The sequence below is a fragment of the Carcharodon carcharias genome, chromosome 20, assembly GCF_017639515.1.
Source record: "Carcharodon carcharias isolate sCarCar2 chromosome 20, sCarCar2.pri, whole genome shotgun sequence".
Lineage (NCBI taxonomy): Eukaryota > Metazoa > Chordata > Chondrichthyes > Lamniformes > Lamnidae > Carcharodon > Carcharodon carcharias.
The window spans coordinates 113184926-113255538 of record NC_054486.1 but is presented as its reverse complement, the minus strand read 5'-3'; the positions used below and the strand labels follow the sequence as shown (position 1 = coordinate 113255538).

At 45.6% G+C, this 70613-nt stretch overlaps 4 protein-coding genes across 4 annotated transcripts in view; 1 reads left to right on the top strand and 3 right to left on the bottom strand.

Moving 5' to 3' along the window:
• Positions 1-8001, top strand: part of mlh3 (mutL homolog 3 (E. coli)) — a 133099-nt gene extending 125098 nt beyond the window's left edge. Inside the window, exons 10-14 of the mRNA XM_041214241.1 lie at positions 357-380; positions 737-815; positions 3850-4001; positions 5636-5661; positions 7477-8001. Coding sequence (XP_041070175.1) covers positions 357-380; positions 737-815; positions 3850-4001; positions 5636-5661; positions 7477-7531 — 336 coding nt within the window. The 3' untranslated portion in view covers positions 7532-8001. The remainder of the gene's footprint in view (positions 1-356; positions 381-736; positions 816-3849; positions 4002-5635; positions 5662-7476) is intronic.
• Positions 8002-8602: 601 nt separating this feature from the next.
• On the bottom strand, positions 8603-21017 carry eif2b2 (eukaryotic translation initiation factor 2B, subunit 2 beta). The gene is made up of 8 exons (XM_041214531.1): positions 20829-21017; positions 18802-18922; positions 17462-17607; positions 17056-17219; positions 16667-16762; positions 16235-16372; positions 11003-11069; positions 8603-8783 (listed from the first exon to the last, which is right to left on the bottom strand). The coding sequence occupies exons 1-8, from the start codon at positions 20977-20979 to the stop codon at positions 8626-8628; spliced, it is 1041 nt and encodes a 346-aa protein (XP_041070465.1). The 5' UTR covers positions 20980-21017; the 3' UTR covers positions 8603-8625.
• A 15690-nt stretch (positions 21018-36707) lies between these two features.
• Positions 36708-54352, bottom strand: zdhhc22 (zinc finger DHHC-type palmitoyltransferase 22). The gene is made up of 2 exons (XM_041214240.1): positions 54315-54352; positions 36708-37509 (listed from the first exon to the last, which is right to left on the bottom strand). The coding sequence occupies exon 2, from the start codon at positions 37491-37493 to the stop codon at positions 36708-36710; it is 786 nt and encodes a 261-aa protein (XP_041070174.1). The 5' UTR covers positions 37494-37509; positions 54315-54352.
• A 7669-nt stretch (positions 54353-62021) lies between these two features.
• LOC121292389 (basic proline-rich protein-like) lies at positions 62022-64320 on the bottom strand. The gene is made up of 4 exons (XM_041214239.1): positions 64282-64320; positions 63760-63815; positions 63148-63315; positions 62022-62817 (listed from the first exon to the last, which is right to left on the bottom strand). The coding sequence occupies exons 1-4, from the start codon at positions 64318-64320 to the stop codon at positions 62022-62024; spliced, it is 1059 nt and encodes a 352-aa protein (XP_041070173.1).
• Between the last annotated feature and the right edge of the window lie 6293 nt (positions 64321-70613).

Below are 70613 nucleotides of genomic sequence, written 5' to 3'. Positions count from 1 at the left end.
GGTGAATCGGTCACTGTGGGGATTTCAGGGTGAATCGGTCACTGTGGGGATTTCAGGGTGAATCGGTCACATTGGAGGTTCGGGATGAAGTTCAGGGTGAATCGATCACTGGGAGTGTGGGGTGAATTGATCACCGAGAATTCGGGGTGAATCGATCATTGTGGGGCTTCGAGGTGTTTTGATAATTGCGGGGATTCAGGATATATCGATTGCTAGGGGTTCGGGGTGTATCCATCACTGTGTTTGGAGGGGGGAGGTGTTTGGTTTTGGCACACTAGCGATGTCCTGTGTTTGCTGCATGCTGCATCCTTTCTGAGCCACAGTTTCTTCTCTAATTCAAGTTTTTACATTTGCAGGAGTTTCTTCAAGAACAGTTAGAGGTGAGTGCTCAAAATTTGAGGTCACCTTGGTTGAAGAGAGCATATGAGTTACAGGAGCAGGTGGGCTAGTCCCGGGAAGGGTGTGGGGTGGGGGAGCAGTCCCAGTAAGGAGGGGAGGGGGCGCAGTCCCAGTAAGGGTGGGGGTGCGGCTGAGGGTGTGGTGGGAGTAGGTCCGTGTCCCACTGGGAGAACAGCTGTTTATTGTAGCGAATGTTGCGGATGCCACTGTGGTTGGTGGGAGTGTGGGGGTTGGGGATGGGTTTGTGTTTATAGGTCACCTGGGATTTCCCCCAACATTAACCCAGCTGTGTTTCACTAACAGTTAACCTGACTCTGGTTTCTACCCACCCCTACAGGTGCTTCAGTCAACAGGAGGATTCCATGGCATGTTGTCACGTACGGTGCTGAAGGTGCTGTCCTCACAGGCCTGTCATGGTGAGTCCAGACAAGTTTGAAACTAGCTGCTCTGGGAAATGGACCTGCAGAAACTGCATTTAAGACTTCAGCACAGAAACAGCCCATGTAGCCTAACTGGTCCATGCTGGTGTTCCTGTTCCATATGAGCCTCCTCCTGCCCTTGACCACCTAATCCCATCAGCACAGCCTTCTATATTGTTTGCAACATTACAACAGTGACTACACTTCAGAAAGGTATTTCACTGGATGTAAAGCAGTCACTGTATAAATGCAAGTCTTTTTTAAAATTCCTTTCTCCCTCGTGTTTATCCAACTTCTCCTTTAATACTAAAACAGAATTACCTGGAAAAACTCAGCAGGTCTGGCAGCATCGGCGGAGAAGAAAAGAGTTGACGTTTCGAGTCCTCATGACCCTTCGACAGAACTTGAGTGACACTCAAGTTTTTCCAGGTAAGTTTTTCCTGCTGAGTTTTTCCAGGTAATTCTGTTTTTGTTTTGGATTTCCAGCATCCGCAGTTTTTTTGTTTTTATTTTTTTTCTCCTTTAATACTGTTCACCTCAGCTATTCCCTGTGGTAACGAGCTTCACATTCTCAGCACTACCTGAGTAAAGAGTTTTCTCCAGAATTCCTATTGGATTTATTAGTGACTATATTATTTTTATGGCCCCCCTGTTTTGGATTCTCCCAAAAGTGGAATCATTTTATTTTTCTACTGTATCAAACCTTTTCATAATCTTAAAGACTCTATAAGGTTACCTCTCAGTTCAGGGAACATTCTATTGAATCTTTTTTTGCACTTACCCAACATTTCTATATCGTTTTTATAATATGGAGACCAGAAATGTTCAGAATAGAGTGTGGTCTAACCAACTGCTCCCTTTTTATATGCATAAGAATATATGCATAAGCTTGGCAGTAAACTGGTTAGGAGGGGAATTAAGATGTTGGTTCAGCGGAATGGTTAAAAGAGAAGGAGGAGCAGTGATAAAGAGAGAAAAACTGCTCGAGAGAGTACAGGTCTACTCAACAAACTGACTCAGGCAGAGTCAACACAGGGATCAAATATAAGGGATTATTTAGTTTGTGGAGATGTACTGCACACCCGATAATTGTGAGAGAGAATCTGTAAATGGACCAGGGAATAGAGTAGGAATAAATAAATCATTACTGTCTGAGATTTTACTGAGCTCACTCATTGATTGGAAGAGAGTAGACTGTGAAAATATGCATAGTCTGATTACTAAGAGGAGAGGTATTGCTAGATCTAGCTATGAATAATGAAATAGATCAGGTTAGGGTTAGGATTTAAATGTGGTTGGGTTAATGGCCAAACTATAATCAATTTCAGCTCCAAATAGAATGGGAATGAATGACTAACGAAAAGCAAGTGCTGAAAAATTCCAGGGGTGAGCTGCTGTGGTTAGATGGATGGAGAAATTGGGGCTCAGAATTATCAAATGACAACGGGAGATTTTTTTTTGAAAAAAGGTATTGAGAAATTGCAAAATAAATAACATTAAAATGATCACTACTTCATCCTGTGAATGGATATTGTTACAATAGATTGGTAGGGGTGAACTGACTCCTCTCTGGCCCACTCCTGAGTTGGTTATTACAGAATTTGAATTTAAAAGGGAGCTGATTTTGCTGATTTAATATATATTTAACTGTTTATAGCTCAGTGTCTTCATAAAGCAGCTTGTGTCCTTTGCAAATGCAACATAATTGTTGTTGTAGGCCAGTGTCCTTTGTTTAGGAAAAGTATTCTTTTCAAAATTTCAATATGCATGTCCAGCTGATGACATTATAAAGGAATATATTTTATGTAACACATCTTCATAATATAAAAATAAACTTTTTATTTAATTTTTGTTCTTGGGATGTGAATGTCATTTGACAAGGCCAGCATTTATTTCCTAATTCTCCTTGGGAAGTTGGTGGTGAGCGGCCGCCTTGAACCACTCCAGTCAGTAAGTAATTAGGAAAGCTAATAGAATGTTACCATTTATTGTGAGGGGAATTGAATGAGTAGGGAGGTTGTACAGGACACTGGTGAGACCATATCTGGAGTACTGTGTACAGTATTGGTCTTCTTATTTAAGGAAGGATGTAAATAGGTTAGAAGCAATTCAGAGAGGTTTATTAGACTAATACCAGGAATGGGTGGTTTGTCTTATAAGGAAAGTTTGGACAGATTAGGCTTGTATCTGTTGGAGTTTAGAAGAGTAAGAGGTGACTTGTTGAAACATATAGGATCCTGATAGGTCTTGACAGGGTGGATGTGGAGAGGATGTTTCCTCTTGTGGGAGAATCTAGTACTAATGGCCACTGTTTAAAAATAAGGGGTTGCCCATTTAGGACAGAGATGAGGAGAAACTTTTTCTGAGGGTTGAGAATCTTTGGAACTCCCTCCCTCAAAAGGCGGTGGAAACAGAGTCGTTGAATATTTTTAAAGCAGAGCTTTGATAGATTCTTGATTAACGAGGGGATGAAAGATTATTGGGGGTGGGAAGGAATGTGGGGTTGAGGTTACAATCAGATCAGCCACGATCTTATTGAATGGCAGAGCAGGCTTATTCCTAATTCATATGTTCTGTCCATGCAGTGAAGGTGCTCCCACAGGGCAGTTTGGGAGGAAATTGCAGCATTTCGAACCAGGAATAATAAAGGAATGGCGATTAGAGTTTCCCCCACCCACCGTCCCATGCTCCCATTTACACTGGCATTGTCTTCCTCTCAGTTCACTCTGGCACTGTTCTTCCCCTGAGGGTACAATGCACGATGCCATCTAGGAGTGCATTCGAATCATCTAGTCTGGAAGTAGTAAAGGCATGAATGAGGGTTTCAGCAGGAGACAAGTTGAGGCAGGGGCAAAGATGGGAGGTGGAAGTTGACGATCTTGGTGATGAAGCTGAGCAATAGGACAGTAGAGTGCTCACGAGAAACTACAATAATGTCCATGTGGCCCCAATAATGTTGGGCTGTTGATATACTTAGCTGTTACTGTAAATGCTCACTGTCTAACTATTGTCTGTCATGGAATGTTGACAGGTGCTGTGAAATTTGGTGATGGACTGAGTGTAGAAGAATGTAGAAGCCTAATGGAATCTCTCGCTAGCTGTGACCTGCCATTTCAGTGTGCTCACGGAAGACCCTCCATCCTACCCCTGGTAGACCTGGATCACCTGGAGATGGAAAAAAAGGTATGAGGATCAGGAGCTCTACATTCTATACTGTGCGTGTGTAAGCAAAACAGAGTGGAAATGTAACATGCACCATCTTTAACATTTATTTCCCCCACCCCTCCCACTACCACCAGTGCACGGTGGCTGCAGTGTATAACGGCACTGCAGCCAACTCGCCAAAGCTCCTGTGACAGCACCTTCCAAACCCGCAACCTCTAGCACCTAAAAGGACAAGGGCAGCAAACACCTGGGAACACCACCACCCACGAGTTTTACACCAAGTCACTCACCATCCTGACTTGGAAATATATCGCCGTTCCTTCACTGCCACTGGGTCAAAATCCTGGAACTCCCTCCCTAACAGCACTGTGGGTGTACCTACACCACATGGACTGCAGCGGTTCAAGAAGGCAGCTCAGCACCACCTTCTCAAGGGCAACTAGGGATGGGCAATAAATGCTGGCCTAGCCAGCGAAGCCCACATCCCATGAATGGTTAAAAAAGTGTATTGTATATGTCCTGTATATTGTGTTGCGTATACAGTATTTAACATGTACACAGTGTTGTGTATGTAAGGAGTAAAGAAATAGTAGCCAAGAAAGGCCATATGGCCCCTCGAGACTGCTCTGTCAGAGCTAATCTTCTACATCAACTAGTTTCCCACATTATCCCCTTATCCCATTAATTCCTTTCATGCTCAATAATCTATCAACCTCATCTTGAATATACTCATTACTGAGCATCCGGAGCTTTCTGGAGTAAAGAATTCTACAAAATACAGTCCTCTGAAGAAATGTCTCCTCATCTCAGTTCTAAATGGCTGCTCCCTTATCATGACTCTTAGTTCTAGAGTCTCCAGCCAGGAGAAACAGCCTCTCAGCATCTACTCTGTCAATCTCAGAATCACACAGTGCAGAAGAGGCCATTCGGCCCATCGAGTCTGCACTGACACATGAGAAACACCTGACCTACCTACCTAATCCCATTTACCAGCACTTGGCCCATAGCCTTGAATGTTATGACGTGCCAAGTGCTCATCCAGGTACTTTTTAAAGGATGTGAGGCAACCCACCTCCACCACCCTCCCAGGCAGCGCATTCCAGACCATCACCACCCTCTGGGTAAAAGGTTTTTCCTCACATCCCCCCTAAACCTCCTGCCCCTCACCTTGAACTTATGTCCCCTCGTGAGTGACCCTTCAACTAAGGGGAACAGCTGCTCCCTATCCACCCTGTCCATGCCCCTCATAATCTTGTACACCTTGATCAGGTCGCCCCTCTTCTCTGCTCCAACAAAAACCCAAGTCTATCCAACCTCTCTTCATAACTTAAATGTCTCAGCCCAGGCAACATCCTGATGAATCTCGTCTGCACCCCCTCCAGTGCAACAGTTACACAGAATCAGTCCTAATCTAATCCTGTGTCACAACCGTTTATCTGTTTCTGTGTGGCGTTCTGCAATCAGTTTGGAGGCTGTTTGCTTATCAGTATTTCAAGGTGTTCCAAGTTGCTGAAAACTTGATCTATTCTGGCTTGGATTTCAATTTCCAGCAAGTGAACAGACTGTGTCTGCCATCTCCAGCTGCCCTACATGGGTCTGCATATTAGAGATCTGTTTATTGAAAATCAGTTTCTGCCTATCTACCCTGGTAGTTACATCCTCGATATACTCTTAACAGGTTAGTCAAACATGATTTCCCTTTCATAAAACCATGTTGATTGTCCCTCACAATATTGTAATTATATAGCCACAGCTCATTGTGATTGACCTATGCTCATCATCATTACTGCATCAGTTTAAGGGGCAGACTTGATGGGCTGTGTGTGCAGTACTATTCAATGATAGGTGTCCTGTTACCAAGTCTCTAGGAGTATAGGAAATAGAAGCAGGAGCAGACTATTTTACCCATCAAGCCTGCTCAGCCATTCAGTTAGGCTTTGGCTGATCATCTAACTCAACACCATTTTCCTGCACTATCCCCATCTCCCTTGATATCTTTACTATCTAGAAATCTATTGATCTCTGTCTTGAACATACTCAATGACAGCCTCCAGTCCAAAAAAAATAACCCCCCCATGAATGAAGAAATTCCTCCTCATCTCAGTCCTGAATGGCCACCCCTTATTCTAAGACTGTGTCCCCTTATTCAGATTCCCCAGTCAGGGGAAACATCCTTCCTGCATCTACCCTCTCAAGCCCTATAAGAATTTTGTATGTTTAAATGAAATCACCCCTCATTCTTCGAAAATCTAGAGAATACAGGCCCAGTCCCCTCAATCTCTCCTCATAGGATAATCCCAGCAACCAGTCTGGTGAACCTTGGCTGCAGTCCCTCTATGGAGACTAAAACTGTACACAATACTCCAGGTGTGGTCTCAAGACTCTATACAATTGCAGCAGGACATCTTTAGTCCTGTACTCAAATCCTCTTGCAATAAAGGTCAACATACCATTTGCCATTCTAATTGCTTGCTGCACCAACATGTTAGCTTTTAGTGACTCATGAACAAGGACACCCAGGTCCCTTTGGACTTCAACACTTCCCAACATTTCATTTAAAAAAACTCTATTTGTTTTTCCGACCAAAGTGGAAACCACATTTTTTTCACATTATATTCCATCTGCCATGTTCTTGCCCACTCACTTAGCCAGTCTAAATTCCCTAAAGCCTCTTTGCATCCTCCTCACAACTCTCGTTCCCACCAAGTTTTGTGCCCTTGACAAACTTGGAATGTTATATTTGATCCCACATTCAAATCATTGATATAGATTGTAAATAGCTGGGGCCCAAGCACGGATCCTTGTTGTACCCCACTAGTAACAGCCTGCCAACTTGAGAATGACCCATTTATTCCTACTGTCTCTTTACTGTCCATTAACCAATTCTCAATCCATACCAGTATATTTCTCCCCAGTCTCATACACACTCAATTTTGTTTACTAACCTGTGTGGGATCTTATTGAAAGCCTTCTGCAAATCCAAACACACCACATGCACTGGTTCATCTATTCTGCTAGTTACATCCTCAAAAAATTTCCAACAGGTTTGTCAAACATGACTTCCCTTCCATAATCCATGTTGACACTGTTCAGTCCTACCATTATGTTCTAAGTGTTCAGTTATCACATCCTTTATCACAGATTCTAGCATTTTCCGTACTATTGATGTCAGGCTAACAGGTCTCTAGCTCCGTTTTCTTTCTCTCTCCTTTCTTAAAACAATGGGTTTACATTTAGATTCTAGCATTTTCTCTGTTACTAATGTCAAGCTAATATCCAAGTGTCCTAGTTTTCCCTCTCCTTCCTTCCTGTGCCAGGGAAAAGTGATGTGTATATAGTGTGATCTGTTATAGTGTGTCTGTATATAAACACACCCAATTAGATTCCAGTCTGTTCCTCATTTCTGATGATAGTTATATATAAACCCACTTGAATCTCTTGATTAGATTCAGCCTCTAGATGGTTATATTTTCATGTTTATTCTGATCCCTAGATTCATCGTAGACCAAATTTACAGAAACTGCACAAGCTGTGTCAAGTGCGGCTGAACAGTGAAAGTGTTTAATTGGCTGCGGTGATAATACAGATCTCTGGAGAGATAGGATCTTTATCTGTACTTCTTGAGATGACCGGTGCTGTGCTATCACTTGATCATGTGTGCACTCAGTTTCCTGTACAGATGTGGAATGGATAAAGCCCCATCATAACCTCCCCTTGCAGCCAGGAGCGTGCAGCCTCTGCCTGATGGATTGAGTGGGAAGGAGCAGTGTCGTCCATATCAATAATTTGGCGTCGGTCTCTGCAGTCTGGATGGCTGTTGAAGAGCACTGACCATGCACAATGCCCATTTACACTGATGTTCGACAGTACTTGGGAGCAGGACTCCCCCTCTGTGCCCAGGAATGCTTCCAGTACATCTTACAAACCTGTATGACGGTTGCTGTCACAGAGACTCATTATTTGTTTTATGTACCATGATTACTTATTAACTATTTATTCCAATAAATGTGAAAGAGCAGGCTGGGTATTCTGACATGTTACACAGTGGTCCGGTCAGCCTTCTGCACTCAATATTGAATTCAGCAATTTCCAATCGTAACCACTGTCCCCTTTTTGTTTCCTTTTTCTTTGCTGGTTTTGGTCAGTCTTTGTTTTTTTCTGTTTTTTCCTTTTGGATGGCAGGTACCTGTTACACCTCCGCTGGATACATCTTTTGTTTCTTTGCTTATCCCATTATCACTCCCTTTTATCATTTAATCTCTCCTGCCTTCCACCTTATCACAAATTTTCCCTTTTATTCTTCTTCCATCCTCCCCTCCGCCTCCTTAAACCCTGTTTCATCAGAACTGGAAAAGTTAGAAATGTAAGGTCATTGAAAGGTTAATTCTGTTTCTCTCTTCAGAGCTGCTGCCAGACCCGCTGAGTATTTCCAGCATTTTCTGTTTCTGGCCTGGTTTTGTAACCTGTCGTTTACATGGGTGGAGGCAGAAGCATTATTGAGTAATGACTGCTCGATTACTGCATCTGTGGGGTGAGTGTATATATGCACATAGGATGCTGCCTGGCTGGAGAAGATGATGTGCAGGGGAAGGTGGTCTGATTCAATGGAAACAATGAGCTGCTCTCAGTGAGTTTAATTAATTTATATGTGATGGTCATCAGGATTGTAGAGTTCACTCATCAGCCGGTAGATGTAGGAAGGGGCATTTCCCCCAATGTTGGAGATGAACAGGGTGATGAGTTCTGGAGGAACGTAATCGAACACAGGGCAGTGAGCGCTCACTTTGCACAGAATCTCACCTGCAAGAAAGAAACAACAGTTAGACTGTCACTGACAGTGATTGGGTTGGAGGTGACGGGCACAGGGATGGAAGGAGAAGAGAGAGAGAATCATAGAATGGTTACAGCACAAAAGACAGCCCACTCAGCCTGTCCGGGCCAGCTCTCTAAAAGAACAACTCACCTAGTCCCACTCATCCGCCTTTTCCCCATAGCCCTACAAATTTTCTCTCTCCAGATAATTATTCTGTTCTCATCAAAGGTTTCAAATGTATCTGCCCCAACACACTCAGGCAATGTATTTCAGATCCTAACCGCTTGCTGTGTAAAAATGATTTTCCTCATGTCTCTTTTTTCAAAAAAAAATCTCCCAGTATCGTTTCTCCATCCATCTAACCACAGCAGTTCACCCTGGAATTTTTCAGCACTTGCTTTTCGTTAGTCATTCATTCCCATTCTATTTGGAGCTGAAATTGATTATAGTTTGGCCATTAACTCACCCACATTTAAATCCTAACCCTAACCTGATCTATTTCATTATTCATAGCTAGATCTAGCAAAACTTCTGTTCTTAGTAACCAGACTATACATATTTTCACAGTTCTACTGTTTTCTCTTCCAATCAATGAGTGGGCTCGGTAAAATCTCAGACAATAATGATTTATTTATTCCTACTCCCTGGTCTATCTACAGATTCCCTCCCACAATGAGCAGGTCAAGACACTGGACACCATCCAGGACAAAGCAGCCTGCTTGACCAGTACCCCAACCACCATCTTAAACATTCACCCCCTCCAGCATAGTGCACACTGGCCCACAGTGGCAGCAATCTACAAGATGCACTGCGGCAACTTGCCAAAGCTCCATCGATCTACCCTCCAAACCCACAACCTCCACTACCTAGAAGGACAAGGGCAGCAGATGCATGGGAACACCACCACCTGCAAGATCCCCTCCAAGCTACATACCATCCTGACTTGGAAATATATCGCCGTTCCTTCACTGTCACTGGGTCAAAATCCTGGAACTCCCTCCCTAACAGCACTGTGGGTGTTCCTACACCACACGGACTGCAGCGGCTCAAGAAGGCAGCTCACCCCCACCTGCTCAAGGGCCACTAGGGATGGGCAATAAACGCTGGCCCAGCCAGCTACACTCACTCCCTTTGAAAGAATAAAAAAATCGAGGACCTTTTCCCCTGTACAATGTGTACTTCATATCAGTATATGACCCAGTTTCTCTCCATTGTTTTAGTCCCCGCCTCCTCTCTTAGTCCAGAGACCCCCTGTGACAGTATTTCAATACCAAACTTATACACAGCGGTGAAAGCCAGCAGCTCCAATTATCCACACCAATAATGGAGGAAAATGGAGACATAAACAGGACCCAGAGCTCACCTCCACAAACCCTTCAGCAGTAAGTCCCTCTCTGCCCTTTTCTCCTCCACACCCCTTCAAAAATAGCCAGTGGTATTTACTCAAAGGATGGGAGTATGGAGACCCCATCATGTCCAGTAGGGAACAACATAGCAATCACATCAGATCCTGATTATTCCAGCTTGAGGAACTGGGAAATCTCTTTTGTTCCATCCCACTTTCCCCCTGCCACTCCATGAATGGAAACAATCAAAGAAACTTATCCAGATAGAACAGCGACAGACACGTTTCCAGAAACTTTCTAATGGTGTCCAACCTAACTTGCAAAATGTTTTGAGCTTCTCAATGGAAGAGTGACTTCTGCTGGGGCAAACAACCCACAAATCCCTAGCTGAGTACCTCTGTTACAGAACATATCACACTGTGAGATAAAAGCAAAATAAAGTGCATATTGGAAATCTAAAATCAAAACAGAAAATGCTGGAAAAACTCAGCTGGTCACTGAGTTTTAACCACGGGGCAGAATGCTCCTTGGCTTCTCAACCCACATAACCCTGTAGAAATCAGGAACCCAGGACACTGTTGTATCACCAACTGGATCACATTGTGCCAGGGTGTGGTTTCTGAAGTACCTGCTTCACAACTCTGTCAGCTGAGGCAGAATGTGTTGTAGGCGATGTCCATTTCAGACCACAAATGACTGCAACACAGAGGAACTGATCCATGATCATTCCAGGCATAACCAGCACATAAGTGTTAACGGTGTGAATGGATTTGCAGCTTTCTCATAAGTGATCAGATATTCTCTACAGAGGAGAGCAGACAGACTACTCCCTGAACCAAACTCTGACCAGGGACACCTACCTTCTGTGAAAGGGAGCACCTCCTGCGGTGAAACAAACTTGTGAAATGTGTTCTCCTCATTGGGAAACTACAAATTAAGAAACAGATTAACAAAAGCACAATAAGCAGCAAATGAAGCCAAATCCTTGTCCATATTGTATCAGGGCAGGAGCATAGGATTGGGAGATCAGCAACTGGTTACATTTCATCATTAATAATTCAAGAGCCCAATTGATTGGGGTAGGAGACAACAGTTTCCAGTCATAGATGTAGAGATAAAAGCAAAATACTGCGGATGCTGGAAATCTGAAACAAAAACAAAAACTGCTGGAAAAACTCAGCAGGTCTAACAGCATCTGTGGAGAGAAAGACAGAGTTAACATTTCGAGTCCATAGGAGTAAAGCTAGTTCTGAAGAAGAGTCATACGGACTCGAAACGTTAACTCTGTCTTTCTCTCCACAGATGCTGTCAGACCTGTAGATGTAGAGGACTGGATTCACCTGGCCTGGGATCAAGAGAGCTCATTACACAAACAGCGGGCTCAATTTTTTTATCATTTGAGGATACAGTGTAGAGGGAGCTTTACTCTGTATCTAACCCCGTGCTGTACCTGTCCTGGGAGTGTTTGATGGGGACAGTGTAGAGGGAGATTTACTCTGTATCTAACCCCGTGCTGTACCTGTCCTGGGAGTGTTTGATGGGGACAGTGTAGAGGGAGCTTTACTCTGTATCTAACCCCGTGCTGTACCTGTCCTGGGAGTGTTTGATGGGGACAGTGTAGAGGGAGATTTACTCTGTATCTAACCCCGTGCTGTACCTGTCCTGGGAGTGTTTGATGGGGACAGTGTAGAGGGAGCTTTACTCTGTATCTAACCCCGTGCTGTACCTGTCCTGGGAGTGTTTGATGGGGACGGTGTAGAGGGAGCTTTACTCTGTATCTAACCCCGTGCTGTACCTGTCCTGGGAGTGTTTGATGGGGACGGTGTAGAGGGAGCTTTACTCTGTATCTAACCCCGTGCTGTACCTGTCCTGGGAGTGTTTGAAGGGGACAGTGTAGAGGGAGCTTTACTCTGTATCTAACCCCGTGCTGTACCTGTCCTGGGAGTGTTTGAAGGGGACAGTGTAGAGGGAGCTTTACTCTGTATCTAACCCCGTGCTGTACCTGTCCTGGGAGTGTTTGAAGGGGACAGTGTAGAGGGAGCTTTACTCTGTATCTAACCCCGTGCTGTACCTGTCCTGGGAGTGTTTGAAGGGGACAGTGTAGAGGGAGCTTTACTCTGTATCTAACCCCGTGCTGTACCTGTCCTGGGAGTGTTTGAAGGGGACAGTGTAGAGGGAGCTTTACTCTGTATCTAACCCCGTGCTGTACCTGTCCTGGGAGTGTTTGATGGGGACAGTGTAGAGGGAGCTTTACTCTGTATCTAACCCCATGCTGTACCTGTCCTGGGAGTGTTTGATGGGGACAGTGTAGAGGGAGCTTTACTCTGTATCTAACCCCGTGCTGTACCTGTCCTGGGAGTGTTTGATGGGGACAGTGTAGAGGGAGCTTTACTCTGTATCTAACCCCATGCTGTACCTGTCCTGGGAGTGTTTGATGGGGACAGTGTGGAGGGAGCTTTACTCTGTATCTAACCCCGTGCTGTACCTGTCCAGGGCGTGTTTGATTGGGACAGTGTAGAGGGATATTTACTTTGTATCTAACCCCGTGCTGTACCTGTCCTGGGAGTGTTTGATGGGGACAGTGTAGAGGGAGCTTTACTCTGTATCTAACCCCGTGCTGTACCTGCCCTGGGAGTGTTTGATAGGGACAGTGTAGAGGGAGCTTTACTCTGTATCTAACCCCGTGCTGTACCTGTCCTGGGGGCGTTTGATGGCGACAGTGTAGAGGGAGCTTTACTCTGTATCTAACCCCATGCTGTACCTGTCCTGGGAGTGTTTGATGGGGACAGTGTAGAGGGAGCTTTACTCTGTATCTAACCCCGTGCTGTACCTGTCCTGGGAGTGTTTGATGGGGACAGTGTAGAGGGAGCTTTACTCTGTATCTAACCCCATGCTGTACCTGTCCTGGGAGTGTTTGATGGGGACAGTGTAGAGGGAGCTTTACTCTGTATCTAACCCCGTGCTGTACCTGTCCTGGGAGTGTTTGATGGGGACAGTGTAGAGGGAGCTTTACTCTGTATCTAACACCGTGCTGTACCTGTCCTGGGAGTGTTTGATGGGGACAGTGTAGAGGGAGATTTACTCTGTATCTAACCCCGTGCTGTACCTGTCCTGGGAGTGTTTGATGGGGACAGTGTAGAGGTAGCTTTACTCTGTATCTAACCCCGTGCTGTACCTGTCCTGGGAGTGTTTGATGGGGACAGTGTAGAGGGAGCTTTACTCTGTATCTAACCCCGTGCTGTACCTGCCCTGGGAGTGTTTGATGGGGACAGTGTAGAGGGAGATTTACTCTGTATCTAACCCCGTGCTGTACCTGTCCTGGGAGTGCCTGATGGGGACAGTGTAGAGGGAGATTTACTCTGTATCTAACACCATTCTGTACCTGTCCTGGGAATGTTTGATGGGGACAGTGTAGAGGAAGCTTTACTCTGTATCTAACCCCGTGCTGTATGTGTCCTGGGAGTGTTTGATGTGGACGGTGTAGAGGGTGCTTTACTCTGTATCCAAACCCGTGCTGTACCTGTCCTGGGAGTGTTTGATGGGGACAGTGTAGAGAGAGCTTTACTCTGTATCTAACCCCGTGCTGTACCTGTCCTGGGAGTGTTTGATGGGGACAGTGTAGAGGGTGCTTTACTCTGTATCCAAACCCGTGCTGTACCTGTCCTGGGAGTGTTTGATGGGGACAGTGTAGAGAGAGCTTTACTCTGTATCTAACCCCGTGCTGTACCTGTCCTGGGAGTGTTTGATGGGGACGGTGTAGATGGAGATTTACTCTGTATCTAACCCCGTGCTGTACCTGTCCTGGGAGTGTTTGATGGGGACAGTGTAGAGGGAGCTTTACTCTGTATCTAACCCTGTGCTGTACCTGTCCTGGGAGTGTTTGATGGGGACAGTGTAGAGGGATATTTACTTTGTATCTAACCCCGTGCTGTACCTGTCCTGGGAGTGTTTGATGGGGACAGTGTAGAGGGAGCTTTACTCTGTATCTAACCCCGTGCTGTACCTGTCCTGGGAGTGTTTGATGGGGACAGTGTAGAGGGAGCTTTACTCTGTATCTAACCCCGTGCTGTTCCTGTCCTGGGAGTGTTTGATGGGGACAGTGTAGAGGGAGATTTACTCTGTATCTAACCCCATGCTGTACCTGTCCTGGGAGTGTTTGATGGGGACAGTGTAGAGGAAGCTTTACTCTGTATCTAACCCCGTGCTGTATGTGTCCTGGGAGTGTTTGATGTGGACGGTGTAGAGGGTGCTTTACTCTGTATCCAAACCCGTGCTGTACCTGTCCTGGGAGTGTTTGATGGGGACAGTGTAGAGAGAGCTTTACTCTGTATCTAACCCCGTGCTGTACCTGTCCTGGGAGTGTTTGATGGGGACAGTGTAGAGGGTGCTTTACTCTGTATCCAAACCCGTGCTGTACCTGTCCTGGGAGTGTTTGATGGGGACAGTGTAGAGAGAGCTTTACTCTGTATCTAACCCCGTGCTGTACCTGTCCTGGGAGTGTTTGATGGGGACGGTGTAGATGGAGATTTACTCTGTATCTAACCCCGTGCTGTACCTGTCCTGGGAGTGTTTGATGGGGACAGTGTAGAGGGAGCTTTACTCTGTATCTAACCCTGTGCTGTACCTGTCCTGGGAGTGTTTGATGGGGACAGTGTAGAGGGAGCTTTACTCTGTATCTAACCCCGTGCTGTACCTGTCCTGGGAGCGTTTGTTGAGACAGAGTAGAGGGAGCTTTACTCTGTATCTAACCCCGTGCTGTACCTGTCCTGGGAGTGTTTGATGGGGACAGTGTAGAGGGAGCTTTACTCTGTATCTAACCCCGTGCTGTTCCTGTCCTGGGAGTGTTTGATGGGGACAGTGTAGAGGGAGATTTACTCTGTATCTAACCCCATGCTGTACCTGTCCTGGGAGTGTTTGATGGGGACAGTGTAGAGGGAGATTTACTCTGTATCTAACCCCGTGCTGTACCTGTCCTGGGAGTGTTTGATGGGGACAGTGTAGAGGGAGCTTTACTCTGTATCTAACCCTGTGCTGTACCTGTCCTGGGAGTGTTTGATGGGGACAGTGTAGAGGGAGATTTACTCTGTATCTGACCCCGTGCTGTACCTGTCCTGTGAGTGTTTGATGGGGACAGTGTAGAGGGAGATTTACTCTGTATCTGACCCCGTGCTGTACCTGTCCTGAGAGTGTTTGATGGGGACGGTGTAGAAGGAGCTTTACTCTGTATCTAACCCCGTGCTGTACCTGTCCTGTGAGTGTTTGATGGGGACAGTGTAGAGGGAGATTTACTCTGTATCTAACCTCGTGCTGTACCTGTCCTGGGAGTGTTTGATGGGGACAGTGTAGAGGGAGATTTACTCTGTATCTAACCCCGTGCTGTACCTGTCCTGTGAGTGTTTGATGGGGACAGTGTAGAGGGAGCTTTACTCTGTATCTAACCCCGTGCTGTACCTGTCCTGGGAGTGTTTGATGGGGACGGTGTAGAGAGAGCTTTACTCTGTATCTAACCCCGTGCTGTACCTGTCCTGGGAGTGTTTGATGGGGACAGTGTAGAGGGAGCTTTACTCTGTATCTAACCCCGTGCTGTACCTGTCCTGGGAGTGTTTGATGGGGACAGTGTAGAGGGAGATTTACTCTGTATCTAACCCCGTGCTGTATCTGTCCTGGGAATGTTTGATGGGGACAGTGTAGAGGGAGATTTACTCTGTATCTAACCCCGTGCTGTATCTGTCCTGGGAATGTTTGATGGGGACAGTGTAGAGGGAGATTTACTCTGTATCTAACCCCGTGCTGTACCTGTCCTGGGAGTGTTTGATGGGGACAGTGTAGATGGAGATTTACTCTGTATCTAACCCCGTGCTGTACCTGTCCTGGGAGTGTTTGATGGGGACAGTGTAGATGGAGATTTACTCTGTATCTAACCCTGTGCTGTACCCGCGCTAGGAGTGTTTACAACAGTGACTACACTTAGAGCACCTCATTAGCTGTGAAGTGCTTTGGAATATCCTAAGGATGTGATATTGAAATGCAAGTTCTTTCTTCAGGTAATTTAAAGCTGAAGAGATGTTATTGGATTAGAGCCAACTACCTACCTGTGGGCACAGTTTAAACATAGCAGCACAGACTATAACAGGTGTGGAGTGGTGCCTTGCTGCGAGAGCGAGAGTATGAGCTCCATTCACTGCTCGTAGACCCCCATTAGCCAGGATGGTCTTAGTGCCAATGATCACCTGCAGAAACAGCAACGGATCAGTACAGGAAGATACCCCATATATATATGCACTCATTCTCTCTCTCCCTCCCTCATACACACATACCTTCCACCTCCTCACCAACCCTCCATACCCTTCAGTGTCACCTACTGCTTAGTGACAGGCACACGCTCATTGTGCACATACCAAGTCCCTTTCAAACCAGCCCCCCATACCCACGGCTTCACAGGCAAACAGACAGCAGCCCCCCCCAGCTCCAAACCCACTGGGCACTCCGGCAGATGCAAGCCCCATCCCACCGGGGTCCATTACCTTATTTACACGGGACATTACAGCGAAGATGGCAGCATCAGTAATGACAGTCGTTTCAATCCCGGCTGCAGACAAAGCGACAGACATCTCGTGACCCTGGAACCCAGAAACTACAATCAGACTGGGGTCAGTGTGCTGCACAGGCCCCTTGGTCCAGGGGGGGTGGGGGGGTGGTGTGAAAGGCCTGAAGGGGAGAGAAAGGAGAGGGGGAATCTGGAGGAGAGAGGAGGAGGTGCAGTAGAGGGAGGAAAGCAGCGAGCCCCTGAGGGAAGTCTGAACATTGGGAACAATGTGTCTTACATAAATAAACCATATTGTTCAGTAATTGCTTCTCTGCCCCCCCACCTCCTGGATGTCACGATCTCTGACTCTGACCAGTTCTCACTCACCTGGCAGTAGGGAGCACATTCAGCAACAATTACATGGAAGCTGCGTTTTCGAGCTGCGTCTTTGAGAAAAGCTTCAACAGTTGGGGAGCGGCCCAGTGTCATGATCACCTCATTGGAGTGGATGTGTTCCAGGGCCTGTATCGCAATGTTATACATAGTCCCCTCTGCCAAACAAGGAGCAAGCAGTTAACACAGACCCCTTAACACTGAAGGGACACCACACCCCTGGCTGCACCACCCACTCACCACCAACATCCCCCACCCTGATCCATTCAGCAGTGGCTCCTCCAGCCTGACCCCCTACAGCTCCTCCCTGCACACCCCCACCAGACGTTCCTCCTCTGCCAAACATGCAAACAAGTTCTTGTACCCCCCCCCTAGACTGCCCCACCCCCACTAAACCTACCGAGCTCCATCAGAAGTTCGTTAATTGCTTCAATGACGTTGGTTCTGAGCAGTGGGAAACTCACACTGAAATCTTCACTCTGACTGCCCGAAGTCAGCAGTTTATGGAGTGAATCCTGGTCCGTCTCCTCACTGCAGCCTCGAAGCCTGCAAAACACTCACACAGATTAGTGACAGGATGCAAACAGCAGCGAAAGCAGGCCCTGCTCTACTCAATAAAACCCCCCCACTCAGTTCTCACAATCAGAAAATGTTACAGTACTAAACAAAGTTGTGGGCTCATCATGTCGGCTCTGAAAAATAGACATATTTATTCAATTCCCTTTTGAAAGTTACTACTGGACTTTTGCTTCTACCACCCTCAACAACACACCATCTGCAAAATAAAATAAGGTGGTCACTTGAAACTAGTGAATGGTGGGGTCTCCCTCACTGTTCCTTAACTCAAACCAAACAGATTCTGTCTTTGATTCTCAACCATATCATCCCTCGCCAGTGTTATAAGTTTCGTTGATCAATTCTGCCATTACCACCTCTTATTTTTCCTTCTCTTTCTTGAATACCTTGTAGTCAAGAATATTAAGTTCCCAAGAATCAGTGGTAACAGTGACCTCACTCAAGGTGGAGAAAGATTTATCAACCTGAAACATTAGCTCTGTTTCTCTCTCCATTGATGCTGCTAGACCCCTGCTGAGTATTTCCAGCATTTTCTGTTTTATTTCAGATTTTCAACATCCACAGATTTTTACTAAATCAGCCACGGGATGTGCGCGTCGCGGGCTGGGCCAGCATTTATTGCCCATCCCTAGCTGCCCTTGAGAAGGTGGGGGTGAGCTGCCTTCTTGAACCGCTGCAGTCCGTGTGGTGCAGGTACACCCACAGTGCTGTTAGGGAGGGAGTTCCAGGATTTCCAGTAACAGTGAAGGAACTGCAATATAAGTCCCAGTCAGGATGGTGAGTGACTTGGAGGGGAACTTCCAGGTGGTGGTGTCCCCATCTATCTGCTGCCTTTGTCCTTCTAGATGGTGGAGGTTGTGGGTTAGGCCAGCATTTTGCTTTAGCATATGGCTATGTCATAGTCCCAGGTGGTGACTTGCACCTGCAGCTCACCAGCCTTATTAATGTCATTATTAATGTCATTTACATTCCAAACCCATTTTAAACTGCCTCACATTTACCCACTGATACCTAGTTCTGAACTATTCTTTACTCTAGCATTATTTGTCCCTCATTGTCCTCTGTTTGTCTCGTTTCTCCTGTCCAATATTTCACCCTGCGGCCCATCCCCATGCCAAGTTACCCACTCCATCCATTTCTATAAGAATTGCTCACTGCTCTCACCGGCCATATTCCTCTCGAATGATCTTCATCACTCGTCGGATAATGTTCCCCACACTGGTCTCTGAGGGCTGGGCAGTCATTACTCTCCGGCCTTCTGTTCGGATCAAATCCAGTAACTCCCCTGCAGAGGTGAGACACAGCACATTAGCTGGACGCACAGAAACACCAACAGGGTTAACACTCGGGTCCGTGGGGCTGGGGCATGAAAGCGCAGGTCTGAGGGTAAATACCCAGCGAGGGAAGAGGATAAATACCCATCCACAACCTGGCTGGCGGGGGTGAATACCCATCTCCAGCCCAGGGGGGGGAGGGAGGGCATTTACCCCCTCCAGCCCTGGGGGGGGGGGGGGGGGCATTTACCCCCTCCAGCCCAGGAGGGGGAGGGAGGGCATTTACCCCCTCCAGCCCTGGGGGGGGGGGGGGGCATTTACCCCCTCCAGCCCCGGTGGGGGGGGGGGCATTTACCCCCTCCAGCCCAGGAGGGGGGGGGGGCATTTACCCCCTCCAGCCCGGGAGTTGGGGGGGGGGGCATTTACCCCCTCCAGCCCAGGGGGGGGGGGGCATTTACCCCCTCCAGCCCGGGAGTTGGGGGGGGGGGCATTTACCCCCTCCAGCCCGGGAGGGGGCATTTACCTGCTCCAGCCCGGGAGGGGGGGGGCATTTACCCCCTCCAGCCCGGGGGGGGGGATTTACCCTCTCCAGGAGGGGGTATTTACCCTCTCCAGCCCAGGGGAGTTATTTACCCTCTCCAGGAGGAGTGGGGTATTTACCCTCTCCAGCCCAGGGGGGTTATTTACCTTCTCCAGGGGTAGGGGGGTATTTACCCTCTCCAGGAGGAGGGGGTATTTACCCTCTCCAGCCCAGGGGGGTTATTTACCCTCTCCAGGGGGGAGGGGTGGGTATTTACCCTCTCCAGGGGGAGGGGTGGGTATTTACCCTCTCCAGGGGGAGGGGGGGGTATTTACCCTCTCCAGGAGGAGGGGGGGTATTTACCCTCTCCAGGAGGAGGGGGGGTATTTACCCTCTCCAGCCCAGGGGGGTTATTTACCCTTTCCAGGGGGGAGGGGGGGTATTTACCCTCTCCAGGAGGAGGGGGTATTTACCCTCTCCAGGAGGAGGGGGTATTTACCCTCTCCAGGAGTAGGGGGGGTTATTTACCCTTTCCGGGGGGAGGGGGGGTATTTACCCTCTCCAGCCCAGGGGGGTTATTTACCCTTTCCAGGGGGGAGGGGGGTATTTACCCTCTCCAGCCCAGGGGGGTTATTTACCCTTTCCAGGGGGGAGGGGGTATTTACCCTCTCCAGGAGGAGGGGGTATTTACCCTCTCCAGGAGGAGGGGGGGTTATTTACCCTTTCCAGGGAGGGGGGGTATTTACCCTCTCCAGCCCAGGGGGGTATTTACCCTCTCCAGCCCAGGGGGGTATTTACCCTCTCCAGGAGGGGGGGTATTTACCCTCTCCAGGAGGGGGGGTATTTACCATCTCCAGGAGGGGGGTATTTACCCTTTCCAGGAGGGGGGGTATTTACCCTCTCCAGGTGAGGGGGGGTATTTACCCTCTCCAGCCCAGGGGGTTATTTACCCTCTCCAGCCGAGGGGGGGGTATTTACCCTCTCCAGCCAGGGGGGTATTTACCCTCTCCAGGAGGGGGGGTATTTACCCTCTCCAGCCCAGGGGGGTATTTACCCTCTCCAGGAGTAGGGGGGGTATTTACCCTCTCCAGGAGGAGGGTATTTACCCTCTCCAGGGGGAGGGGGGTATTTACCCTCTCCAGGGGGAGGGGGGGTATTTACCCTCTCCAGGAGGGGGGTATTTACCCTCTCCAGGGGGAGGGGGGGTATTTACCCTCTCCAGGAGGGGGGTATTTACCCTCTCCAGGGGGAGGGGGGGTATTTACCCTCTCCAGGAGGGGGGTATTTACCCTCTCCAGGGGGAGGGGGGGTATTTACCCTTTCCAGGAGGGGGGTATTTACCCTCTCCAGGGGGGAGGGGGTATGTACCGTCTCCATTGTGGCCCCCACCCCGGTACCTGCGTTATTCCACCGGCTGTGGGCTACGATCTGCCGCAGGAGCCCCGCCGTCCCCGCCGCCACCTCCCCGGATCGGCGCAGCTCCCCCCGGGCCAACTGGCCGAGGAAAGCGGCCACTCGCTCGGACACCTCAGGCTGGGCGGCCGGCATGGCGGAACCGAAATGCCGCCCGGAACCGGAACCGGAAACCGCTGCTTGGAGGTCAAGGGGCACAATACAGCCGCCATGTTGGTGAGGGACAGAAAAGAGCGTCACCACGCCCCGCCCCCGCCCCCGCCCCTGCTCAGATCGGCCCCGCCCCCTCACATCTCCGCCAAATTAAACCCGCTTAACCCCTTCCCCCCCAATTATACCCTAACCCTCCCCAATCGCCCTGCAGGGTTTATCCCCAATTTAAATAAAAGCAAAATCCTGCGGATGCTGGAAATCCAAAACAAAAATAAAAACACCTGGAAAAACTCAGCAGGTCTGGCAGCATCTGCAGAGAGGAACACGGTTAACGTTTCGAGTCCGTATGACTCTTCAACAGAACTAAGGAAAAATAGAAAAGAGGTGAAATATAAGCTGGTTTAAGGGAGGGGGGAACAGGTAGAGCTGGATAGAGGGCCAGTGATAGGTGGAGAAAGCCAAAAGATGTCATAGACAAAAGGACAAAGAGGTGTTGAAGGTGGTGATATTATCTAAGGGATGTGCTAATTAAGGGTAGAAAGCAGGACGAGCAAGGTACAGATAGCCCTAAAGCTTGGCCTAAATAGCTAAGTGGTTATGGTACTGGGTTTGTAACCCCAAGATCAAGAGTTCAAATCTCACAATGGCAAACTATGAAACAATGTAACTTAATCTGAAACAGATGGAAACGGGTTTGTACTCGAAAGAGTTACAGATAGCCCTAGTGGGGGTGGGTGGGGTTTGGGGGAAGGAATCAAAATAGGCTAAAAGGTAGAGATAAAACAATGGATGGAAATACATTTAAAAATAATGGAAATAGGTGGGAAAAGAAAAATCTATATAAATTATTGGAAAAAAAAGGGGCGGGGGGGGGACGATCAGAAAGCGGGTGGGGATGGAGGAGAGAGTTCATGATCTAAAATTGTTGAACTCAATATTCAGTCCGGAAGGCTGTAAAGTGCCTAGTCGGAAGATGAGGTGCTGTTCCTCCAGTTTGCGATGAGCTTCACTGGAACAATGCAGCAGGCCAAGGACAGACATGTGGGCATGAGAGCAGGGTGGAGTGTTAAAATGGCAAGCGACAGGGAGGTCTGGGTCATGCTTGCGGACAGACTGAAGATGTTCCGCAAAGCGGTCACCCAGTCTGCGTTTGGTCTCTCCAATGTAGAGGAACCGCATTGGGAGCAGCGAATGCGGTATCCCTACACCCCAATGGAAACCACCCCCTCCTCATCTCCTCACCCCCCTCCCCCATACTTTGCCTCACATCCTTTAAAAAGTACCACTTGGCAAGTCATAACATTCAAGGCTATGGGCCAAGTGCTGGTAAATGGGATTAGGTACGAGGTCAGGTGTTTCTCACGTGTCAGTGCAGACTCAATGGGCTGAAGGGCCTTTTCTGCATTGTGTGATTCTGTGATTCTCTGACATCACTGCAGGAGTGTCCTAGGTCCAACCATCTTCAGCTGCTTCATCAATGACCTTCCTTCCATCATAAGGTCAGAAGTGGGGATGTTCGCTGATGATTGCACAATGTTCAGCACCATTCGCAACTCCTCAGATCCTCAGATACTGAAGCAGTCCATGTCCAAATGCAGCAAGACCTGGACAACATTCGGACTTGGGCTGACAAGTGGCAAGTAACATTCACACCACACAAGTGTCAGACAATGACCACCTCCAACAAGAGAGAATCTAATCATCGCCCCAAGACGTTCAATGGCATTACCATCACTGAATACCCCAATATCAACATCCTGGGGGTTACCATTGACCAGAAACTGAACTAGCCATATAAATACTGTTGCTACAGGAGCAGGTGAGAGGCTAGAAATTGTGCAATGAGTAACTTACCTCCTGACTCCCAAAGCCTGTCCACCATCTACAAGGCACAAGTCAGGAGTGTGATGGAATACTCCCCAGTTGCCTGGAAAAGTGCAGCTCCCACAACACTCGAGAACGTGACACCATCCAGGACAAAGCTTAATTGGCACCCCATCCACAAACATTCACTCCCTCCACCACAGTAGCAGCGTGTGTACCATCTACAAGAACTCACCAAGGCTCCTTATATAGCACCTTCCAAACCCGTCAGGCCGTGACCAGGTGTATCTACTCTGTGCTCCGTCTGCAGAGTTGCTGAAGACGTCGTGCAGCTTGGTATCCTTTACTGTTTCCATCATGGATCTGAACGTAGCGTCCAATCTGCTGTCGGCCCTGCCGGATCGTCCAGCCGCATCGATGATGCAGTTGAAGTCACCGCCCAGAATGACCGGCCTGGAGGTTGCCAGCAGCAGTGGGAGCTGCTGAAAAACCTCCAGCCGCTCAGCCCCTTGTGACGGGGCATAGACGGACATCTAGAAGGACAAAGGCAGCAGACAGATGGGAACACCACCACCTGGAAGTTCCCCTCCGAGCCACTCACCATCCTGACTTGGAAATATATCGCCGTTCCTTCACTGTCGCTGGGTCACAATCCTGGAACTCCCTCCCTAACAGCACTGTGGGTGTCCCTACACCACACGGACTGCAGCGGCTCAAGAAGGCAGCTCACCCCCACCTTCTCAAGGACAACTAGGGATGGGCAATGATATCGGAGTGTTGGGGGAATATTGGAGCGTTGGGAGGCATATCAGAGTGTTTGGGGGGATATCAGAGTGTTGGGAATATCGGGGCATTGGGGGCGGATATCAGAGTGTTGGGTGGGGGTCATCAGAATGTTGGTGGGTGGGAGTATCGGAGCGTTGGGAAGACATTGGTGAGTTGGGGAGCGTGGGATATCAGAGTGTTGCAGGGGTATCGGAGAGTTGGGGGGATATTGGAGTGTGGGAGGGATATTGGAATGTTGAGGGGATATTAGAGGGTTGGGCAGTGATATCAGAGCATGGGGAGGATATCAGAATGTCGGGTGTGAATATCGGAGTGTTGGGCGGGATGTTGGAATGCTGGCGATAGATATTGAAGTGTTGGGGGAGATATCGGAGTGTGGGTGGATGGGGGTATCAGAGTGTTGGGGAGATATTGGAGAGTTGGGGAGTGCGGGATATTAGAGTGTTGCAGGGATATCGGAGAGTTGGGGGGATATCGGAGTATGGGAGGGATATTGGAGTGATGGGCGGGATATCCAAGTGTTGGTTGGGAATATCGGAATGTTGGGTGGGATATTGGAATGCTGGCGATAGATATTGAAGTGTTGGGGGAGATATCGGAGTGTGGGTGGGTGGGGGATATCAGAGTGTTGCATGCAGATATTGGAGTCTTGGGTGGGAGGTATCAGAGTGTTGGGGGAGATATTGGAGAGTTGGAGGGATGCGGTATATCGGAGTGTTGTGGGGATATCAGAGAGTTGGGGGCTATCGGAGTGTTGGGGGGATATCGGAGAGTTGGGGTGAGGGATATTGGAGCATTGGAGGTGGGACATTGGAGTTGGGGCTGTATATCAGTGAATCTAATTGGCTGAAGACTGGCATCTGTGATGCTGGGAACCTCCGGAGGAGGCCGAGATGGATCATCCACTCAATACTTCTGGCTGAAGATTGTTGCGAATGCTTCAGCCTTATCTTTTGCACTGATGTGCTGGGCTCCTCCATCATTGAAGATGGGAATATTTGTGCAGCCCCCTCCTCCAGTGAGTTGTTTAATTGTTCATCACCATTCACGACTGGATGTGGCAGGACTACAGAGCTTAGATCTGACCAGTTGGATCTCGGATCGCTTAGCTCTGTCTATCACTTACTGCTTCCATCTTGTCCATGTGCTCAGTACATCACCTGTGACATGGTTAGAGAGCTAATTTGCTTAAATAATTTTCTGTTTTGAAAATCACTTAGTGTTTCCCAAACTTGTCATTAGGGCGATGTAAATTTGCTGACTGTAAGAGAGAGAGAAAAGGAGACCAAATGTCGAGGGATGGCGATGGATTGGGTTGACAGTTGGCAGGCATTTTTTAATGTGAGTAAGCTGAAGGTGATGAGACTGGGGCTGGTGAATAAACTTCAAGGGCAGAAGATAAAGGGTAGCAGCAAACAAAAAGACTGGTGAATGGCTGATTCACCTGGAGAACAGTTAGTGGAGATACAAAGAGAGAGCTCCTGGGGGTGGGGTGAGTGTGGTGGTAGGTGGAGGGTGATGGCTCTGTGGTGCTGATGGGGGTGTAGTGATGGGAACCATCAGATTCACAAATTGTCTCTAAGGTTAATTCCACACAGTGTCCATGTCCTGAGGGATGAATCTCCCCAATCATTGCTTTATACAAATGCACTTTGACCTGACCTGATTTTTATTATTGATTCATGGGATGTGGGCATCGCTGGCTGGGTCAGCATTTATTGCCCATCCCTAGTTGCCCTTGAGAAGGTGATGGTGAGCTATCACCTTGAGCCGCTGCAGTCCATGTGGTGTAGGTACATCCACTGTGCTGTTAGGGAGGGAGTTCCAGGATTTTGACCCAGCGACAGTGAAGGAATGGCGATATATTTCCAAGTCAGGATGGTGAGTGGCTCGGAGGGAAACTTCCACATGGTGATGTTCCCATGTATCTGCTGCCCTTGTCCTTCTAGATGGTAGTGGTCATGGGTTTGGAAGGTGCTGTCTAAGGAGCCTTGGTGAATTCCTGCAGTGCATCTTGTAGATGGTACACACTGCTGCTACTGTGTGTTGGTGGTGGAGGGAGTGAATGTTGGTGGATGTGGTGACAATCAAGGGGGCTGCTTTGTCCTTGGTGTCAAGCTTCTTGAGTGTTGTGGGAGCTGCACTCATCCAGGTAACTGGGGAGTATTCCATCACACTCCTGACTTGTGCCTTGTAGATGGTGGACAGGGTTTGGGGAGTCAGGAGGTGAGTTACTCACCACAGGATTCCTAACCTCTGACCTGCTCTTGTATCCACAGTATTTATATGGCTAGTCCAGTTCAGTTTCTGGCCAATGGTAACCCTCAGGATGTTAATTGTGCCACAGTCTGTTTTATTTCAAGAAATAAAGATCCAAGTGATTTAATCAAACCACTTTATTTAGTAACAAGGGAAATACACAGAAACGGGCATGGAACAAGGAAACAGACCATTCAGCTCAACCAGTCCATGTTTCTCCTCCCTGCAAAGCTGAAAGACCTCAGCACGTTTACCCGCCTGTTGCCACATCTCTTCATCCACATGTCCAATTCAGTCCGAAATACTGACATTGTTTCTCCTCAGCTAAAGGGAGTGAATGATCCTGCCTCTAAATCTCCCACATCTAATCTTGTGGCTATGATTCCTTTTTCTATCAACCATTGGCAATTATCATTTATATACGCTGGCACATTGAGAGAAGGTGGGGTTAAGGGATACAGAGTGAAATGGGGAGGTGGGATATGGGGAGAAGGTGAAATATGGGAGAAGTGGGGAGGTGGGATATGGGGAGAAGGTGAAATATGGGAGAAGTGGGGAGGTGGGATATGGAGAGAAGGTGAAATATGGGAGAAGTGGGGAGGTGGGATATGGAGAGAAGATGAAATATGGGAGAAGTGGGGAGGTGGGATATGGGGAGAAGGTGAAATATGGGAGAAGTGGGGAGGTGGGATATGGGGAGAAGGTGAAATATGGGAGAAGTGGGGAGGTGGGATATGGGGAGAAGGTGAAATATGGGAGAAGTGGGGAGGTGGGATATGGGGAGAAGGTGAAATATGGGAGAAGTGGGGAGGTGGGATATGGAGAGAAGGTGAAATATGGGAGAAGTGGGGAGGTGGGATATGGGGAGAAGGTGAAATATGGGAGAAGTGGGGAGGTGGGATATGGGGAGAAGGTGAAATATGGGAGAAGTGGGGAGGTGGGATATGGGGAGAAGGTGAAATATGGGAGAAGTGGGGAGGTGGGATATGGAGAGAAGGTGAAATATGGGAGAAGTGGGGAGGTGGGATATGGGGAGAAGGTGAAATATGGGAGAAGTGGGGAGGTGGGATATGGGGAGAAGGTGAAATATGGGAGAAGTGGGGAGGTGGGATATGGGGAGAAGGTGAAATATGGGAGAAGTGGGGAGGTGGGATATGGGGAGAAGATGAAATATGGGAGAAGTGGGGAGGTGGGATATGGGGAGAAGGTGAAATATGGGAGAAGTGGGGAGGTGGGATATGGGGAGAAGGTGAAATATGGGAGAAGTGGGGAGGTGGGATATGGGGAGAAGGTGAAATATGGGAGAAGTGGGGAGGTGGGATATGGGGAGAAGGTGAAATATGGGAGAAGTGGGGAGGTGGGATATGGAGAGAAGGTGAAATATGGGAGAAGTGGGGAGGTGGGATATGGAGAGAAGATGAAATATGGGAGAAGTGGGGAGGTGGGATATGGAGAGCCCCTTGAGCTTGTTCTATCATTCAATTAGAATCTTAACTCTACCCAGAGCTTAATATTGCAGAAAGCCCAGGGGTGAAATTAAAAAGGATATTGGGAAAGTAAAGAGAGGGCATGAGAAAATATTGTTGAGTACATTTAAGGAAAATCCAAAGATATTTTATAATTACATAAAGAGCAAAAGGAAAGAGAAGGGCCTAATAGAGACAAAAAAGGTAAAGGTGTGGAGACAGAAGACATTGGCATGGTTCTCAATGAATACTTTGCATTTGTCTTCGTAAAGAAGAGGACAATGCAGACATTGTAGTTGAGGACGAGTGTAAACTATTCTATGGGATAAACATAATGAGAGAGGAAATATTTAATTATTTGAAAATGGACAAATCACCTGGTCCAGATTAGATGTAACCCAGGCTGCTAAGAAAAACAAGAGAAGAAATAGTGGAGACTCTGACCATTATTTTCCAATTCTCTCTAGCTCCAGGCCTGGTGCTGGATGAAAGCTAATATTGTATTAGGGAGCAATGGATTAGTGCAGTCAGGCTAATCTCAGTTGTGGGCAAGTGATTATTTAGGAAGGCATGGATTAATCAAGGGCAGCCATCATGGATTTATTAAGAGAAGGTTGTATCTGGCTATTTGATTGAAATGTTTGGGGTGGCTTGATGAGGTTAGAGCATTTGATGTAGTCTACATGGATTTTAGCAAGGTTTTTGACAAAGTCCCACATGGCAGACTGATCAGAGAATTAATACATCATGGGATCTAAAGGAAAATGACAAATGGATCCAAAATCGTCTCAGTGACAGGAAGCAAAGGTCAACGGTATTTTTGTGACTGGAAGGCTGTTTCCAGTGGGGTTCCACAGGGCTCAGTACTGGGTCCCTTGCTGTTCGTGGTATATATCAATGATTTTGATTTCAATGTAGAGGCCATGATGAGGAAGTTTGAAGATGATAAAAGTGTGTTGGTATTACCCTCGATAGTGAGGAAGAAAGCTGGAGACTGCAGGAAGGTATCAATGAGGTGGCAGAAAAATGGCCAATGGAATTCAATGTGGAGAAGGGTGAGATGATGCATTCAGGGAGGACAAACAAGGAAAAGACTAGATAATAAACTGGAGGATAATGAGAGGCGTAGAGGAACAGAGGGAATTTGGAGTGTATGTTCACAGATCCCTGAAACTGGTCAGGCAGATAGGGTGAGTAATAGGACAGGTAGATAAGGTGGGTAATAGGACAGGTAGATAAGGTGGGTAATAGGACAGGTAGATAAGGTGGGTAATAGGACAGGTAGATAAGGTGGGTAATGGGACAGGTAGATAAGGTGGGTAATAGGACAGGTAGATAAGGTGGGTAATAGGACAGGTAGATAAGGTGGGTAATAGGACAGGTAGATAAGGTGGGTAATAGGACAGGTAGATAAGGTGGGTAATGGCACAGGTAGATAAGGTGGGTAATAGGACAGGTAGATAAGGTGGGTAAAAGGACAGGTAGATACGGTGGGTAATAGGACAGGTAGATAAGGTGGGTAATAGGACAGGTAGATAAAGTGGGTAATAGGACAGGTAGATAAGGTGGGTAATGGGACAGGTAGATAAGGTGGGTAATAGGACAGGAAGATAAGTTGGGTAATAGGACAGGTAGATAAGGTGGGTAATAGGACAGGTAGATAAGGTGGGTAATAGGACAGGTAGATAAGGTGGGTAAAAGGACAGGTAGATACGGTGGGTAATAGGACAGGTAGATAAGGTGGGTAATAGGACAGGTAGATAAGGTGGGTAATAGGACAGGTAGATAAGGTGGGTAATAGGACAGGTAGATAAGGTGGGTAATGGCACAGGTAGATAAGGTGGGTAATAGGACAGGTAGATAAGGTGGGTAATAGGACAGGTAGATAAGGTGGGTAATGTGACAGGTAGATAAGGTGGGTAATAGGACAGGTAGATAAGGTGGGTAATGTGACAGGTAGATAAGGTGGGTAATAGGACAGGTAGATAAGGTGGGTAATAGGACAGGTAGATAAGGTGGTTAATGGCACAGGTAGATAAGGTGGGTAATGGCACAGGTAGATAAGGTGGGTAATACGACAGGTAGATAAGGTGGGTAATAGGACAGGTAGATAAGGTGGTTAATGGCACAGGTAGATAAGGTGGGTAATGGCACAGGTAGATAAGGTGGGTAATAGGACAGGTAGATAAGGTGGTTAATGGCACAGGTAGATAAGGTGGGTAATGGCACAGGTAGATAAGGTGGGTAATACGACAGGTAGATAAGGTGGGTAATAGGACAGGTAGATAAGTTGGGTAATAGGACAGGTAGATAAGGTGGGTAATAGGACAGGTAGATAAGGTGGGTAATGGGACAGGTAGATAAGGTGGGTAATAGGACAGGTAGATAAGGTGGGTAATAGGACAGGTAGATAAGGAGGGTAATGGGACAGGTAGATAAGGTGGGTAATAGGACAGGTAGATAAGGTGGGTAATAGGACAGGAAGATAAGGTGGGTAATAGGACAGATAGATAAGGTGGGTAATGGGACAGGTAGATAAGGTGGGTAACGGGACAGGTAGATAAGGTGGGTAACAGGACAGGTAGATAAGGTGGGTAATAGGACAGGTAGATAAGGTGGGTAATGGGACAGGTAGATAAGGTGGGAAATAGGACAGGTAGATAAGGTGGGTAATAGGACAGGTAGATAAGGTGGGTAATGGGACAGGTAGATAAGGTGGGTAACAGGACAGGTAGATAAGGTGGGTAATAGGACAGGTAGATAAGATGGGTAATAGGACAGGTAGATAAGGTGGGTAATAGGACAGGTAGATGAGGTGGGTAATAGGACAGGTAGATAAGGAGGGTAATAGGACAGGTAGATAAGGTGGGTAATGGGACAGGTAGATAAGGTGGGTAATAGGACAGGTAGATGAGGTGGGTAATAGGACAGGTAGATAAGGAGGGTAATAGGACAGGTAGATAAGGTGGGTAATGGGACAGGTAGATAAGGTGGGTAATAGGACAGGTAGATGAGGTGGGTAATAGGACAGGTAGATAAGGTGGGTAATAGGACAGGTAGATGAGGTGGGTAATGGGACAGGTAGATAAGGTGGGTAATAGGACAGGTAGATAAGGTGGGTAATAGAACAGGTGGATAAGGTGGGTAATAGGACAGGTAGATAAGGTGGGTAATGGGACAGGTAGATAAGGTGGGTAAAAGGACAGGTAGATAAGGTGGGTAATAGGACAGGTAGATAAGGTGGGTAATAGGACAGGTAGATAAGGTGGGTAATAGGACAGGTAGATAAGGTGGGTAATGGGACAGGTAGATAAGGTGGGTAATGGGACAGGTAGATAAGGTGGGTAATAGGACAGGTAGATAAGGTGGGTAATAGGACAGGTAGATAAGGTGGGTAATGGGACAGATAGATAAGTTGGGTAATGGGACAGGTAGATAGAGTGGGTAATAGGACAGGTAGATAAGGTGAGTAATGGGACAGGTAGATGAGGTGGGTAATGGGACAGGTAGATAAGGTGGGTAATAGGACAGGTAGATAAGGTGGGTAATGGGACAGGTAGATAAGGTGGGTAATAGGACAGGTAGATAAGGTGGGTAATAGGACAGGTAGATAAGGTGGGTAATGGGACAGGTAGATAAGGTGGGTAATAGGACAGGTAGATAAGGTGGGTAATAGGACAGGTAGATAAGGTGGGTAATGGGACAGGTAGATACGGTGGGTAATAGGACAGGTAGATAAGGTGGGTAATAGGACAGGTAGATAAGGTGGGTAATGGGACAGGTAGATAAGGTGGGTAATGGGACAGGTAGATAAGGTGGGTAATGGGACAGGTAGATAAGGTGGGTAATGGGACAGGTAGATAAGGTGGGAAATAGGACAGGTAGATAAGGTGGGTAATAGGACAGGTAGATAAGGTGGGTAACAGGACAGGTAGATAAGGTGGGTAATAGGACAGGTAGATAAGGTGGGTAATAGGACAGGTAGATAAGGTGGGTAATGGGACAGGTAGATAAGGTGGGTAATGGGACAGGTAGATAAGGTGGGAAATAGGACAGGTAGATAAGGTGGGAAATAGGACAGGTAGATAAGGTGGGTAATAGGACAGGTAGATAAGGTGGGTAATAGGACAGGTAGATAGGTTGGGTAATAGGACAGGTAGATAAGGTGGGTAATGGGACAGGTAGATAAGGTGGGTAATAGGACAGGTAGATAGGTTGGGTAATAGGACAGGTAGATAAGGTGGGTAATGGGACAGGTAGATAAGGTGGGTAATAGGACAGGTAGATAAGGTGGGTAATGTGACAGGTAGATAAGGTGGGTAATAGGACAGGTAGATAAGGTGGGTAATGGCACAGGTAGATAAGGTGGGTAACAGGACAGGTAGATAAGGTGGGAAATAGGACAGGTAGATAAGGTGGGTAATGTGACAGGTAGATAAGGTGGGTAATGGGACAGGTAGATAAGGTGGGTAATGGCACAGGTAGATAAGGTGGGTAACAGGACAGGTAGATAAGGTGGGAAATAGGACAGGTAGATAAGGTGGGTAATGGGACAGGTAGATAAGGTGGGTAATGGGACAGGTAGATAAGGTGGGTAATAGGACAGGTAGATAAGGTGGGTAAAAGGACAGGTAGATAAGGTGGGTAATGGGACAGGTAGATAAGGTGGGTAATAGGACAGGTAGATAAGGTGGGTAATAGGACAGGTAGATAAGGTGGGTAAAAGGACAGGTAGATAAGGTGGGTAATGGGACAGGTAGATAAGGTGGGTAATAGGACAGGTAGATAAGGTGGGTAATAGGACAGGTAGATAAGGTGGGTAACAGGACAGGTAGATAAGGTGGGTAAGAAAGCATATGGAACACTTTCCTTTCGTAAAATAAACTGAGAGCATAAGAACAGGGAGGTTAAGCCAGAACTGCATAAAACACTAACAGAATTACCTGGAAACACTCAGCAGGTCTGGCAGCATCGGCGGAGAAGAAAAGAGTTGACGTTTCAAGTCCTCATGACCCTTCAACAGAACTGAGTGAATCCAAGAAAGGGGTGAAATATAAGCTGGTTTAAGGTGTGTGTGAGGGGTTGGTGGGTGGGGGGGGGCGGGGGGGGGAGGTGGGGGGGAGGGGTGGGGCGGAGTTTGAGTGGGGGGAGAGAAGTGGAGAGGGGGGTGTGGTTGTAGGGACAAACAAGCAGTGATAGAAGCAGATCATCAAAAGATGTCACAGACAACAGAACAAAAGAACACAGAGGTGTTAAAGTTGGTGATATTATCTAAACGAATGTGCTAACTAAGAACGGATGGTAGGGCGCTCAAGGTATAGCTCTAGTGGGGGTGGGGGGAGCATGAAAGATTTAAAAATATTTAAAAATAATGGAAATAGGTGGGAAAAGAAAAATCTATATAATTTATTGGAAAAAACAAAAGGAAGGGGGAAACAGAAAGTGGGTGGGGATGGAGGAGAGAGTTCAAGATCTAAAGTTGTTGAATTCAATATTCAGTCCGGAAGGCTGTAAAGTCCCTAGTCGGAAGATGAGGTGTTGTTCCTCCAGTTTGCGTTGGGCTTCACTGGAACAATGCAGCAAGCCAAGGACAGACATGTGGGCAAGAGAGCAGGGTGGAGTGTTAAAATGGCAAGCGACAGGGAGGTTTGGGTCATTCTTGCGGACAGACTGCAGGTGTTCTGCAAAGCGGTCGCCCAGTTTACGTTTGGTCTCTCCAATGTAGAGGAGACCACATTGGGAGCAACGAATGCAGTAGACTAAGTTGGGGGAAATGCAAGTGAAATGCTGCTTCACTTGAAAGGAGTGTTTGGGTCCTTGGACGGTGAGGAGAGAGGAAGTGAAGGGGCAGGTGTTGCATCTTTTGCGTGGGCAAGGGGTTGTGCCATAGGAGGGGGTTGAGGAGTAGGGGGTGATGGAGGAGTGGACCAGGGTGTCCCGGAGGGAGCGATCCCTACGGAATGCCGATAAGGGGGGTTGAAGGGAAGATGTGTTTGGTAGTGGCATCATGCTGAAGTTGGCGGAAATGGCGGAGGATGATCCTTTGAATGCGGAGGCTGGTGGGGTGATAAGTGAGGACAAGGGGGACCCTTTCATGTTTCTGGGAGGGAGGAGAAGGCGTGAGGGCGGATGCGCGGGAGATGGGCCGGACACAGTTGAGGGCCCTGTCAACGACCGTGGGTGGAAAACCTCGGTTAAGGAAGAAGGAGGACATGTCAGAGGAACTGTTTTTGAAGTAGCATCATCAGAACAGATGCGACGGAGGCGAAGGAACTGAGAGAACGGGATGGAGTCCTTACAGGAAGTGGGGTGTGAGGAGCTGTAGCCGAGACAGCTGTGGGAGTCAGTGGGTTTGTAATGGATATAGGTGGACAGTCTATCACCAGAGATTGAGACAGAGAGGTCAAGGAAGGGAAGGGAAGTGTCAGAGATGGACCATGTGAAAATGATGGAGGGGAGGAGATTGGAAGCAAAATTAATAAATTTTTCCAAGTCCTGACGAGAGCATGAAGCAGCACCGAAGTAATCATCGATGTACCGGAGAAAGAGTTGTGGAAGGGGGCCGGAGTAGGACTGGGACAAGGAATGTTCCACATACCCCATAAAGAGACAGGCCTAGCTGGGGCCCATGCGGGTACCCATAGCCACACCTTTTATTTGGAGGAAGTGAGAGGAGTTGAAGGAGAAATTGTTCAGTGTGAGAACAAGTTCAGCCAGACGGAGGAGAGTAGTGGTGGATGGGAATTGTTCGGGCCTCTGTTCGAGGAAGAAGCTAAGGGCCCTCAGACCATCCTGGTGGGGGATGGAGGTGTAGAGGGATTGGACGTCCATGGTGAAGAGGAAGCGGTTGGGGCCAGGGAACTGGAACTTGTTGATGTGACGTAAGGTGTCAGAGGAATCACGGAAGTAGGTGGGAAGGGACTGGACAAGGAGAGAGAGAAGGGAGTCAAGATAACGAGAAATGAGTTCAGTGGGGCAGGAGCAAGCTGACACGATCCGTTTACCTGGACAGTTCTGTTTGTGGATTTTGGGTCGGAGGTAGAAGCGGGCCGTCCGAGGTTGGGCGACTATCAGGTTGGAAGCTGTGGGAGGGAGATCCCCAGAGGAGATGAGGTCAGTGACAGTCCTGGAAACAATGGCTTGATGTTCAGTGGTGGGGTCATGGTCCAGGGAGAGGTAGGAGGAAGTGTCTGCGAGTTGACGCTCAGCCTCGCGAGGTAGAGGTCAGTGCGCCAGACAACAACAGCACCACCCTTGTCAGCGGGTTTGATGACAATGTCAGGGTTGGACCTGAGAGAACGGAGTGCAGTAAGTTCAGAGAGAGACAGATTAGAATGGGTGAGAGGAGCAGAGAAATTGAGACGACTAATGTCGCGCCGACAGTTCTCAATGAAAAGATCGAGAGAAGGTAAGAATCCAGAGGGAGGGGTCCAGGTGGAGGGAGAATATTGGAGATGGGTAAAAGGATCCGTTGAACGGGGAGAGGACTCCTGCCCAAAGAAGTGAGCACAGAGACGAAGACGACGGAAGAAGAGTTCAGCATCGTGCCGAGCCCGAAATTCATTGAGGTGAGGGCGTAAGGGTATGAAACTAAGTGTATAAAACACTAGTTAGGCCACAGCCAGAGTACTGCGTACAGTTGAGATCACTGCATTACAGGAAGGATATGATCGCACTAAGCAGGGTCACAGAGAAGATTAATGAAGATATTCCTGGGTTGCAGAATTTTAGCGATGAGGAAAGATTGGATAGGCTGGGGCTGTTGTCTTTGGAACAGAGGAGGCTGAGGAGAGATTTCATTGAGGTCTATAAAGTAATGAGGGACCTAGATAGAGTAGAGTGGAAGAACCTATTTGATTAGCAGTAAGCTCTCATTGCATTTAAATAATACTTGGAAATTAACTTGAAGTTTGGTGACTTACAGGGCTATGGACTGAGGCCTGGAAAGTGGCCTTGTCTGTCATCCCCGAATGCATCACCTCACAGTTCTTCACATTGAACTCCATTGTGGGGGGGTCTAGAACAAGGGGTCACAGTCTCAGGACACAGGATAGGCCATTTAGGACAGAGATGAGGAGAAGCTTCTTCACTCAGAGGGTGATGAACCTGTGGAATTCTCTACCACAGAGGCTGTGGAGGCCAAGTCACTGAATATATTTAAGAAGGAAATAGATACATTTCTGGACTCTAAAGGTATCAAGGGGTATGAGGAGAGAGCGGGAGTGCGGTGTTGAGATAGAGGATCAGCCATGATCATAATGAATGGCGGAGCAGGCTCGAAGGGCCGAATGGCCTACTCCTGCTCCTAGTTTCTATGTTTCTATGAATTAGGCTGCATGGTTCATTTGGCTGGCACAGAGACAATGTGCTGAATGGCCTCCTTATGTGCTGTAAATTGTGAATGTTTCTATGTAACTCAATTTATCCACCTTGGTTCTGTAACACTGTAATAGCCCTGCCTAATAAAAAGTTATCTATCTCAGTGTTGAAAGCTCCATTGACTCTCAGTCTTGACTGCTTTTTGGGGGTAAATTTCAGATTTGCACTTTGTGAGGCAGTGCTTTCTGACATCAGCTCTGAATGACCCAGCTATTCTGCATAGAGCCACCATTGGAAATAGTTTCTCTTCATTTACGCTATCAAATCCGTTGATCATTTTTAAACACCTCGATTAGTATCACCATCTCAATCATGGACAGAAAGTGAAATGTAGGAAGTGTCAATGATCTGCTGAGTCCCAATCCCTCGTACAGTAACACTTTCCCAAACCTCACCTGTCTTGTCACAGCAGGTGCAACATGGAACTCAGTCACATCCTGACGCAGCATTCTGAACTGAAATAAGTTCCCATTAACAACAGCCCTCGGGATTTTTGTACTCTGGTTTTGACACATTGCCACCCCAGCTAAACATAGCTTTCACCCTGGGTATATCCTGGGATTGCCTGATGCATTCATTCCTCAGTGTCACTGGATTTTAACTTCCTCAGTCCATAACAGATTGTAAACAGTTAAGATGAAAGTCTTTTTTTAATCCATTCACGGGGTGTGGGCTTCGCTGGCTGGGCCAGCATTTATTGCCCATCCCTAGTGGCCTTCAATAGGGGAAATCAACATCTATTTAAAAAGTGCAAGACAGCATTAAAGGTGACATTTCTAAGGAGGATAATCTTGTCTCCGTACAGATGGAGTGACTTGCTACTCATCCTGCATGGACTGATTAGTTGTGTTGAAGTTCAGTGTATTTGGGTCAATGTGATTGTACCCCATCTGATTGCAGGATAACCCAAGGTTATAATGCAACTGGTTTGGGGAGCATGGTTATGCTGGGGAATTCAGGGTGGTGGGTTTGGAAAGCATGCTGATACCAGGGAGTTCAATTCAATTTGTCCTTTGGATCCACATGTACCGTTGGAATCGGGAAGAAGAATCCCAGCAACCAACGCTTCCCGAACACATCCTGAAGATTAACCCCCCACGGAGTGCAGCGTACCGCGGGCATCCCTTTCTTCAGGTGGTACCAGGTACGACCTCGAGCCACCAAAAGAATCTGTTGGCAGCAGAACCCAGCGCAGGTGAGCCCAATCCCTAACCAGATGTACAGCATCAGGACGAGGAACAACTGAAACGAAGGGATCATACTGAAGAAGAAGTGAAAGAAGGAGAGGGGAAGGAGAGTGAGAAAGGTGAGAGGATTCTCAAAGGAGAGATGGTATTCCACACTTAGGTACGCTACACCTACCACTAAGGAATAGAGACAGACAATAGAGGTGTACCATCCAAACATCAGAAAGTAACGCATGTTCCTGTTCCCGATACAGTTTGCTGTAAAGAAGCAATGGTGGTCCCGCCTCAGGATAACTTTGCTGCACAACTTGCAGAAGTGGCTGCCTGGTTGTAGGGTTTCGTTCCCATCGGGGAAGGGCTTGCTGCTCTGTAGGCTCTCTGATGGGTACCACAGGATCAAGAAGTAGTTCCCCAGAACATTAACTGAGATGTAGAGAAAGAAAGTGAAATGGCAGCCACAGTATGACCATGGCCTTCTGAAGTCATCAGCAAAAATAGTGGGAATGAAAACAAAACTCTGAAGGATCATGGTGGTGATGGAGACTCCAAGAAAGTACGAGGGAGCTACAGTATTTAAGATCCTCAGTTTCAGCATCCTGGACCATTCCTTCCTGCAAAAGGAAATAGACACAGTGAATCACAGCAAATCTTCCTGATAAGTGAAGGGACAGGACACTGGTTTAAAATTGAAAACAATGCAGTTTATAGGCTGATATCTGGAAGTCTTTAATGTTGGGAAAGGATGTGACAGATAGAAACAGACTTTCAAGTAGTTGAGGGTTTAGAATAAGGAACTGTAGACACAACGTTAAATGACAAAGATTTTTAGGCTGTGGGATTCACTCATGGTAACTGAGGCAGAAACTACGTCAGTGTTAAATTGGATATCTGGATGGAGGAATGTGGGAACAGGTGGGTCAATGCGATAAGGACTTCCTGCTCGGGTGTAAGGTAAAAGAATCAATGTGGTTGACTCTTAAATGTTCTTTGAAATAACCTAGCAAGCTACTCAGTTGTACCAAATCACTACAGAAAAGTTAGAAGTAATGAAAGCAGATGGACCACCCGGCATTGACCTAGGCATCAGAAATGACCACCAGGCCTTTTGACCCTGCAAAGTCCTTTTTACTAACACTGGGGGCTTGTGCCAAAACCGGGAGAGCTGTCCCACAGCCTTGTCAAACAAGATAGTCATACTCACAAATCACACCTTAAAACGCCCCAAACATCACCCTTACTATTCCTGGGTATGTCTTGTCCCACTGAGAGGACAGACCTACCAGAGGTGGCAGCACAGTGACATACAGTCGAGACAGAGTTGCTCTGGAAGCCCCTTAACATTAACTCCAGACCCTATGAAGTTTCATGGAATCAGGTCAAACATGGGCAAGGGAACCTCTTGCTGATTACCACCTACCACCCATCACCCACCCTAGCCTCCCCCCCTCCTCCTCAGCTGATGAATCAGTGCTCCTCCAAGTTGAACACCAACTGGAAGAAGCACTGAGGGTGGCAAGGGCGCAGAATGTACTCTGGGTGGGGACTTCAATGTCCATCACTAAGAGTGACTCAGTAGCACCACTACTGACCGAGCTGGCCGAGTCCTAAAGGACATAGCTGCTAGACTGGGTCTGCGACAGGTGGTGAGGGAACCAAGAGGGAAAACTACTTGACTTCATCCTCACTAATCTACCTGTCCTCTTTGTGTGCTGTAAATTGTGAATGTTTCTATGTAACTCAATTTATCCACCTTGGTTCTGTAACACTGTAATAGCCCTGCCTAATAAAAAGTTATCTATCTCAGTGTTGAAAGCTCCATTGACTCTCAGTCTTGACTGCTTTTTGGGGGTAAATTTCAGATTTGCACTTTGTGAGGCAGTGCTTTCTGACATCAGCTCTGAATGACCCAGCTATTCTGCATGGAGCCACCATTGGAAATAGTTACTCTTCATTTACGCTATCAAATCTTTTGATCATTTTTGAACACCTTGATTAATATCACCGTCTCAATCACAGACAGGAAGTCTGTCCATGACAGTATCGGTTGGAGTGACCACCACGCAGTCCTTGTAGAGACAAAGTCCCACCTTCACACTGAGGATACCATCTGTCAGGCTGTGTGGCATGACCACCATGCTAACTGGGATAGATTTCGAACTGATCTAGCAACTGGGCATCCATGAGGCCCTGTGGGCCATCAGCAGCAGGAGAACTGAAATTGAACACAGTCTGTAACCTCATGAGCATGTCCCTCACTCTACCATTACCATCAAGCCAGGGATCAACTCTGGCTCAATGAAGAGTGCAGAGGGCATGTCAGGAGCAGCACCCGGCATGTCCCTCACTCTACCATTACCATCAAGCCAGGGATCAACTCTGGCTCAATGAAGAGTGCAGGAGGGCATGTCAGGAGCAGCACCAGACATACTCAGCAGTGCCGCAATACCAAAGGAATGATGTCAGGACAAGGGAGGGAGCCGATTGGTAGCTGGTGGGTAGGTTGTATTTTCCCCACTTTAAGGTGAGATTACAGAAGGTAACTTGGCTTAAATTTAAGGAAATAGTTTTTTAATTAAGAACAAATAAAAGGTATGGCAAGGGAGCTCAGTCCCGTGTGTTGTACGGCCTGCAGCGTGTGGGAATTCTTAGACACTCCTTGCAGTCTGGATGACCACATGTGCAGCAAATGCCACCGCCTTGACCAGCTTGAACAATGGGTTTCAGAGCGTCAGCGTCAGCTGGAGACACAGCGGAGCTTCTGCAAGGCTGAGGGTTACGTGGATAGATGTGGTCACTCCGCAGCTAAAGGAAGGGCAATCAGAGAGGTAATGGGTGACCTCCAGTCAGAAGAAGGGAGGCAGGCGGATAGCCAGGAAAGCCCCAGAGTGTATTTCACTCAAGAACCGTTTTTCCTCTGTTGGAAAACGGTGAGGGTGAAGGTTCCTCTCGAGAGTGCAGCCAGAGCCAAGCTGACTGCATTGTGGCTGATCCAGCTGCTCAGTGCAGGAGGAAGTAGTGGTAGGGGATTGGTTAGTGAGGTGTGTAGGCAGGCGCTTCTGTGGCCATAGACATGACTCCAGGATGGTGTGTTGCCTCCTTGGTGCCAGGGTCAAGGGTATCACAGAGCGGCTGCAGGACATTCTGAAGGGGAAGGGTGAACTGTCACAGATCGTGGTTCACATTGGTACCAACGACATAGCTAGAAAGAGGGATAAGGTCCTGCAACAAGAATTTAGGGAGCTAGGTAACAGATTAAAAAGCAGGACCTCTAAGGTTGTAACCTCTGGATTATTCCCTGTGCCATGTGCTAGTGAGTATAGGAATAGAGGGATAGACAGGATGAATGTGTGGCTAAAGAGATGGTGCAGAAGGGAGAACTTTAGTTTCTTGGAACACTGGGTCTATTGCTGGTGAAGGTGGGGCCTGTATAAGTCGGACGGGCTACACCTGAACAGGAACGGGACCAACATCCTTGCAGGGAGGCTTGTTAGGGCTGTTGGGGGTGTGGGACGGGTGAGGGGAGGTTAAACTAATTTGGCAGGGGTGTGGGATACAGACTGGAGATCCAATAGGGGGTGATGCACAGCCAAATATAGAAAAGAAACTAAGTCAGTCTGGAAGGCAGAGCAAATACAGACCTGTTAAGGCACAAGGAAATAATGCAATGCTGGACTACATCTAATTTAACGCAAGGAGTCTTACACGTAAAGCAGATGAATTGAGGGGTGTTAACACATAGGAATATGATATTGTTGCTATCACAGAGACATGGTTGGGGGAAGGGCAGGACTGGCAGCTCAATATTCCATGGTATAGAATCTTCAGGCGTGACAGGGGTTGGGGAGGGGGCTGGTAGTAAGGAGGGATGATATCTTAGAAGGTTCCTCAAATGAGGCCACATGGGTAGAACTTAAAAACAAAAAGGGGGCAGTCACTTTGCTGGGAGCGTACTATAGGCCTCCAAACAGTTGGGGGAGATAGAGGAGCAGATATGTAGGCAAATCTCAGAGAAGTGTTAAAATAATAGGGTAATAATAGAAGGGAATTTCAACTTCCCCAATATTAACTGGGATAGTCTTAATGTGAAAGGCTTAGAGGAGGCAAAATTCTTACAGTGCATCCAGGAGAGTTTTTTGAGCCGGTACATAGAAAGTCCTACAAGAGAAGGGGCGGAACTGGACCTGGACAAGCTGTGTGAGTGGGCAAATGCATGGCAGTTGCAGTATAATGTGGATAAATGTGAGGTTATCCATTTTGGTAGCAAAAACAGAAAGGCAGATTATTATCTGAATGGCTATAAATTGAGAGAGGGGAATGTGTAACGAGACCTGGGTGTCCTTGTACACCAGTCACTGAAGGTAAGCATGTAGGTGCAGCAGGCGGTGAAGAAGGCAAATGGTTTGTTGGCCTTCATAGCCAGAGGATTCGAGTACAGGAACAGGGATATCTTGCTGCAATTATACAGGGACTTGGCAAGACCACATCTGGAATATTGTGTGCAGTTTTGGTCTCCTTATCTGAGGGAGGATGTTCTTGCTATAGAGGGGATGCAGTGAAGGTTTAGCAGACTGATTCCTGGGATGGCGGGACTGACATATGAGGAGAGCTTGAGTCGGTTAGGATTATATTCACTGGAGTTCAGAAGAATGAGGGGGAAATCTCATAGAAACCTATAAAATTCTAACAGGACTAGACAGGGTAGATGCAGGAAGGATGTTCCCGATGGTGGGGGTGTCCAGAACCAGGGGTCACAGTCTGAGGATATGGGGTAGACCATTTAGGACTGAGATGAGGAGAAATTTCTTCACCCAGAGAGTGGTGAGCCTGTGGAATTCATTATCACAGAAAGTAGTTGAGGCCAAAACATTGTATGTTTTCAAGAAGGAGTTAGATATAGCTCTTGGGGTGAAAGGGATCAAAGGATCTGGGGAGAAAGTGGGAGCAGGCTATCGATTTGGATGATCAGCCATGATCATAATGAATGGCGGAGCAGGCTCGAAGGGCCGAATGGCCTACTCCTGCTCCTAGTTTCTATGTTTCTATGTTTCTAATCTTAGGGAATGAAGCCGGGCAAGTGGTAGAAGTGTCAGTGGGGGAGCATTTCGGGGATAGTGATCATAACTCCATAAAATTTAAGGAAGTTATGGAAAAGGACAAAGATGAAGTGGAAATAAAGGTCTTGAATTAGGGGAAGGCCGATTTCAATGTGATAAGACAGGATCAGGCCAAAGTGGAACAAAAACAGAAAATGCTGGAAAGACTCTGACAAGGAGTCATAAGGACTCTGTCCACCCCCCACCCCCACCCGCCCCCCCACCCCCGCCACACACAGGTGCTGTCAGACCTGCTGAGCTTTTCCAGCAATCTGTTTTTGTTTCAGATTTCCAGCATCTGCAGGATTTTGCTTTTATTTGGCCAAAGTGGACTGGGAGCAGCTACTCGTAGGAATGTCTACATCAGAGCAGTAGAAGTCATTCAAAAAGGAAATGGCGAGAGTTCAGGGCCAACATGTTCCCATAAAGGTGAAGGGTGGGGCCAACAAGTCCAGGGAACCCTGGATGTTAAGGAATATAGAGAATTGGATAAGGGAAAAAAAGGAGGCTTATGGCAGATACAGGGGGCTGAAAACAGCAGATGCCCTAGAGGAGTATTGAAAGTGGAGGGGGTGTACTTAAAAAAGTAATTAGGAGAGTAATGATGGGGCATGAAAAAACACTGGCTGGCAAGATAAAGGAAAATCCCAAGGCATTTTATAAATATATTAAGGGCAAGAGGATAACCAGGGAAAGAGTAGGGCCCATTAGGGACCAAAGTGGCAATCTGTGTGGAGCCAGAGAACGTAGGTTACTTTTCATCTGTGTTCACGATGGAGAAGGACAACATAGGTGTAGAAATCAGGGAGGGGGACTGTGATATACCTGAACAAATTAGCATTGAAAGGGAGGAGGTATTAATAGTTTTAATGGGCTTAAAAGTGGATAAATCCCTAGGCCCAGATGAGATGTATCCCAGGCTGCTGTGTGAGGCAAGGGAGGAGATAGCAGGGGCTCTGACACTAATTTTCAAATCCTCTCTGGCCACAGGACAGGTGCCAAAGGACTAGAGGACAGTGAGTGTGGTACCATTATTCAACAAGGTAGTAGGGATAAGGATAGTAGGGATGAGGGTAGTGCAGTTGATGTAGTCTACATGGACTTCAGTAAGGTTTTTGACAAAGTCCTGCATGGGAGACTGGTCAAGCAGGTAAGAGCCCATTGAATCCAGGGCAATTTGACAAATTGGATCCAAAATTGGCTTAGTGGCACGAAGCAGAGGGTGATGGTCGAAGGTTGTTTTTGCGATTGGAAGCCTGTGACGAGTGATGTACCACAGGGATCAGTGCTGGATCCCTTGCTGTTGTAGTGTACATTAATGATTTAGACGTCAATATAGGAGGTATGATCAGTAAGTTCGCAGATGACATGAAAATTGGTGGTGTCGTAAACAATGAAGAGAAAGCCTTAGATTACAGGATGATATAGATGGGCTGGTAAGATGGGCAGAGCAGTGACAAATGGAATTTAATCCTGAGAAGTGTGAGGATGAACACAGCAAGGGAGTACACAGTGAATGGTAGGACCCTAGAAAGTACAGAGAATCAGAGGGACCTTGGTCTACATGTCCATAGATCCCTGAAGGCAGCAGTGCAGGTAGATAAGGTGGTTAAGAAGGCATATGGGATACCTGCCTTTATTAGCTGAGGCATAGAATATAAGAGCAGGGAGGTTATGTTGGAACTGCATAAAATACTAGTTCGGCCACAGCTGGAGTACTGTGTGCAGTTCTGATCGCCACACTATAGGAAGGATGTGATTGCACTGGAGAGGGTGCAGAGGAGATTCAGGATATGGCCTGGGCTGGAGTGTTTCAGTTATGAAGAGAGACTGGATAGGCTGAGGCTGTTTTCCTTAGAGCAGAGAAGGCTGAGGGGAGACCTGATAGGGGTATACAAAATTGTGTGGGCATAGGTAGGGCAGATAGGAAGAAATAAAAACAAAAAAACTGCGGATGCTGGAAATCCAAAACAAAAACAGAATTACCTGGAAAAACTCAGCAGGTCTGGCAGCATCGGCGGAGAAGAAAAGAGGCAACAACCCTCACAACCTTTAAGAAGTATTTAGATGAACACTTGAAATGCTAAAGCATACAGGTCTACAGGCCAAGTGCTGGAAAATGGGATTAGAATAGATAGGGGATTGATGGCTGGCACGGACATGATGGGCCGAAGGGCCTGTTTCTGTGCTGTATAACTCTATGACTCTATACCTAAAATGAGGTGTCAACATGGTGAAACACAACACAGGACTTCTTGTATGCCAAACAGCAAAGTCAGCATGCAATAGATGCAGTTAAGTGATCCCCCAACCAACGGATCAGATCTGAGCTCTGCAGTCCTGCTACATCCAGTCCTAAATGGTGGTGGGCAATGAAACAACTCAATTGGAGGAAGAGGATCCACAATTATCCCCATCCTCAATGATAGTGATCCCAGCACGTCAGTGCAAAGACAAAGGCTGAAGCATTCACAACCATTTTCAATCAGAGGTGTCAAGTTGATGATCAATCTTGGTCTCCACTGGACGTCCCCAGCATCACAGATACCAACTCGATTCAGTCTCCTCAAGAAACTGCTGAAGGCACTGGATACCGCAAAGGCTATGGACCCTGACAACTTCCCAGCAATAGTACTGAAGACTTGTGCTCCAGAACTTACCATGCCCCTAGCCAAGCTGTTCCAGTAAAACTACAACACTAGCATCAATATGACAATGTAGAAAATTAACAAAGTGAGTGTTAGTCCTATAGAAAGAGAGCCTGGCAAATTAATAATGGAAAATAAGGAGATGGCAGATAATTGAACTGGTATTTTGCATCGGTCTCCACTATAGAGGATGCAAGTAAAGTCCCAGAAATAGCTGTAAATCAGGAAATGGAAGGGACAGAGGAACTCAAGAAAATTACAATCACCAGGGAAGTGGTACTGAGTAAAGGGTACTGACAAGTCCCCAGGTCCTGATGGACTTCATCCTAGGGCCTTAAAAGAAATGGCTAGGGAGATAGTTAATGCATCGGCTTTAATTTTCCAAAATTCCCTAGATTCAGGGAAGGTTTCATTCAATTGGAAAATAGCAAATGTGACTCCTTTATTCAAAAAGGGAGGGAGACAGAGAGCAGGAAACTACAGGCCAGTTAGATTAACATCTGTGAAAGGGAAAATGCTAGAAGTTATTATTAACAGTATTATAGCAGGGTACTGAGAAAAATTCAAACTAATCAGGCAGAGTCAGAGACTGAGTCAATATGGTTTTGTGAGAGGAAAATCTTGTTTAACTAATTTATTGGAGTTCTTTGAAAAAGTAACAGGCTGTGATGAAGGGGAACTGGATGTAATGTATTTAGATTTCTGGAAAGCATTTGATAAGGTGCCACATTAAGGGTTATTGTAAACAATTAAAGCTCTTGGTGTAGAGGGTAACATTTTGGCATGGATAGAAGATTGGCTAGCTAACAGGAAACAGAGAGTAGGCATAATTTAATTTAATTTAGCAACTAACTAAAAGTTGCTCTTTGGGTTGGGAGAAGATGAGTTTTAGTCCAGATTTAAAACTGGTGTTATACAGGCTCTGCTTGCAGCTGCAGCTAGTTAATTAGTTAACTGGCTTAAACAAGTTTCCAGAAGCTCGATTCAGACAGCAGAAAGCAGGTCATCTACCGTGCTGATTCTGTCTGCATCAGAGTGCTTCAGTTGGAGTTTGGTGAGAGAGTGAGTTAGGTGAAGAGGGAAGGAGGTGATCCTTTCATTTTTTATCTTTCTACCTTTCCTCAGTAAGAAGAGCAGTGGCCTTGGTAAGTAGGACCTGGTGAGTATTTCTTCTGTCCTTGATATTCTCTAAACTAGAGTAAGTAAAAGTAAAGGGAGTAATTTAACAGTAAGTCATGGCAGGGTAGCTCAGCCAAGTGGAATGCTACTCCTGTGCAATGTGGGAAGTCAGAGACACTTCCAGTGTTCAGGGCGACCAAGTGTTTTGGAAGTGTCTCCAGCTGCAGCTACTCGAAATCTGCATTTCAGAGCTGGAGCTGGGGCTGGAGTCACTGTGGAGCATCTGCAAGGATGAGATCTTCGTACAGTGAGGTGGTGAAACTGTGCACAGGCAGAAAGGGAATGGGTAACTGCCAGCCAGAGTAGAAGCACCAGGCAGGTAGTGCAGGGGTCCCCTGGGTCCATCTCCCTCTCTAACAGATTTTCTGTTTAGGATACTGCTGGGGGAGATGATTTCTCAGGGAATGCAGCAAGAGTCAAGTCCCAGGCCCCATGACTGGCTCAGCTGTACAGGGGTGGGAGGGGTGGGAGAAGAATGGGAAAGCAATAGTGATAGGGGGTTCTATCGTAAAGGAAACAAATAGATGTTTCTGCGGCCACAGACGTGACACCAGGATGGTGTGCTGCCTCCCTGATGCCAGGGTCAAGGGTGTCACTGAGCAGCTGCAGGACATTCTGAAGGGGGAGGGGGAACAGTCAGAGGTCGTGGTCCATATCGGTACCAACGACGTAGGTAAAAAGAGGGATGAGCTCCTGAAAGCAGAATATAGGGATCTAGGAAATAAATTAAAAAGCAGGACCTCAAAGGTAGTAATCTCAGGGTTACTCCCAGTGCCATGTGCTAGTGAGATCAGGAATAGGAGAATAGACCAGATGAATGTGTGGCTGGAGAGATGGTGTAGGAGGGAGGGATTTAGACTCCTGAGGCATTGGGACTGATTCTGGGGAAGATGGGACCTGTACAAGCTGGACGGGTCACTCCCCAGCAGGACCAGGACCAATATCTTCACTTGTACTGCAGGGAAGGGTTTAAACTAGAGTGGCAGGGGGTGGGAACCTGAGCGGGAGACACAAGAGAGCAAAACACAGAAAGGAATGAAAGACAGGAAACTAAAAAGCAAAAGTGAAAGGCAGAGGAAACAAGCGCTAGCAGCAAATAGGGCCATAGTACAAAAAACTGTATAAAAATGTTAAAAAAGACAAGCCTAAAGGCACTGTATCTGAATGTACCGAGCATTCACAATAAGATAAACAAATTAACAGCACAAATAGATGTAAACGGGTACGATATGTTTGCAATTACAGAGACATGGGTGCAGGGTGACCAAGGCTGGGAACTGAATACCCAAGGGTACTCGATATTTAGGACGGGCAGGCAAAAATGAAAAGGAGGTGGCGTGGGGTTGTTAGTTAGGGATGAAATCAGTGCGATAGTGAGAGAGGATATTGGCTCAGAAAATCTAGATGTAGAATCAGTCTGGGTGGAGCTAAGAAGCAACAAGGGATGGAAAACATTAGTGGGAGTTGTCTTTAGGCCTCCAAACAGTAGTGGTAAGGTAGGGGACGGCATTAAACAGGAAATTAAAGATGCATGTACCATGGGTGCTATGGTAATCATAGTTGACTGTAATATATATATATAGACTGGGCAAAGCAAATTAACAATAATACTGTGGTGGGTGAATTCCTGGAGTGTGTAGGAGATGGTTTTTTAGACCAGTATGTCAAGGAACCAACTAGGGAACAAGCTATCCTAGATTTGGTATTGTGCAATGAGAAGGATTTAATTAATAATCTTGTTGTGCTGGGTCCTTTAGGGAGCAGTGACCATAATGTGATAGAATTCTTCATTAGGATGGAAAGTAAAGTAACCTGATCTGAAACTAAGATCCTAAATCTTAACAAAGGAAACTACAAAGGTACGAGGTGTGAGTTGGCTGAAATAGATTGGGGAACTTCATTAAGAGACATGATGGTCAATAGCAAATGGCTAACATTTAAGGAAGGAATGTATGCATTGTAACAGTTATACATTCCTTTCTGTTGCAAAAACACAACAGGAAAAGCAGCCCAAACATGGCTAGCAAAAGAAATTAAGAATAGTATTAGGTCCAAAGAGGAGTCATATGAAGTTGCTAGAAAAAATAGCAAGCCTGGGAATTGGGAGCAGTTTAGAATTCAGCAAAGGAGGACCAAGAGATTGATTGAAGGGAAAAATAGAGTATGAGAGTAAACTTGCAAGGAACATAAAAGCAGACTGTAAAAGCTTCTGTAAGTATGTAAAAAGAAAAAGATTGGTGAAGACAAATGTAGGTCCCTTACAGTCTGAAATGTGAGAATTTATAATAGAGAACAAGGAAATGGCAGAGCAATTAAACAACTACTTTAGTTCTGTCTTCAAGGAGGAAGAGACAAATAACTTCCCAGAAATACTAGGGAACCAAGAGTCTAGTGAGAAGGAGGAATTGAAAGAAATTAGTATTAGTAAACCAATAGTGCTGGAGAAATTAATGGGACTTAAATCCCCAGGGCCTGATAATCTACATCCCAGGATACAAAAGGAGGTGGCCATGGAAATAGTGGATGTGTTGGTTGTCATCTTCGAAAAATCTGCCGATTCTGGAGCAGTCCTGGCAGATTGGAGGATGCCAAATGTAACCCCACTATTTAAGAAAAAGGAGGCAGAAAACAAGGAATTACAGACTGGTTAGCCTAACATCAGTAGTAGGGAAAGTGCTAGAGCTGATTATAAAGGATGTGATAACAGGACACTTAGAAAATATCAACGAGATTAGACAAAGTTAACATGGAATTATGAAAGTGAAATCACGTTTGACAAACCTACTGGAGTTTTTGAGGATGTAACTAGCAGAATAGATAAGGGAGAACCAGTGGATGTGGTGTATTTGGCTTTTCAGAAAGCTTTTAATAACGTCCCACATAAGAAGTTAGTGTGTAAAATTAAAGCACGTGGGATTGGGGGTAATATATTGGCATGGATTGAGAATTGGTTAGCAGACAGGAAACAGAGAGCAGGAATAAATGGGTCTTTTTCGGAGTGGCAGGTGGTAACTAGTGGGGTACCGTAGGGATCAGTGCTTGGGTCCCAGCTGTTCACAATATATATCAATGATTTGGGTGAGGGAACCAAATGTAATATTTTCAAGTTCGCTGATCACACAAAACTAGGAATGTGAGTGGTGAGGAGGGTGTTAAGAGGCTTCAAGGTGATTTGGACAGGTTGAGTGAGTGAGCAAATACATGGCAGATGCAGTATAACGTGGATAAGTGCAAAGTTATCCACTTCGGTAGGAAAAACAGTATTATTTAAATGGTGATAGATTGGGAAATGTTGATGTACAAAGAGACCTGGGTGTCCTTGTACACCAATCACTGAAAGCAAGCATGCAGGTGCAGCAAGCAGTTAGGAAGGCAAATGGTATGCTGCCCTTCATTGCGAGAGGATTTGAGTGCAGGAGCAAGGATGTCTTACTGCAGCTGTACAGGGCCTTGGTGAATCCATACCTGGAGTATTGTGTAATATAAAAGCAAAATACTGCGGATTCTGGAAATCTGAAACAAAAACAAAAATGCTGGAAAAACTCTGCAGGTTTCATATCATCTATGGAGAGAAAGACAGAGTTAACGTTTCCAGTCCATATGACTCTGCTTCAGTACTCTGAAGTAGTCATACAGACTCGAAACATTAACTCTGTCTTTCTGTCCATAGATGATATGAGACCTGCAGAGTTTTTCCAGCATTTTGTGTGCTGGTGTATTGTGTACAGTTTTGTTCTCATTACCTAAGAAAGGATATACTTGCCGTGGAGGGAGTGCAGCGAAGGTTCACCAGACAGATTCCTGGGTTGGCAAGATTGTCGTATAAGGAGAGATTAGGTTGACGAGACCTGTATTTACTGGAGTTTAGAAGAATGAGAGGGGATCTCATTGAAACATATAAAATTCAGACTGGACTGGACAGACTGGATGCAGGGATGATGTTTCCTCTGGCTGGGGGGGGAGGTCTAGAACAAGGGGCCACAGTCTCAAGATATGGGATAGGCCATTTAGGACTGAGATGAGGAGAAACTTCTTCACTCAGAGGGTGGTGAACCTGTGGGATTCTCTACCACAGAGGCTGTGGAGGCCAAGACACTGAATATATTGAAGAAGGAAATAGATAGATTTCTGGACTCTAAAGGCATCAAGGGATATGAGGCGAGAGCGGGAGTGCGGCATTGAGATAGAGGATCAACCAGGATCATATTGAATGGTGGAATAGGCTTGAAGGGCCAAATGACTTACTCCTGCTCCTATTTTCTATGTTTCTAAACAGGTCATTTTCTGGTTGGCAAGATATAATGAACAGTGTGTCACAGGGATCAGTACTGGGGCCTCAACCTTTTACAATGTATATAAATGACTTGAATGAAGGGACTGAAAGTATGGTTGTTGATATTTTTTGATGGCAGAAAGACATAGGAAAGTAAGATGTGAAAGGAGGCATCAAAGTGATATAGATCAGTGAGTGGGCAAATGGAATATACTGTGGGAAAATGTGAAATTGTCCATTTTGGCTGGTAAAATAAACAAGAAGCTGATTCTCTAAATGGTGAGAGATCGTAGATCTGAGATGCAGTGGGATCTGAGTGCCCTAGTGCATGAATTGCAAAAGATTTGTGTGCAGGCACAGCAAGTAATGAGCAAAGCTAAAGAATATTGTGATGGGAATTGAATACAAAAGTAGGGAGGTTATGCTTCAGTTATGGAGGGTATCGGTGAGACCACATCTGGAGTATAGTCTACAGTACTGGTCTCCTTATTTAAGGGAGGATGTAAAGGGGTTGGAAGCAGTTCAGGGAAGGTTTAATCATACCTGGAATGGACAGGTTGTCTTAGGAGCAAAAGTTGGACAGGTTAGGCTTGTATCTGCTGGGGTTTAAAAGAGAAAGAGGTGACCTGATTACAACATATAAGATCCTGAGGAGTCTTGACAGGGTGAATGTGGAGAGGGTGTTTCCTCTTGTGGGAGAATCTAGAGCTAGGGGTCACTGTTTAAAAATAAGAGGTCACTCATTTAAAACAGAGATGAGGATTTTTTTTCTCTCTGAGTGTCATGGGTTTTTGGAACTTCTTCCTGAAAAGGCGGTGGAAGCAGAGTCTTTGAATATTTTTAAGGCAGAGCTAGATAGATTCTTAATTAACAAGGGGGTGAAAGGTTATCGGGGGTGGGCAGGAATGTGGGGTTGAGGTTACAATCAAATCAGCCATGATCTTATTGAACGGTGGAGCAGGCTCGAGGGGCTGAATGGCCTCCTCCTGCTCCTAATTCGTATGTTCGTGTGTAAAGTGACAGCAGCTGTTTGGGACAAAGCCAAGTAATTTACTAGCACCTGTATTTCACTAGTAGGCAATAAAACCAAAGATAAACCACTTTCCACAGGATGGAGGCTGTATCAGTCATCCAGTAATGTTAAAAAAGTGTTAATTGCTGCCAAATCATCATCCTGAGTAACATTAAAACTCTATTCCGACTTTCCAAGTGCACAGAGCTACCTGACCTCGAGAAAACCAATGCCTTTTCCTAGCTTTTCCTGGAGTAGAAAAGTAACCATGAGCCAGTTAGTGCAGTCACAGTTGTACCAAGGATTACTCTGCAATTCTCAGCAGGCCAGAGCTTTATCTTCTTCAGACACTTACTGTAACATTTTACATAATTACAGTCTGTAATAGACCCGGCCAGGGAAAGGATTTCTGGGCTCTGTCAAAGTCAGGTATGGAGGTGCTGGATCCCGGGAATATCAGTGCCAGTCAGGAGGCTGGTTTCCGGACACTGTTCCTGGTGCTGAGCATTTTACAGGAAACAGGTTCGGGGCCCTGGCACTGGCACAGCTGCCTGTTCCTATGAGGAAGGCTCATGAGGCTCATTAAGAGCTTTGCTATTGGCCCTGGGATTTTCCAGTTGGCCTCCATTTTCCCAAAGCAATGGCGGGGAGAGGTTCATCTGCTGGAGGTGGACACCCACCAGGGCCAGTGCTCCAGGCAAGCCTACAGGCCCTTCCTTCCTGCCTGATGCAGCCAGATGCTGCCCTGTAGATGGATACCCCCCACTCATCTGTAGCAGCCTAGATTGGAGGCTGGTGGAGTGGAAGGTGAACCTCCATATTCAATGAATCATCCTTCACCACCTCCAGCAAGATGCCACCACCTAACACATCTTCCCCTCCCCTCCACTTTCAGCATTCTGAAGGGACTGTTCACTCTGGAACAGTCACCCCCAATATCCCCTCCCTACAACACCTTTCCATGCAAGCACAGAAGATGCAACAACACCTGCCCTTTTACCTCCACCTATCTCACTGTCCAAGGCCCCAAATACTACATCTATGTGAAACAGTGATTTATTTGTGCTTTGAGTTTGGTCAAATGTATTCTCTACTTACGATGCTGTCTCCTCTACACTGGGGAGACCAAATGCAGATTGAGTGCTGCTTTGGGAAACACCATCATTCAGTTTGAAAGTGTAACCCTGACTGTGCAGTTGCCTGCATTGTAACTCTCCACCTGCTTCTACACTGACCTCTCTGTCCTTGAGCCTCCCTATATTATTCCAATGAAGCTCAATGTTTGCTCGAGGAACAACACCTGATCTGTCAATTAGGCTTCCAGACTCAACAATGAGTTTAAACATTTCAGACTGTAATCTCTGTCCCAACTTCATTTTGTTTTTTGCAGGTTTTGGTTTTATCCTCACTTTTCTTTTGATTTTGCTTTTTGATGGTAATTGTTTATGATTCTCCCACTCATACCTCTAGACACCAACATATGAACTAGGGGCAGGAGTAGGCCACTCAGCCCCTTGAGCCTGCTCCGCCATTCAGTAAGATTATGGAAATGTTTAACGGTCTTACAAAGTGGTCGTGGTCAGTAAATTCATCTTCAAATATCATATCTCACCCACTATACCACTAGCCTCCACACTGCTCAATTCACCACAAACCCATCACTCACCTACCAATAAATTCAATCAATCAGGACTCACAACTAATGTACCTGTCTGTCCTAACCCCAATGGTGGACACAGTATTGCTCATTATGGAAGCAGTGGGGCTGAAATCATTGAAGCTGACAGTATCCTCATTCCCTCATCCATAATCACCCTCCTCATATTCCACTTCCTCCTCATCCCACACGCTCTACAAATTGAGAAACTGCTGATGATATAAGAATGCTCTTCTCCCTCTCCCCCTCACCACAACCTCCCCATTGCCCCTTTTCCCTCCAGATACCCAAGAACTGGAACCTGTCCAGGGAGTGGAGAAAGGTCCCAAAGGATAATGATGTTGAACATACAGTGTCATTGGCTCTCCCACTCCCAGCTACCAGCTCAGAGACTGACACTGTGCCTGATATAGAGGATAGTGTCGAGCTAGCTTTGACACTTTGGGAGGCACCAGGCACAAGGTGGCATGTGCCCACTCGCTGGAGGTTATGGTCATGTAGTGAGCATGGTTAACAGTGAGTGTGGTTAATGGTGAACATGATAAATGGTGAACATGGTTAACAGTGATTGTGGTTAATCCCATGCATGTTTAATCCTGAGCGAGTGATGGTGATAAATAGTACCTGATATACAATAGTTCTCTTTGTTCTTCTCCTTGTTCCCTCCCTCTATTGTCTCTTTTCTCACTCAATGTTGTTCTTTTGATCATTATTCCTGCTATTCCTTGTTTTTTATGTCTTTTTCCTTACCTTATTCCTGCTCTGACTCTGTATGTGCGTCTCTTTATCTGTCTCTTTCTTGCTGTCTCTCTGTGGGTCTCTTTCTCTCCCTGCGTCTTCTTTCTCTGTGCCTTTGTCTGTGTCACCAGTTTTCTCTCTCTCTCTCTGTCTCTCTCTCTCTGCCTGTCTCTGTGATTCTGTCTGTCTCTGTGTCTGTCAGTCTCTCTGTGTCTGTCTGTCTCTGTCTCTTTTTTTCTCTGTCTCTCTTTCTCTGTCTCTCGCTGTCTTTCCATCAATTTCTGTCTTCTGTCTGTTTCTCCTTCTGCCTTTGTCACTCTCTGATCTCTCTGTATTTCTCTCTCTCTGCCCCTATCTCTCTCTCTCTCTGCCTGTCTTTGTCTCTGTCTCTCTGTGTCTCTGTCTCTATGTCCCTCTCTCTCTGATGCTCTCTCTTTGTCTGTATATCTCTGTCTCTTCCTCCCTCTGATTCTTTCATCTCTCTCTCCGAGCTTTCTCACTCGGTCTCTTCGATCTCCCTCTCTTTATCTCTCTCTGTCTCTTTCTTCATCTCTCTATCTGTCTGTATGAGGATGCCTTTGTGTGTGTTTCTTTATGATTGCAGTGAGTCTGTATTCTAGCAGTCTGCTTCTATTGTTCTCTCTCTCTCTCTCTGCCATATCTGGCCCTTTTACAGACAGCCTTGCTGAAATAAGCAGACGATGTGAAGCCCTGTGCCTTTCTAAAGAGCTAAGAATAAATATCGGTGGTGGTGATAATGCTGGTTCTCTCACTGTCTTCCCTGCTGATGCTGTGGATCAGTTTTTGATGTGGTACCTGGATCTGGGGTGTGCTTGGCGTCCTTTCTTGTCTGGATCCGGTCTGGGTTTGAAGACTGCAGCTCAGGTCCTCCTGCCCTGCGATCTGTGCCCTTGCTGCTGGGCCTTGTGTTACACTGCTCCCCAACTGGCTGTTACTATAAACTGCAGCCTCCGCCCTGCCAATGGCTTCAATCACTTGCTGATCCACAATTCAACCAGTTCATCTCAGTCTCCATCTGCAACATTATCCTGGCCGTTTTTTTTACAGAATCGGACCTGTAGCTTTGCCATTTTTATCACGGAGTACAGGATCAGCACATCCATGGAATCATAAAAATCATACGGCGCAGAAGGAGGCCATTTGGTCCATCGTATCTGTGCTAGCTCTTGGAATGAGTGACTAATTAGTCCCGTTCTCTGCTCTTTCCCCATAGCTCTGCATTTTCTTTTCCTCCTGAAATCAGTCTCTTTTGAAGATTACTAATGAATCTGCTTCTGTCAGCCTTTCAAGCAGCACATTCCAGATCACAACTCCCTGTATAAAAAAAGTTTCCTCATCTCACACCTCTGGTTCCTTTGCCACGTTCATGTCTGAATCATAGGATTCTGTATGAAGTCCCGCTCCAGAGCCTGAACACAAAACTCAAGGCTGGCACTCCAGTGCAGTACTGAGGGAGTGCTGCACTGTTGGAGATGCTGTCTTCTGGATGATGTCCCATCTGCCTGCTTGAGTGGATGTAAAAGATCCCCTGTCACTATTCTGAATAACAGCAGGGGAGTTCTCCCCAGTGTCCTAGCCAATATTTATTCCTCAATCAACAACAACAGTTAATGACCTGGTTATTATCACATTGCTGTTTGGGAGAGCTTACTGTGTGTAAATTGGCTGCCTCGTTTTCTACATTACAACAGTGACTACACTTCAAAAAGTACTTCATTGGCTGTTAAGCACTTTGAGATATCTGCTTCTCATGAGAAGTGCTATATAAATGCAAGTCTTTTCTTTTTATTTTAAACCTGAATGCTCTTGTTACTGACCCTCCTGCCACTGGAAACAGTTTCTTCTCATTTACTCTCTCTAAGCCCTTCATTATTTTGAATGCCTCTTTTAAATCTCTTAACCTTCTCTGCTCTACTAAGGACAATCCCAGCATCTCCAGCTTCTCCATATAACTAAAGTTCCTCATCCCTGCTACCATTCGAGTAAATCTCTTCAACCTCTCTAAAGCCTTGACATCCTTCCTAAAGTGTGGTGCTCAGAGTTGGACACGGTACTCCAGTTGGACACAGAGTTGGACACGGTACTCCAGTTGGACACAGAGTTGGACACGGTACTCCAGTTGGACACAGAGTTGGACACGGTACTCCGGTTGGACACAGAGTTGGACACGGTACTCCGGTTGGACACAGAGTTGGACACAGTACTCTGGCTGGACACAGAGTTGGACACGGTACTCCGGTTGGACACAGAGTTGGACACGGTACTCCGGTTGGACACAGAGTTGGACACAGTACTCCGGTTGGACACGGTACTCCGGTTGGACACAGTACTCCAGTTGGACACGGTACTCCGGTTGGACACAGAGTTGGACACAGTACTCCGGTTGGACACAGAGTTGGACACAGTACTCCGGTTGGACACGGTACTCCGGTTGGACACAGTACTCCAGTTGGACACGGTACTCCGGTTGGACACAGAGTTGGACACAGTACTCCGGTTGGACACAGAGTTGGACACAGTACTCTGGCTGGACACAGAGTTGGACACGGTACTCTGGTTGGACACAGAGTTGGACACGGTACTCTGGTTGAGAGCAGTGTTTTATAAAGGTTAGTATACCTTCCTTGTCTCTGCATTCTATTCCTCTGTTAATAAAGCCCAAGATCCCATATTCCTTTTTAACAGACTTTGCAACTTGTCCTGCCATCTTCAATGATTTGTGCATCTATTATCCAGGTTTCTCTGCTCCTGCACCCCCCTCCCCTTTAGAACTGTTCCCTTTATTTTATATTTTTTCTCCTCGTTCTTCCTACCAAAATTTCATTAAATTAAACATCATCTTCCATGTGTCTGCCCATTTCACCATTCTGTCTATGTATATCCTCCTGAAGTCTGTCTTATCCTCACTGTTTCCTACATTTCCAAGTTTTGTATCATCTGCAAACATTAAGATGATGCTCTGCAGAGCCTAGTCCAGGTTATTAATATATAGAAGAATGAGCAATGGCCTTAATGCTGACCCCTGGGTTTACCTCCCTCCAGTCTGAAAAATAACCATTTATCACTAATCTCTGCTTTCTGTCCTCTAACCAACTTTTTACCCATTCTGTCAGTGTCCCTTTAACCTGTTATAGGATAATTTATCAAACATCTTTTGAAACTCCACATACATAATATTAAACACATTACCCTCATCAACCCATTCCATTACTGACAGAAGGTGTTGATGGTGCAAGGCAAAAGGAGAAGTTAATTGGATGAGTAAAGAAACAACAGAAGAGTCTAAAGGAGGTGTAAATTGGAATCGCGGAGACATCACCAACAACTGCTGTCTGGAAACTGTGGGAACAGGTTATCACCTGAAATTGTTGAACACAAAATTGAGTCTGGGAGGCTGTCAAGTTTCTAAACAAAAGGTGAGGTGCTATTCCTCGAGTTTCATTGGAACAGTATAAAAGCCTGAGGACAGAGAGATCAGAGTGGAAATGGGGAGTAGAATAAAAATGACAAGTGACCAGAAACTCGGTCACATTTATGCACTGAATGGAGGTGTCCCACAAAGCAATTAGCCAATCTGTGCATTGTGTCCCCTACATAGAGGACACTGCATTGTGATTACAGAATACATTGCAGTAAATTGAAAGAAATACAAATAAATCACTGTTTCACCTGAAAGGAGTACCTGGGCCTTGGGCAGTGAGAAGGGAGGAAGTAAGAGGACAGGTGTTGCATCTCCTCTGCTTGCATGGAAAAGTGCTGTGGATAAGGGGAGGATTGTTGGGGGTGACTGAGGAGTGTACCAGGGTGTCAGGGAGGAAACAATCACTCAGAATGCTGAGAGGGCAGAGGGAGATAGGTTTGGTGGTGGCATCACGCCAGAGGTGATGGAAATGGTGGAAGATGATCCAATGAATGTGGAGACTGTTGGGGTGGAAGGTGAAGAATCCTATCGTGGTTCCTGGGGGGAGGGGAATGGGTGAAAGCAGAAATAGAGTCAAAGGCCTCATCAACCATGGTGGAAAACAAATTCATTTAGGAAAAAGGAAACCAAATCAGATGGTGAAAAGATGAAAATCAGAGATGGATAAGCATCCTGAACCGAGGGAGTGCCAATGGTAGTGTAGAGGCAATATCACTGGACTAGTAATCCAGAGGTGGGTGATGGCAGAGGGATGTTTCTGTGACAGGGAGTCTGTTTCCAGTGGGGTTCCGCAGGGCTTGGTGCTGGGGCCCTTGCTGTTTGTGGTTTACATCAATGATTTGGACTTAAAAGAAAAATGCAAAATCAAATGTAAAAATATTCAACTAGAGGAGAGCTAATTTCAATCAGTTGAAAAGGGACCTGACCAGGTAGATTTGAATCAAACACCAAAACAAAATAGTGCTGAAACTGGAAATCAAAAATAAATACAGAAAATGCTAGAAATACTCAGCAGGTCAGGCAGCATCTGTGGAGAGAGAAACAGAGTTAACAGCCTGACACCTTGAATAATTTCTTGGTCTCTACCCAGCTCTGCAACTGTGTCACGCGTGTGACATTGGGAAGAATTTTTGGGTCAGCAAGCAGTGGTGGGGCCCACTCACCGACACATAAGGTGATGCATGGTGACATTGGGTGTGTGTCCCAATGTCAGCACGCGCCAGTTAGAGTTTCAGTTCGGCAGGTATGCAGCTGAGTCGGTTGCGTACCCACTGAACAACAAAGGCCTATTAAGGCCATTTAAATATCAATTAAAACAATAACCTGAGCTGCCCGTCCAACCTTAAGGTTGTCGGGCAGGCGAAGAGCCCAGGCGGCCTTCGCATTTATCATGAAACCTCATCCACGGGCGGGATAGTGTTTCATGAAGGGTTTATTAATTAAATAAAGAAGATTCAAACATTTGATGAATGTGTCCCAGCTCATGTGAGGCTGTCACGTGAGGGGACATGTCTAAATAATTTTTTCTAGCTTGAATAAAATCTTACATTCTGAATTTAACCTATCTGAGGTAGCTCTGTGCCTCGGGGAGATTTCTGCACTCTTTCACACACGCATGCACGATAGCGTGTACTCCCAACTCAGGGAATCCACCACCCCTACCCGCATGGAGAGCGCTCAGCACCTTAATTGGCCCACCCATGTAAAATGGCGTGTGCATCCCCAATCGGGGGTGCCAATTGGGCTTGTCCCCACTCCCTGCCCGCCCCCACACAACCCTCCCAAACGGGGGAAATTTCTGCCCATTATCTTGAAATGTAATTGAGCTGGAAGTGTGCTCAGCCTTCAGTGTTGCTGCATGGGTAGGAGTACTTTTTCAATACTGGAGAGACTTTAGTGGTTAAGTTTAAAATTGATCTCATATGAACGTTAGAGTGAAGGATATTCAAATTTGTTTCATTGTTTGATAGAATATATCAAATAGATATAACCAAGACAACATTGTGTACATTGAAGCAATATTCTCTTTGTGGTATTCAGTTAGACTCTAGTTTTCATCATACATGGACACCAATATGTGATACTTAAAAATGAAGTTCAGTGCAATTAAGATAATTCATCAGGTGGCAGTTAAAACATGTAACCTGATAGGAAACAATGTGATCAGAGTGTAGCCAATAACCCTGTAAAAAGATATGAATGTGTTACAAAGGACTAGCAAGATACAAGACTAGAAAAACCATGGTCACGGTTGTAGATTTAGAAGCCTTCTGTCTTTTAGCTTGGAGCCTTTCTCTCTGCCCCTTACTTATAACTTCAATTAACAGGACCTTATCCTAATCGCCGTCCTTCCTTTGACTTAAAGGTCTTCTCGGGACTTTCCTTTTTCCTTTAGGACCTGCTCCCTGCTTTCTGGGACCTTCTCCTTTAGTTTTTAGGGGAAATCTATTCTCTCTGCAGTTCCCTCTGCTGTGCCCAGCCTCTCTGGAATCCTGGCTTCAACTGAACTAAAAAACAGCTTAGACCTGCTGTCTCCACTCAAAAATGAAACTAGATCCCAGGTTTCACTTTTTTAACTCACAAATAGAAAAAATATAAATTAAACTTAAAGCTACAGCTTATTCCTTACACACACAAATACACAGATATAAGATAGAAGCAAAATACTGCAGATGCTGGAAATCTAAAATAAAAATAGAAAATGCTGGAAAAACTCAGCAGATCAGGCAGCATCTGTGGAGATAGAAATAGAGTTAACATTGAACATTTCGAGTCCATATGACTCTTCTTCAGACCTGCTGGGTTTTTCTAGCATTTTCTGTTATTATTTCAAAGACAAATATACTTAAACAATCTCTATTTCCCAACACCATGAATGTAAAATAAAAATATTGTGTGCTGAAAATGTTTGAATTATGCAAGAGAAACATTTGTGCTGCTCAGGACACCATTCAAAAAATATGAAATGAACTGAACTTTAATTACATCCCATTGTAATCATCAGAAGGGGAAATGCTTCGAAAGGATGACCAGATACTACTTCAAAAGAGAAATAAACAGGAACCGTCAGGAATTCACTTGCATTTCTAATCAATCCTCATAATGGTTGCTATGCTCTAGGACACTAACTCCAACAACCGTGACCATGGTTTTTCTAGTCTTGTATCTTGCTAGTCCTTTGTAACACATTCATATCTTTTTACAGGGTTATTGGCTACACTCTGATCACATTGTTTCCTATCAGGTTACATGTTTTAACTGCCTTCTGATGAATTATCTTAATTGCACTGAACTTCATTTTTAAATATCACATATTGGTGTCCATGTATGATGAAAACTAGAGTCTAACTGAATACCACAAAGAGAATTTTAAATGTAGATTTAAAGCAATATAGGTTTGTGAGGAGCCAGAAAATCCAAGGAGATAGCTGAAGGTCTGTAACTGTGGGCATGTGAAACAGTGGTGTTCTGATGGCACAGCTGAGCATTTGAGAGAGAGCGCTTAGAAGGAAGCTTGAATTCATGTGGTGACCCAGGGGAGAGGAATATCGGAAGGAGAGTTTGAAACCCTGGAGGTGAACCCTTGTGGAAGGTGTCTGAAAGAAAGTGTAAGTTTGGGAGAAGATTCCAACATGGGTTCTTCAAAAATGGAGATCGGAAACCCTTATGTGAAAGATGGAGTTCAGTGAGACTGGTTGGCTCACAGTGTGTCAAGCTTCTGGTGGGGGTGGGGGGGTGGGGGAGTTGAGGAGAGATCCATAGCATCTGATTGGAGGGCATCTGTCACTTGGTTTCAGAGCATGGTGTGTGTGACCACGGGTCAACTATTGGGCTATATGGACTGTGTACCTACTGTGAAAATAAGGGTGTAAGATAGCTTTTCTAACTTGTGTTATCCTTACAAATCTGGATATGTCTGTAAAGGAATAGGTGTGGGTGAAGGTGTATTGTAATTTAGTTCATCTTTTCTTGTTTAATACATGTTTTATTCTTTTGCTAAAAGTTCATCAGCTGACTCCAGTGACTGTTCAGTAGCCACACGTATTGACACAAAAAATAAAGGTTAGAATCTATCAAGCCAAGTTCCACCCTGGGATCTGGCTTCTCCAGTAGTAACATCAGCTGGGATCATAACAATGGGATGTGGGCAGTGGTGGCTGGGCCAGAATTTATTGCCAATCCCTAGTTGCCCTTGAGCAGGTGGGGGTGAGCTGCCTTCTTGAACCGCTGCAGTCCATGTGGTGTAGGTACACCCACAGTGCTGTTAGGAAGGGAGTTCCAGGATTTTGACCCAGCAACAGTGAAGGAACGGCGATATATTTCCAAGTCAGGATGGTGAGTGGCTTGGAGGGGAACTTCCAGGTGGAGGTGTTCCCATGTGTCTGCTGCCCTTGTCCTTCTAGATGGTAGTGGTCGTGGGTTTGGAAGATGCTGTCTAAGGAGCCTTGGTGAATCCCTGCAGTGCATCCTGTAGATGGTACACACACTGCTGCTACTGTGTGTTGGTGGTGGAGGGAGTGAATGTTTGTGGATGTTGTGCCAATCAAGTGGGCTGCTTTGTGCTGGATGTTTTCAGGCTTCTCAAGTGTTGTGGGAGCTGAACTCATCCAGGCAAGAGGGGAGTATTCCATCACATTCCTGACTTGTGCCCTATAGGTGGCGGACAGGCTTTGGGGAGTCAGGAGGTGAGTTACTCGTCTCACTATTCCCAGCCTCTGACCTGCTCTTGTAGCCACAGTATTTATATGGCTAGTCCAGTTCAGTTTCTGGTCAATGGTAATCCCCAGGATGTTGATAGTGGGGGATTCAGTGATGGTGATGTCATTGAATGTCAAGGGGCAATGATTGGATTCTCTCTTGTTGGGGATGGTCATTACCTGACACTTGTGTGGTGAGAATGTTGCCACTTGTCAGCCCAAGCCTGGATATTGTCAGGATAAAGTCTGGATAAAAAAATTTCCCTGACATGTCCCCTCATGTGACACTGTCACCTGGGTTGGGACATGTCCTTACCTTTTATTTAAACATTTGATAAACATTTAAAAGCCCTCATGAAGCCTCATCCCGCCCTTGCAGAGGTTTCATGCTTTCTCTGAGGCCCGGCCTGGGCTCCGGGCCTGGGGGCTCTGGGCCGGGGGGTCCGGGTCTGGGGGCTCTGGGCCTGCGGTCCGGGCCTGGGGGCTCTGGGCCTGGGGTCCGGGCCTGGGGGGTCTGGGCCTGGGGTCCGGGCCTGGGGGCTCTGGGCCTGGGGTCCGGGCCTGGGGGGTCTGGGCCTGGGGTCCGGGCCTGGGGACTCTGGGCCTGGGGTCCGGGCCTGGGGGGTCCGGGCCTGGGGGCTCTGGGCCTGGGGTCCGGGCCTGGGGGGTCTGGGCCTGGGGTCCGGGCCTGGGGGGTCTGGGCCTGGGGTCTGGGCCTGGGGGGTCCGGGCCTGGGGGCTCTGGGCCTGGGCTCTGGGCCTGGGGGGTCTGGGCCTGGGCTCTGGGCCTGGGGTCTGGGCCTGGGGGGTCTGGGCCTGGGGTCTGGGCCTGGGGGGTCCGGGCCTGGGCTCTGGGCCTGGGCTCTGGGCCTGGGGGGTCTGGGCCTGGGCTCTGGGCCTGGGGTCTGGGCCTGGGGGGTCCGGGCCTGGGGTCCGGGCCTGGGGGGTCCGGGCCTGGGGGCTCTGGGCCTGGGGGCTCTGGGCCTGGGGTCTGGGCCTGGGGGCTCTGGGCCTGGGGTCTGGGCCTGGGGTCTGGGCCTGGGGGCTCTGGGCCTGGGGTCTGGGCCTGGGGTCTGGGCCTGGGGGCTCTGGGCCTGGGCTCTGGGCCTGGGCTCTGGGCCTGGGGGCTCTGGGCCTGATGCGGGGTGACGGAGGGACACACGCGAGCGGCCCCACCCCCACTTGCCAATCAGAAAAACCTGCCCATGGACTGCGGCGGTTGAAGAAAGCAGCTCACAACTACCTGCTCAAGGGGCAATTAGGGACGGGCAATAATTTTCACCCAGTCACAGCGACGCCCATGTCCCATGAATGAAAAAAATGTTTTTGTTTTCGTTTTCTGGATTCATGCCCATGTGCAATGTCGGGATTTTCTAGTTTCCAGGACTCGGTTATGGGAGTTACGGAAGCAGCTGAAGCACCTGCTGGATTAGAAATTAAGAACTGACAACAAAAAGGACAGAGACTAAAAAACAATCAAGAAGGGTCAATGTCCAGAGACCTTGATTCACAGGCCCTTGCCTTTGCCGTTGCCGTTGCCGTTGCCGTTGCCGTTGCCTTTGCCGTTGCCGTTGCCGTTGCCGTTGCCTTTGCCGTTGCCGTTGCCGTTGCCTTTGCCGTTGCCGTTGCCGTTGCCTTTGCCGTTGCCGTTGCCGTTGCTCACACACATGAAACAGGAACTGGAATTCAGGCAAGTGTACAGTTTGCAACAGAGCATTCAAAACCTACAGAGGAGTGGAAGGATATAGCTCGTGGCTTATTGAATTGAAGGGTTAGAACTTACCATTAAACTCCAGAGGGAGGAAGTGATTGATGCTGCTCAAAGATAATGAAAAAGACCCATTTGAAATGGAAGTAGGAGAAACGGCAAGATAGTAAAATATTCAAAGATCAAACCAAGCAGGATTATGACACCTTCTGCGTGAACATAAAAAGCATCTCAATAATATTATTGAAACGGGCTGAAAGAGATTTCGATCAGAGGAGAAATGGTTTGTTAATGTACTAAGATGCCATTTTGACCTTGTCTCGAAATAAGAACTTACCCCACGTGAGTTCAGAAAGTGAGCTTGCAGATGGAATTACACCTACAGTAATGAAAAGGACAATTGGTCTAATCTTACTGGTTACATTTCTTGCCTTTTCTTTTGGTTAAACCTTTGCAGTTGTACAATATGATCTGTGTAGTTGTGAAACAAAATGAAAAGTTTATTTGTATAGAATGCAATAAGCTATTTTTTGGAAGGTCATGATGTTAAGTTCTTGTAAAGAGGATTTAAGGCTATTGGAAAGAAACCTGTGCTGTTGTGAAACTTTCTTTCTTTCGAGAGTGAAGGTGTGATGAATTCTAAAGAGAAAAGAGGGAAAACTTTAAATCAGACACCAGGACCTTGGAGTTTGGGAACTACAGTTCTCACTGGCCTCGGTGGTCTCTGCACAGGTGCTAGCTGTACATTGGCCACACATGCACAGTTGCGGGTATTTTCCTGTTTCCATGTCACGAGACGGCCCTGTGCACATGCGCAGTTCATTATTTTTCATGTCTTCAGATCAGGAAGCCAGCTCTGCGCAGAAGAGAAAAGAGGAAGAAAGTGAAACAGCGTGAAAATAAGATCAGGTGACCGGGAAGGCTGGTGACTCCTTACCTTTGCAGCAGGGGCATTCTGCTCGGCGTGGCTGAACATTTCAGAGTGTGCATGGAAGCTGAAGTTTGAAAGCACTTAGCGATCCAGGGGAAAAGAAAATTGGAGGGGGAGATTGAAACCCTGGAGGTAGGTCCTTGTTGAAGACACCCGAGTGAAAGCGTCATTTGCAAGCCCTTGTGAGAAAAACAGGTGTCTCATGGTGTGACAAGCATCTGTGGGGTGGGCGGTGGGGGTGGGGAGTGGTGCTGCTGGTGGGGGGAAGGATGATGAGAAATCCATAGACATGGCTTTGGTGGCATTTGGCACCTGCCTTTGGAGTGTAGTGTGTCTGATAACAGTTCGCCTGTAAGTTTACATGTACTGTATAATTCCTGTGAATATTAGAGTATAAAATACAGATTGTAAATTGTGTTACCTTTACGAATTTGTATGATTCTGTAAAGTTATAGTTGAGGCAAAGGAATAGTGTGATTTCAGTCATTTACTGGTGTTCATATTGACATCTTTCCAACCTTTTTGTCTACTGTACTAGAGTTAATTTTTCTTGCTAAATGAATGTTTTATTCTTTTGTTAAAAGTTATCAGCAGACTCCTGTGAATCTGTTCAGTAACTTCTCTCTACAGTTTCGAAACAAAACTAAGGGGAGAATTTTCTCCCTGTGGGGCAGGCTGGGCAGGAGCGGCCAGTGGTTGGCTGAACACAGGATTTTTACGGGTGCTGAGTGCTCCCTGTGCGGGTGGAAGGGGAGGGAGAGTCAGGGCCTGCGCTCTATCGCATAGAAGGACACAGAAATCTCTCTGAGGCATGGAGCTGCCTCAGGGAGATTATTTTCATTATGGAAACCTAAAAATAAATAGAAAAAATTATTCAGACAGTGTCACATGAGCTGGGACATGTCAATGAATGTTAATAAAAATTTTTATTGATTTATAAACCCTTCATGAAACCTCATCCCACTGGTGGATGAGGTTTCATGATAAATGAGAAGGCCGCCTGGGCTCTTCGCCTGCCTCCCAACCTTAAGGTTGGACGGGCAGTCCTGTTAATTCTTTCAGCTGGTTGTTAAATGGCCTTAATAGGCCTTTGACAGTTCGGGACACACACCCGATGTCATTTTAGGCGTTGGGGAGTGGGGATCACCCTCGCATGCCAACCGGGGGATTCAGGACTAAAAGTTCGGATCTATCAAACCAGGTTGCATTCTGGAATCTGACATGTCCAGCAGCAAAATCAGCTAAGATCATAACAGGTTATTGTTTAGGAATTAGGATTTGGGGTGGGTGTCTAATAATAGGATATAGAGTTATTGTTTAGGATTAGGATTTAGAGTTATTGATTAGAAATAGGATTTAGTTTTGTGTTTAGATTTAGGATTTAGGGTTAGCGTTTAGGATGTGAATTTAGGGTCAGTGTTTCAGATAAAGATTTAAGGTTAGTGTTTAAGATGTGAATTTAGGGTTAGTGTTCAAGATTAGGATTTAAGATTAGGATTTAGAGTCAGTATTTAAGATTAGGATTTAAGGTTAGTGTTTAAGATTAGGATTTATAATTAGTGTTTAGGATTAGGATTTCAGGTTAGTCTTTAAAATTAGGATTCAGAGTAAGTGTATAAATTTAGGGTTAAGGGTTAGTGTTTAAAATTAGGAATCAAGATTAGAGTTTAAGATTAGGATTTAGGGTTAGTTTAAGATTAGGATTTAGGGTTAGTGTTTAAAATTAGGATTTAGGATTGGTGTTTAAAATTAGGATTCAAGATTAGAGTTTAAGATTAGGATTTAGGGTTAATTTAAGATTAGGATTTAGGGTTAGTGTTTACGACTAGGATTCAGGGTTAGTGTTAAAGATTATGATTCAGGACTAGTGTTTAAGGTCAGGATTCAGGATTAGTGTTTAAGATTAGGATTTAGGCTTAGTGTTTAAGATTAGGATTCAAGGTTAATGCTTAATATTAGGATTCAGGGTTAGAGTCTAAGATTAGTATTTAGGTTTCGTGTTTAAGATTAGGATTTGGGGTTAGTGTTTAAAGTTAGGATTTAAGATTAGTCTTCTAGATTAGGATTTAGGGTTAATGTTTAAGATTAGGATTTAGGATTAGCGTTAAAGATTAGGATTTTGGGTTAGTGTTGAAGATTAGGATTTAGGATTAGTGAGACAGATTAGGATTTAGGTTTAGTGTTTACAATTAGGTTTAGGGTTAGTGGTTAAGATTAGGAGTTAGGATTAGTGTTTAAGATTAGGATTTAGGGTTAGTGTTAAAGATTAGGATTTAGGATTAGTGTTTAAAATAAGGATTTAGGATTATTGTTTAAAATTAGGATTCAGGGTTAGTGTTTAAGACTAGGATTTAGGGATTGTGTTTAAGATTCGAATTTAGGATTTAAGGTTAGTGTTTAGGATTAGTTTTTAAGATTAGGAATTAGGATTAGTGCTGAAGATTAGGATTCAGGGTTAGTATTTAAGATTAGGATTTAGGGTTAGTGCTTCAGGTTAGGATTTAGGGTTAATGTTTAAGATTAGGATTTAAGGTTAGTGTTTAAGGTTAGGATTTAGGGTTAGTGTTCACGATTAGGATTTAGGGTTAGTGTTTAAGATTAGGAATTAGGGTTAGTGCTTAAGATTGGGATTTATGGTTAGTGGTTAAAATTAGGATTCAGGATTAGTGTTTAAGATTAGGATTTAGGGTTTGTGTTTAAAATTAGGATTTAAAGTTAGTGTTTAAGATTAGAATTCAGGGTTAGTGTTTAAGATTAGGATTTAAGGTTAGGGTTTAAGATTAGGATATAAAGTTAGTGTTTAGAATTAGGATTTAAGGATAGTCTTTAAGATTAGGATTCACAGTGAGTGTTTAAATTTAGGATCAAGGTTTAGTGTTTAAAATTATGATTCAGGATTAGTGTTTAAGTTTAGGATTCAGGGTTAGAGTTTAAGATTAGGATTTAGGATTTGTGTTTCAGGTAAGGATTTAATGTTAGTGTTTAAGATTACAATTCAGGGTCAGTGTTTAAGATTAGGAAATAAGGTTAGTGTTTAAGATTAGGATTCACAGTGAGTATTTAAATTTAGGATCCAGGTTTAGTGTTTAAAATGATGATTCAAGATTAGTGTTTAAGGTTAGGATTTTGGGTTAGTTTAAGATTAGGAATTAGTATTCTTGTTTAAGATTAGGATTTAAGGTTAGTGTTTAAGATGAAGATTTAAAGTTAGTGTTTAGGATTAGGATTAAGTTTAGTCTTTAAGATTAGGATTCAGAGTGAGAGTTGAAATTTAGGATTAAGGGTTAGTGTTTAAAATTAGGAATCAAGATTAGAGTTTAAGAATAGGATTTAGGGTTAGTTTATGATTAGGATTTAGGGTTATTGTTTAATATTAGGATTTAGGATCAGGGTTTAAGATTAGGATTTAGGATTAGTGTTTAAAATTAGGATTTAGGATTAATGTTTAAAATTAAGATTTAGGATTAGTGTTTAAGATTAGGATTTAGGGTTAGTGTTCAATATTAGGATTTAGGGTTAGTGTTCAATATTAGGATTTAGGATTAGTGTTTAAAATTAGGATTTAGGATTAATGTTTAAAATTAAGATTTAGGATTAGTGTTTAAGATTAGGATTTAGGGTTAGTGTTTAAGATTAGGATTCAGGGTTAGTATTTAAAATAAGGATTTAAGGTTAATGTTTAAGATTAGGATTCAGGGTTAGTGTTTAAGATTAGGATTTAGGATTAGTGTTTAAGATTAGGATTCAGGATTAGTGTTTAAGATTAGGATTCAGGGTTAGTGTTTAAGATTAGGATTTAGGATTAGTGTTTAAGATTAGGATTCAGGGTTAGTGTTTAAGATTAGGATTCAGGATTACTGATTAAGATTAGGATTCAGGGTAACTGCTTAAGATTAGGATTCAGGGTTAGTGTTTAAGATTAGGATTCAGGATTAGTGTTTAAGATTAGGATTCAGGGTTAGTGTTTAAGATTAGGATTCAGGATTAGTGTTTAAGATTAGGATTCAGGGTTAGTGTTTAAGATTAGGATTCAGGATTAGTGTTTAAGATTAGGATTCAGGGTTAGTGTTTACGACTAGGATTCAGGGTTAGTGTTAAAGATTATGATTCAGGACTAGTGTTTAAGGTTAGGATTCAGGATTAGTGTTTAAGATTAGGATTCAGGGTTAGTGTTTAAGATTAGGATTCAGGATTAGTGTTTAAGATTAGGATTCAGGGTTAGTGTTTAAGATTAGGATTCAGGATTACTGCTTAAGATTAGGATTCAGGGTTAGTGTTTAAGATTAGGATTCAGGGTTAGTGTTTAAGATTAGGATTCAGGATTACTGCTTAAGATTAGGATTCAGGGTTAGTGTTTAAGATTAGGATTCAGGATTAGTGTTTAAGATTAGGATTCAGGATTACTGCTTAAGATTAGGATTCAGGGTTAGTGTTTAAGATTAGGATTTAGGATTAGTGTTTAAGATTAGGATTCAGGGTTAGTGTTTAAGATTAGGATTCAGGATTAGTGTTTAAGATTAGGATTCAGGGTTAGTGTTTAAGATTAGGATTCAGGATTACTGCTTAAGATTAGGATTCAGGGTTAGTGTTTAAGATTAGGATTCAGGGTTAGTGTTTAAGATTAGGATTCAGGGTTAGTGTTTAAGATTAGGATTCAGGATTAGTGTTTAAGATTAGGATTCAGGGTTAGTGTTTAAGATTAGGATTCAGGATTAGTGTTTAAGATTAGGATTCAGGGTTAGTGTTTAAGATTAGGATTCAGGATTAGTGTTTAAGATTAGGATTCAGGGTTAGTGTTTACGACTAGGATTCAGGGTTAGTGTTAAAGATTATGATTCAGGACTAGTGTTTAAGGTTAGGATTCAGGATTAGTGTTTAAGATTAGGATTCAGGGTTAGTGTTTAAGATTAGGATTCAGGATTAGTGTTTAAGATTAGGATTCAGGGTTAGTGTTTAAGATTAGGATTCAGGATTACTGCTTAAGATTAGGATTCAGGGTTAGTGTTTAAGATTAGGATTCAGGATTAGTGTTTAAGATTAGGATTCAGGGTTAGTGTTTAAGATTAGGATTCAGGATTAGTGTTTAAGATTAGGATTCAGGGTTAGTGTTTACGACTAGGATTCAGGGTTAGTGTTAAAGATTATGATTCAGGACTAGTGTTTAAGGTTAGGATTCAGGATTAGTGTTTAAGATTAGGATTTAGGCTTAGTGTTTAAGATAAGGATTCAAGGTTAATGTTTAATATTAGGATTCAGGGTTAGAGTCTAGGATTAGTATTTAGGTTTCGTGTTTAAGATTAGGATTTGGGGTAAGTGTTTAAGATTAGGATTTAGGGTTAGTGTTTAAAGTTAGGATTTAAGATTAGTCTTCCAGATTAGGATTTAGGGTTAATGTTTAAGATTAGGATTTAGGATTAGCGTTTAACATTAGGATTTAGGGTTAGCGTTAAAGATTAGGATTTTGGGTTAGTGTTGAAGATTAGGATTTAGGGTTAGTGTGTCAGATTAGGATTTAGGTTTAGTGTTTAAGATTAGGATTTAGGGTTAGTGGTTAAGATTAGGAGTTAGGGTTAGTGTTAAAGATTAGGATTTAGGGATTGTGTTTAAGATTAGTATTCAGGGTTTGTGTTTAATATTAGGATTTAAGGTTAGTTTTTAAGACTAGGATTCAGTGTTAGTGTTTAATTTTAGGATTTATAATTAGTGTTTAGGATTAGGATTTCAGGTTAGTCTTTAAAATTAGGATTCAGAGAGATTATATAAATTTAGGGTTAAGGCTTAGTGTTTAAAATTAGGATTCAAGTTTCGAGTTTAAGATTAGGATTTAGGGTTAGTTTAAGATAAGGATTTAGGGTTAGAGTTTAAGATTAGGATTTAGGATTAGGGTTTAAGATTAAGATTTAGGAATAATGTTTAAAATTAGGATTTAGGCTTAGTGTTTAAGATTAGGATTTAAGTTTAGTGTTTAATATTAGGATTCAGGGTTAGAGTCTAAGTTTAGTATTTAGGTTTAGTGTTTAAGATTAGGATTTAGGGTTAGCGTTTAAGATTAGGATTTGGGATTAGTGTTTAAGATTAGGATTTAGGATTAGTGTTTAAGATTAGGATTCAGGATTAGTGTTAAAGATTAGGACTCAGGATTAGTGTTTAAGATTAGGATTTAGGGTTAGCGTTTAAGATTAGGATTTGGGTTTAGTGTTTAAGATTAGGATTTATGATTAGCGTTTAAGATTAGGATTTGGGATTAGTGTTTAAGATTAGGATTTAGGATTAGTGTTTAAGATTAGGATTTATGATTAGCGTTTAAGATTAGGATTTGGGATTAGTGTTTAAGATTA

What these genes read in the sequence shown, in the direction of transcription:
- eif2b2 (XM_041214531.1), bottom strand. Translation starts at nt 20,979, where the DNA reads ATGCCGGCCGCCCAGCCTGAGGTGTCCGAGCGAGTGGCCGCTTTCCTC. An exon ending in CGAACTTCTGATGGAGCTCG is followed by an intron (nt 17,220 to 17,461) that starts GTAGGTTTAGTG and finishes CTTGTTTGGCAG; the next exon opens with AGGGGACTATGTATAACATT. An exon ending in TAATGTCCCGTGTAAATAAG is followed by an intron (nt 16,373 to 16,666) that starts GTAATGGACCCC and finishes CTGTTTCTGCAG; the next exon opens with GTGATCATTGGCACTAAGAC.
- zdhhc22 (XM_041214240.1), bottom strand. Translation starts at nt 37,493, where the DNA reads ATGCTGAAACTGAGGATCTTAAATACTGTAGCTCCCTCGTACTTTCTT.
- LOC121292389 (XM_041214239.1), bottom strand. Translation starts at nt 64,320, where the DNA reads ATGTTCAGCCACGCCGAGCAGAATGCCCCTGCTGCAAAG. An exon ending in AGAATGCCCCTGCTGCAAAG is followed by an intron (nt 63,816 to 64,281) that starts GTAAGGAGTCAC and finishes ACAACTACACAG; the next exon opens with ATCATATTGTACAACTGCAA. An exon ending in AACGGCAAAGGCAAGGGCCT is followed by an intron (nt 62,818 to 63,147) that starts GTGAATCAAGGT and finishes CTGATTGGCAAG; the next exon opens with TGGGGGTGGGGCCGCTCGCG.